Genomic DNA, 72,089 nt, shown 5'->3' with positions numbered 1-72,089 from the left:
TTTTCTTACCAGCCTTTCTAAAGGGAATGCCTTTTTCTAATTGGTTCCCCCAGTGGATGTAGTTTTTTTTAAGCCTGTGGTCAGGAAGAGCCTACAAATCTGCACGTGACATTTTCCAGCTCCCAGATATATTTGGTCTCTCTTCACAGCCATCCCCAAACTCCGGCAGTGAGCCTTCTCAAGGTATTCTGCCTCCCTATTGTTCGATCCTAGAAATATCCTAGGATTATCATTTGAAAACTCCATTTTTAGGACTGTGAATTAAATTTGTACATTGGTATTTCCTTTCCGAAGCTGGTAGACTTAGCTCCATATCATATTTCTACAATGTGACGGATCAATACTAGGTTCTGACAAAGTGAACTACTTATTGTCCCCTAGGGTAACAATCCCACATCTCCAAGGACAGCACAGCAAATTTCCTTATTAAAAATTCTATTTAATTCTTGATTTTCAGTACATAATTGGGGATATTGCCACAGAGGAAAAAAAAAATCCATGATTCAGTTTTCTTCTCTTAACCTTGCAGGGTCTTATAAGAATCCATGCATTCAAAAAATGAGCAACTATACACCAAGGGGTTAGGGTTCCTTGGTAATGGTACTAGCTGAAAATTACCACTTATTAGTGGGAAGGTTGAAGTCTAGAGCTTGTTAGCACATTTAGTTGGAACAAAGATGTTAATGAAAGTGGTATTTGCATTTATTTCTCATCAAGGCTAAATGAAACTGGATAGGAGAGTCAGGTCAAGTTCATCATCTGGGGGAAAAACAATTCAGAGCACCTACTCTCTTAATAGAGAGACAGTCACGTAAGAATAACAACCAATATTATTATTAGTCCTCATTAGCTGAACTCCAGCTTTTGGGATAGGGCACCCACACGAAGGAGTATCTGTAAGTCAGGGCGCCTGGGAGCCACAGCCAGCTATCCCATGTGATCATGGCACTTTGCGTAGGCTGCCATTTTCTGGGTAGCAGTACTGGTGTCAACTCCCTCTGGAGAGCTGACTCCTCTCTAACGGTCTATAATCCACGGGAAGTCTGGTAATTCTGATGTGCGTCTCAGGGTAACACTTGTTTCAACCCTTCCCCCTTTTAATCAGTTCAAAGTCAGACCCATTTCAGTGCTGATGGGCCAGCACCATCCTTAGGGAGTACTCATGATCTCTTTTCTGCTTATTTAAGGGATTTAGGAATGCCTGGTAGACACATCTTATTGGAACCAATGAGGCCACATACAGCTTAAGGGATGTGGACAAACCTGCTCTTGGCTTTCATAGAATTTCTCCCTCTGATGTCCTGGGCAGCCCCATAACTTGTCCACGGAAAGGGCTGCCTCAGAAAATTGCACTTTTTATGGTGGCAATTCAGTCTCACATCTGAGTCCTTGATAGTAAAAGGTATTTAAATTTAAAAGCATATTTTGATATAAAGTCTATGGAACCCACTCCCTCTCAGTTATGTGGATACTCACGCCAAGCGGAGACCTTGGGGCTGGCTGCTTCATGCCTATTTCGTTTTCCCATTCAATCCATTTTCACTGAAAAGGAGACATAAGCAGTGAAGCCAATATAGTTTTATTGGATCCAATGCACTGCCACTAAAACAAATATATGTACACTCAGGCCAATACACTTTTATTAAAACAAATAGAATTTAATTCAAACCAGCATTCAATATGTTTTCTCAAAGCAATGAAATTAAGCTCTACCAGTACTTCTGCTCAATATGTTTTCCCAATCAAATCCATTTGAACAAAGTGAAATATATTTATCATAGATAACACATTTTTATTAAAAACAAATTCATTGAAACCAAGTTTCCCTTTGAACTGATAGATAGAAATTCTAACCAATTGCACAATTAGATCATAGAAACGGATGTATTTTTACTTTAGCGAAAAGCATTTCTATTCAGGTCCACCTTAAAATACACTAATGAATAATCAAAGTTGCTCCAACAATGTCTTTAATGGAGTATTTTCTCAAAAGTACATCCTTGGGGGTTGAAGTACAATCTAGAAAATAAAAAACACTTAGGGAGAAAGAATAGCCCTGGGAATTTGATTACTATAAATTCAGATTTGTAATGATTAAATATTTATGTCTACCTATGTGCACTTAGAGTGAAGTTGTTGGTCGTGTGCAAATGCATAAAGATGTGCTTGGGGACATTGTATAGTTGTGTTTGCTTCCAAACCACATCATCCAGAAAAATCTTTCCCTATTGGTGTTCAAACATGTTATAAATTCTCATCTGTCTGACCTTGACTAGGAATTACCGTGCATGGGGAGAACTTGATGGAATGGGAGGGCATGTGTTTGGATGGCTCTTTAGAGGAGATTTCAATCTTTGGTGTCTAGATCGCAAACTGTCTTTGAGTCTTCCAAAGAACCACAGAGAGGGAGAGTTACTTTCAAATGCCACACACCTTTTGGGGACCAGGAACAAAGTGATGGCATATAAGCAAGAGCATCCACATGCATTCCATCTCTATGCAAGACCATCAAGTAGAGGCAGAACCTCACGTAGAGGGTCTAGAGAAACCAGGGTTCTCTCTCCTCAGGGAATATTAGGGCTCCACTCAGTGGCCGACAAGAACCCCATCCTGTCTGCCTCTTCAGTGATCCCCACATCCACCTTTTCTATTCTCTCCTACCTCGAGGCTGCAGGATATAAGGGCAGAAATGAAGAATTTTACTGCCTTCAATAAGCGGCCCGGAAAATCCTCTTTATATCAAGATTGTGTGTTTCAGGGCGCCTGGGTGGCTCAGTTGGCTGGGCGACTGCTTTCGGCTCAGGTCATGATCCTGGAGTCCCGGGAACGAGTCCCGCATCGGGCTCCCTCCTCGGCGGGGAGTCTGCCTCTCCCTCTGACCTTCTTCCCTCTTGTGCTCTCTATCTCTCATTCTCTCCCTCTCAAATAAATAAATAAAATCTTAAAAAAAAAAAAAAAAAGATTGTGTGTTTCAGTACTATTTCCTCCTTCCGGCCTGGAAAAGTGTAGAAAGTGCAGATTATGCCTGGAAGTCACTGGACAAATAATTTATTAGCCTGTGGGGCACTCGGGTCTTAAATGGACTAGATCTGCCCTCCCTGAAACACAGCAGGTCACAGAGGGTATCTTGAGAACAGTTAGCACAAGATGTTCGCTACAGAATTGTTTACAAAAGTATTAGAAACCCGAATATCTAGCATGCGGGCAATTGGGTAAATATATTGGAATAACATTTTCCTGATGTGCTCTATAGTATTGATATCAACATAGTATCGCAAGCCTTCAGAGTGATATTGTAGAGAGATTTATTGAATGGGAAATATTTGCGTTATTAAATTTAAAAAAACACTTAACAAAACAAAATAGACGTGCATGCCAAAGATACACACAGACAAGAAGATGAAGACAAGACTGAAATGTCAATAGTGGTTAAGTGAGTGGTGGGGTTGGAGATTTCTCTTTTTTAAAATCCGTATTTTCTAAATTTCCTACACTGCACATATGTTACTTTCGATACAAGGAAGATTTATTTACAAAGTGATTATTTTTTTAAGAGATGGTGTTAAATCCAATCTAAAGGTAGTGCCCACATATTGGGTCTGCCTCTGTAACCTGACTTCCCCCATCCTTTCAGACAAAGGAATACCCATGGCACAAAGACGAAGGTCTCTTTTAAGACTCTATTTGAAAGCTTTGTTCAGCCGGCCATCCAGCATGAACTTACACAAGGACCCAGGTAATAAATTCTTCCCCAAGTTTGTTCTAGGAAGCAGTGGTTCCGCGAAAAAAAAAAAGATGGGATTTTGTCAGATGATAGAAACTATATCACTCCAGGTTCTCCTTTTTGCCTTAGCCCAGAGCCGAGCTGTTCTAATGATCTCATCTTAGATGTCTAGTAACACCTGACACCTTTTCAGTGATTTCAAGTCTCCTTTCTTCCTCTAGCATTCTGTTTTTTTTTTTTTATTGTGTTTACTTATAGAAGAGATCCATATTTATTTTGGAAACAGATTTGAATCACACACAAAAAATATCCTATAGAAGCAAATCCCTAACAAATATAATTATTTGACCACGATGATGCACAGAGAGTTCCTGCCATCTTCTTGGGGACACAGTGTGTCCACAGAGCTCCAGCGACACTGGGTGAGTGATACCTGAGGGGGAAGCCTAGGGAGAATTTAAGTGTGGAAGTTATTAAATCTACTTGCTCAGGTGCAAGATCCTCTGTTCTCTGCTTGGCGCTGAAAGGAACGGGCCAGCTTCATGTCTGGAAGAATAGTTGGGTCACCCCCTCTGTAGCCTGGAGGCTTTGGGCAGTGAGCCCAAGAATGAAAAGTGCTCTCTGTCCTTCACTAGGACCCTCCATGTGCTCTTCCAGGGAGGGTTTACTCTTCTGGGCTTCTTCACTCATGGGGTTCCTAGTCATGGGTTCAACCCCTTCAGTTCAACTGGGTCCTTTTTCAGTGTTTTCTCTTTCTTTTTTTTTTTTTTTAAGATTTTATTTATTTATTTGAGAGAGAAAGAGAAAGAGCGAGCATGAGCAGGGGAGAGCGGTAGAGGGAGAGGGAGAAGCAGACTCCCCACTTGAGCAGGAAGCCTGACACAGGATTCAATCCCAGGACCCAGGGATCATGACCTGAGCCAAAGGCAGACGCTTAGCCGACTGAGCCACCCAGGCGCCATATTCAGTGTTTTCCTGTGTCCACACTGAGGATGAAAAATGGGGACAAGAAGAAAGTAAGAGAGAGGGATGGTTTGGTAGCTGGTGGTAGAGAGAGAAATACAGACAGACAGGCAGAGACAGAAGAGACAACCCAGAGGACACAGAACATGTTTAATTAATACTGACATTTATCCAGCTGCAGTTGAAACCCCGGGTGGAAATAATTGCTGTTCATTGTATTGTTTTAGATGAAAATGGTAGAAATAAATGGAACTGTCAAAGTCATAAACCTTACCATCTTCATTAAAAATAAAGAGTTAAGAAATGAAAAGCCATAGGCAAGGAGGCGGGAGTGCTCCAAGATTTCTTTTTCCCCCCTCGAAGGCAACGTTCCTGACAAAGTGTGGCATCCAGGTATCCCGTTTTCTGCCCTGCTACCAAGAGTGACTACATTTTCTCCTCCCTTGGGAAGGGTGGCTCAGAGCCCCCACAGTCCACCTCAAGGCCTAGGCCTCTCCCAGCCTGTACTTCATAGACCAGCTTCCTCCCCCACTCGCTTTCAAGACATCCCACTCACCAGACCTTCCTTCAAGTCTGGGGAAAATGCCTTCCCCAGAAGCTGACCGTGCACTAGCCAGTCTAAACCTCTTAACAACCCTCTGAGGTAGAGGTCTTATCCCCATTTCACGGAGGTGGAAACTAAGCCTCAGAGAGGTTGAGTAACTGACCCCTGGTCACACAGCTCCTGCATGAATGGAGTGACAGCTAAGATTCAGGTGAGTCAGCAGGTGATTTGTTCTAGTCCTCGCTGCTTTTCCTCGGAAGTCTCAGGGATCGTCTGGCTCACTGTGCATCTGGTGCAGAACAGGAAACTGAGGCCCAGAGATGTGAAATGGCTTGCCCAAGGTCACTACAATCATGCTGGTTAGCCTCAGGCTCTCTCTACCCCCACCGTATTGCATAGCTCATTATATTCAAATATTTTAGCTAATATATTTAGAGGCCAAAAACCCGCCACTAAAATCACTCATTGCCAGCATTTTCTAAGAGAGAGCAGCTTAGTTCCAACCTCTTTCTCCATTTTTTTTTTAAACCAGAGGCCTAATAAACAGCACAGCTGTGCTTTTGTTTCATCTCCTTTCATTCCCTCTCCCTGCCCTTGGTGGGGTGGGGAGGGTGCCAGTGTGTGACAACGTGGCTCTAAAATGGACCAACAGGAGGAGGCAAGGGCTGGAATGGACCGGAAGAGGATCAGCCCTCTCCCGCTCTCTCTCTCTTCCTTTCCACCCCAATGTCTTTCCTGGGTCCCTGGGACTCCAACCTCAGTCTGTTGGGTTTGGGAAGTGATTGAATCCAAAGGCTGGTCTGTGAGGCAAAGGGAAGGCAGACCCACCAGGGAACTGAGAAGTGCCATAAGACACATTCTGCCCACCATGGTGCAGAGAGCACATTGCTTAGGCCATCGTCATCTGCTGCTTCTCCTTGCATGGGACAAGGTCATTCACCTACTTCTATCAGATCTGTAGACCCTATCAAGAAAAGAGACCAGATAGTTAATATTTGCTGAAACATGGAAGTTTAACTGTTGATCGAGACACATAGGGTTGTAGAAAGAGTATGGACCTGGGAACTAGGTTTTGTTCAAAGTTGAGACTAAACTACTAACTAACCACTCGGCTAGGGGTCTTGGGGGAGTTATTTAAGTACTCTGAACCTCAACTTTCTCATCTGTAAAATTGGACACTAGCACATAATGGGCTCTCAATGTATATTTGATGAATTGAAATTAGAGTATTCCAACTCATTTGGGTTGCTGGTTTAAAATAAGCAGAGTATCACAATTCCTGTTTATCTGAAATCCAATTGTCCAGTTTGGAGTTTCAAAGGCAACAAAGGTCTTAATGGCTGAATGGCATTGGGGTAATCCTAAAATGTATTAGGAAAACTGCAAGCTCCACAGCGATGGTATCTGGGAGGCAATGAGCAATGCACATAGGGAGACCTCTCTGTTAGACTGGCTTCAATTTGTAGGACCACTCGGTTATGAGTTATGGTATGTGTGAATGTGCATGTACATGCACACACACACATGTGCACTCACGCACAGGACCATGGAACTCATGCTAAAAGAAGGGATGCAAATCATTGCATTCAACCAACATGAGCTCCTACCAAACTCGACCATAACTGTAAGTTCACTCCTTAATATCCCAATAGGCTAGAGTGGCCACAAGGTTTTAAATAATGTTATTTCTTTTCCAAACACTAGCAGATATTTTACAGAAACCTAGAAGTGTTCTGTCAAGAAGAAAAAGGAACTAAGTATGCTGAAGATTAGCGGTATTTCACAGCTATTCTATCACATCGCAACCTCCACAAAACCAAGCCTGTCTTTGCCTTGCCCCTGATGGCCGTGCCGGCAGAAGGAGTGAATTGGGGCAGATTTCGGTTTTAAATGCCTCCTAATGTCATTTGGGCAAATTAGCTTACATGGCTGGACATTGTGTTCCAGGCACAGAGAATGTTCTTTTCCTGTCAGAATCTCCGACAAACAACCCAACGGCACAGTGAAATATCAGTAACCTCTTAACATTTTTCTTGATTTCTTTAAGAGTGAACATTAGACATATTAAGAACAACAACCCAATAAGCCCTGTGTGGTTCTCCTAGGAGCCAGCTCTATCGCTGTAACCAGATTATGGACAACTTATTCTCATCCCGGCCGTTTATCTTCTTTGTTTATGCACGCACCAAGTGGCATTTGTCTTAGCATCAAAAAATAGTAATCAAAATTGAGAACAACAAAAGACCTTTCATTATTTACGGTGTTAACTAACCTCTATTTGCTTTCATTAGTTTCCAAACAACAAGTACACTGGTTCTGATTAAACCTGGCATGTGTTAATTATATCCATGGTCTGGGGTTGCTTGGTCTGTAATAAAGGATTACTTAAGGGTGAAGCCTGAGCAAAATTTGAGGTTCCCAGGCCTCAGAAGTCACCCACCTCCCTGTGCTTCCTCAGGGAAGGTTCCCAGCCTCAGAATGGCAGAAGTGGATGTGAGCTCGTCATGGAAAGTTACATTTTGGGGGGTTTTGTTTTGGTTTTGAGCCTTCAGCTTTATCACCCGTTTTATGGGCTGGAGTTAAATGGCAGTACAATGCAGTTTGCTCTCTTACTGCTCAGCACTAACAGCCATCATGAGCCATAATTAGAAGTAAAACCACCACATAAATAACGCGGCAGAAAAATTGCCCCTATGATGAGCCAGACTTCGGCTACGGGAAACTTCAGCGGTCCCTGGGATCCATCATACTTAAGGGGCACTGCGTGTTTTTGTCCATATTGGTCTTACTAAAGCCAAAATGGGAGCTGTTTAGACTTTCAAATAAGCTTTTAAAACTATACGATGCCGGTTTGAAACAGACTGTCTGCTACTAAGTGTGATGTAGAAACCCTTCGCCTGGCGGTTAGAGCAGCAGCGTGGGCTGGAAGGGAGAGAATGGGAGCCCAGAAACAGAGGAAGGGAAATGGAACTGCCCAGGAAGAGGATGCTTGGACCTCCCCCAACAGGGCGCTCTAGAAATATTTCCCTCAAGAACCTTAAAGTTCCTGCACACCATGAAGCACAGAAGGTCACACACACAACTGAAGTTGGGTTGCCATCAAATGTTACTTTCATGACTTCCACTCCATGATGAAGAGGGAGCTGGGAGACAAACATTTTTGAGCACCTTGGCATTTTACATCGATTTTCTCTAAATCTCCTGGCAGCCTTAGAAGTCAGAGAAAATAAAATACATTGAGTCCTGTGCCCGAAAGCAGCCCTGAGGAGATAGGACTGACAGTCTGCTTTCTGCATGTGGCCTGCCCATTTGCAAAGAGGCAGCAGATAGGAAGTAACATGAGGGTGCCCTACAATGATCAGAACGATTTCCTCTTCCTGATTAGTCTCCCTCATACAGGGGATTAGGAGACAAACCAAAGAGAGTACACCCCTTCAGAAGAAACATGCATTGCAGTGGACAATGTTTTTCCAAAGCCTGCCTCATTTAAAAAATTGATTTTAAGGGGTGCCGGGGGGGGCTCAGTCATTAAGCGTCTGCCTTGGGCTCAGGTCATGATCCCAGGGTCCTGGGATCGAGTCCCACATCAGGCTGCCTGCTCAGTGGGAAGCCTGCTTCTCCCTCTCCCACTCCCCCTGCTTGTGTTCCTTCTCTCGCTTTGTCTCTCTCTGTCAAATAAATAAATAAAATCTTTAAAAAAAATCGATTTTAGTACATTCACTTGCTTTTAAAAATAAGTCACATCTATTTTTCTATAGATCAACCAGAATAGTTAAGGTTTAATCTTCACATGGAATGAAAGAGAACGTTCCTTTGAATACTCTAAAAGCCCACATGTGCTCTCTAAAGAGGATGGTTTGCTTTCTCCATTTCTTCCTTCCTTTACAAAACAAACAAATAAACAAAAATAAAAACAAAACAAAATTGATCAAAAACTTGGTGTTGAGAGTTAAAACAAACTCTTATGTCTGGTATTAAGCAGTGCATATAACTGCTTTAAACTCCTGCAGGTAACAGAGCTCCGTTTCACATGTGGATTTTTGTTCTGCATTTATATCTCTGCAAGCCACATACGGCATGACACCACTGTTTTTTTAATTAAGATATGAAGTGCTCATTTTTTTGTGGACCTGCTATAGTCTAACAAATTTACTACCCGTCTCAGAAAACACATAGCTTTGCCAAAGTTGGTGAGTAGCCCAGCATGGTTTATCTCCAGCCCACAGCTCTTTCTCTGAATTCAATACTGCAGGCACAATTTAATGCAAACCCAATTTATGACTTAATGCTCTAGGGACCGTAGTGGGAGATTGTTACATTATTCTTTTCTAATCCTATTTGTGTTTTAATTTGCTAAGTCTGTAATGAGGTGCATGCCTTGAATAGATTCAAGATCTTTCACATTGCTTTTGACTTTGTTTAATATAATAGATTTTACAGTTCGCATTAAATACCCAGGTGCTACGGTCAGTATTATCTCTTTCTTTTCTCAACTAGAGTGAATAAAATTACACCGTGAAAGTAATTGTGTACATGTTTCCTTGTTTATTATAATGGTTTATTTCCTCTTATAATTCTTGATTCAAATTACATCTAGTTCTCCAAAAGTCAATTCCCCATGGGCTTCTACTTCCCCTTTCCATACGACCGTTACTCTCTGAAGAGCATGAAGGCTTGGCTGACATTTGATTCGTTGAGTAATAACAAGATACGTTTTCTCGTCTAAGTTATGATACTGCGATGAAACGGAAGGAAGAAAGCGAGGAAGGAAGCAGGGGAGGCAGGGAGAGAGGGAAGGAGGGAGGGAGAGAGGGAAAGAGAAGGGAGGCAAGGTGCTGTGTCACCATACACCCGCTATTTTATGCGCGGTGTTCAGCTGAACCTCACCATCGCTAATCAGAGCTGCTACATCACCCAACTCCACGGTGTGTCATTTGCCGTCCATAACTGGGTTATAGCCAATTATAGCTAAATTCTCTGTTCTGTATGCACAATCAAAGGGTGTCTGGAATGCATTTTGCTATTTTCTGAATCCTATTATTGCAGACATGTTTATTACATTCAGAAGATGGCTTTCTGAAATTACACTGGAATCGTACCACCCACCTGCCATTTACAAACAAAAGGACCTAAACATTTTTTAACAAGGAGAAAGTTCATTTAGCTCTTTCCTGGTAACTTTTCCTGTGTTATTTTCTCCCATAACCATTTTTGCAGAATTTGTTGCTCGAGCCTCTATGTATTTGTAAAAATATCTAAGCTTGCCGGTTGATGTTTATTTTTAAATTACTCATAACACGGCAGGTCAAAAAGGAGTTGCAAATTGGCTGGTGGTGCCTGTGCTAGATGCTTGCTACAGTTTTTGCCATGAAACTCCCTTCAGACTATGTAGGAAGGGATTGTAAAATGGACCCTAAATTATAAGTATTCGATAGCCCCAAAATAACCCCTTGAGGCTGCCTGTCAAAGAAAAAAAATTCAAGTTCTGTCTCTAAATTTCATTGGGGGCCATTTTAAGAGCAAAGTGAATGGTGTTAGAAAGACACCTGATATCTATTTGAAAACATAGCACCTCATCATTAATTATTAAGGGAAAAACGAAAGTGTTTCTAAACCACATGCTTTACTTTTCCCTTCTACTGAAGTTTATACTCTTAAATTCCGCCCCCTGCCCCCACCCTCCCACACACACATACACATACCCAAGCTTACTTTATTACTGGTATTTGCCTCGCAGAGCCAGGGGATATTACTACCTTTTTATTTGCTATTTTTACAGGACCCAACAAAAGTGCTTTTAAAATATATAACCACTTAATTCAAGTCAAGCTTCTTCAATACTCCTTTCATTCAAGCCCTTTCTAATTTGTTTTCCTCCAGCCAGGAGCCCGGAGAAGACACTGTGATTTATGTTTTCATTTATTTATTTTATTTGGGCTTTTCATTTAAGAAAATAAATTCTGCACAGCCCCCACCATCCTCAATTCCACATCATCTCATCCCACTCTGCCCCTTTGTATTTGGACCATTAAGAATTTCTCAAGGCCGGACTTTGGAGTCTTAAACAGATTTCTCCGGAGCTTTGACCGTGACCTGGAGAAAGTTTGGCTTGGGATGCTTCCGGGTGCACCAAGGGTCAGGGGTTCTTTTATACCACTCAGGGGGATAAGTTCAGGGAGGAATTCTGTCTTTCCCCAGGGATGAAAGATGCTTTGCTATGGAGCTCACATTTCCACAAAGACTTGTGTGCCTTGGCAGCAAGAAAGATATTATTGTTCAAATCAACCTGTTGTTTTTGTATGGGAGCTGGGCATGGGGTGGATGCAATTGCTACATGACATTTAAGAGCTTGGGCTCAACAGTCCAGCATCTGTGGGTTTGAGTCTTGGTCCACTTCCTACCCAATGGCCTTGAGTGAGTTACTCCTCCTCTCTACACTGACTCATTGATCCAGCCAGTCAGTCGGCAAATACTTCGTAGGTACCCACCACAGGCCAGGCACTGAGTTAGGCACAGTGGGTAACAGGTAACGACACAGCTGTGGTTCTTGCCCATACTGATCTATTGGGGCCAACAGATAGACCAACATTTACAGTAAAGTGTGACAAGCATGATAATCAGGGAAGCTAGGGAAGCCTTCTGGAAAAAATATTATGTAGGTGAAATGAGATCGGTTTCCTCCAGTGTAAAATAGGAGGTAATACATACCTGCCTCAAGGGGGCGCTATGAGAAAACGTGTGATAATGTCCAATAGAGCTTTGTGTTTCTCCCCACATAACGTAAAAGCTTGGTTCAAAAAAGAAATCAGAAAGTGATTATTGCCATTATTGCTAAGAATCATCCCAGGATTCCCCCAAAAATTAATATTAGAGAACCACATTTCACTTTTTTTTTTTTTTTAAGGAGGCTCCATTCCCAGTGTGGAGCCCAATGTGGGGCTTGAACTCATGACCCTGAGATCAAGACCTGAGCTGAGATCAAGACCTGAGCTGCAATCAAGAAGGGAATGCTTAACAGACTAAGCCACCCAGGTGCCCTCATATTTCACCAAAGACACAAGCTTTACTCTGTAGTTCCAGTTCTTCTTTAGCAGAAAAAACTGAACACTGTTATCTGTAGAACATTAAAGCAAATTTGAAGATAAATGAACTAAAATTAATAGACTCTCTCAAGTAAACATCACCAGCAATTGAGTCTTTATCAAACACCCACTTCTCTAGGGCAGAGAGGATCTGACAACTTCTGACAACTCAGTTCCACCCACTTCAAAAGGGCACTCATCTTCCTCATTGAGTCTCGGACATTCCCAGCAGAAGAATGCTCCTCCAAAGTGTTCTTACTAGTTTAAAAGGTGATAAAATTTACTTTCATTTAAAGATAGCCAGGAAGCATTTTTAGACAAATATTTATACACTGGGAATCATATTTGCTCATTATAATCTCAGGAAAGCACTTGGACAGAGACAAACTTTGGCTCCGCCCACCATAAGAGATCATGGTTCATTCCAGAAAGTGCTATGTCTTGGTGGATGGATGCAGTGTGGGTAATGGAGTTCTCCAACACAATTCCTGAAAATATATCAAGCATTAATGTACATGATCTTTGCTTGCTTATACAAATATTCCACATATTTGGGGAAAAGCATCTGTTATTTGAGCTGCAGTGGAATTCATCTTAGGGGAGAAAACCGTCATCATTTTAGCAAATACTTATATGGACTATTTGATCACTTTCCAATTGGGTCCAAGACAGTGGTGAATTGCTCTGCCTAGTAACACTGGAGGGGTTTTGAGGTTCTGGGAGCAGCCTGAGAATCAGAGAGAGGGAAAGAGTATTTTGAGGGAGAAGGTCAGAGCAGCTGCTGGGAGATGTTTAGGAAGAAAGCTGGCAAAAGCATCTCCCCTGATGTGGGTATGAAAAGGAACTATTACCAATAATGACGTCCAATATCACTTCTTAATTAGCAGTTAGTTATCTGCCAAGCTGGACTGCTAGGTAACATCGGCTATGCGCAAGCATGTGCACACGCACGCGCGAGCGCACACACACACATGCAAGTGGAATTGTCGGCACAGGTCCATACACAGAGCATTCTATGAGTAGTAATTGGAGGTCTCCAGGAAACTGGGTATGTCTAGGTGGTCACAGGCCAGAGAAGACAGAGAGAGAGCAGCCTTGAGATCCAAGACAGGTCCCGAGGTCAGCAGGAACAAGGTACTGGAGGAAAAGGCCCCCAAGAACACGAGGCCCTAAAAAGTCACAGAAATCATGGACAAGGCACATGCACCAGAGGATCTGAGCCTGTTCTACTCCACCTGGGCCATATGTCTACATGTAAACTATAACAAGCCTTTAATTCTTCTTTCATTGGATATTCTTAGTAAGTCCATGTGACCTGAAAATTTAAGCAGCTATAGTAGATGAGCCTTATTTTAGGTTTTGGAGTAACTGACAGTTGAAAAGACCACATGGACCTACTTTTTCAGAGTTTCAGAGATTCCAGCAATGGCCCTTTTGCATTCTAATAGCACTATCCCTTTAAGTAGGAGAGCCCTGTCATCAATGAATGGTTGCCGATCTAATGACTAATTGATGGCAAAGAGTCTCTAATGATCTAATAGCTCATTAGGGTTGACTGAGCCAGCAGGGGTCTTCGAAAATGTTTTTTATTCCACTCTGAGGTTTTGTGAGTTTTCCTGTACATACATCAGACAGCTGCCCAGGTTATTAAACCTACAAATGTGAAACCACAGCAAGAGCAGGATGGACCTAGACAAATATAACTTGGGAGTATAAGGACAAATATGGATCCCACATGACAGAGATATATAACACTGCCCAAACCATATGATGGGAAGCTAGAGAGAGACATGCTAGGAATGAAATGGGTTCCCAACAGGTAAAATCTGATGCCAAGAATTTAGTTGTCACCAGGATAGTGTGGAACAGCTTCATTGTGGGTACATTCACCATTCATTCATCATTTAATAAATTAATGTTTATTGAATGCCTATTACTCATCTGGTAGTCTATATAAATGCTCTACACACATTTTATCAATTTATACAGTTGCTATGGCCCTTTCACAAAAGAGAAAATTAAGCCTCTAGCAAGCTAGGAAACGAGATGGAGTTATACAATGTGCTATACACACACACACACACACACCAGGTAAGGAATAGAGCTCCTTCCAAAATTCCCACATTTTTGTTTCTTACCACATCATCCCTTCGCAGGGTTCAAGCAACTCAAGCATGTTATTTCTTGGAAAATATGTCTCTAAAGATATAAGGAATGGTGATTACTGTTGGTATCCATTTAATAAGAAATAGCCAATTCTGGGAGCACGAATAATTAAAATCTTCAAGTGAACCTCAAGCAATAGTGACGAAAAATTCTCATTCAGCTCTTCTTTCCAGCACGGAGCTCTCCACTCCTGGGCCGTCACCGGGATGCTCCACGGACGGATGAGTTCCTTTCCTGGCAACAGCCCCCATCCACTGATGAAGCTGGGACTGCCGAGAAACAGGAAGAGAGATGAGAAGCAAATGCCCTGAAAGACTGACCTTGTGGCTCAGAAGTGTCTCCAGTTAAATTTGAGAAGACACTGATTGTCATATTTTTGCCTAGCTTAACAAACCCAATTTGTATTTAACAGAACTAAAATTTTAACTGAAAACAATCATCAGGAAAGCGACCAGGGTCAAGAGCACAGGCAAAGGACAAAGCTTGAAACAGAGCTTGAAACAGAGCTATGTCCATACGTTTGGCCAAGATATTTATTCCCCAGCTCCATCGGCCAAGGCTAAGGGCCACCCCCAGGGACATTAATTCGCTGGCCCTTCTTCCGGCCCCCGTGGGCCAAATGGAGGCCCCCCTGGTGGAGATGCTTGCTGAAGAATGCTCAAGACAAAGGCCATGGGATATATAAGCAGGGCTTTGAAAGCATCTGCTACATCTGATTTTTTTCTAGAAGAATGACCAGAACAGCCCCCAAGCCCACATCTGTTCATGAATATAAAGAACAGGAACATATTTTTACCTTACTAGTGTGTAGTTGATACACCCTCCCCAGGACCATGAGAGTATATAATACTAGCATAAACATCCTGAAATATGTCAAGATATGGAGAGGCAGCTGTTCATCCCTCTTCTAAAGAATTCCGGCAATGTTGGTTGACCTCTATTATAGAACTGGCATATATTAGCTGAAATAATACTTTAACAGTTTTTTAGTACCCAACTATATGTTCTGTTATAAGGAATAGCAAATGTTTAATCATAAATATTTTAATGGCTTCAGGGATTCATGGTATTCAATGACCGTGTTAAATGATAATAATCACATCTGGTTTATTACTATAGTAATTCAGCAGCTTCTCTTGAGCAGCTATTTTTTATTATATGTGCTGTGCTACTGTCATGGTCATTTATAGCAGTAATATTTTAAAGTGGCTCATTTGTTTGTTTAAGGACAGTTTCACAATCTATTTCTGTATTAATATACATTTTGCACTATTATTGCCAAGCTGCCACTGGAAAATTGATCCTAGCCCGTTATGACTGGAGAGGCCAGAGAGAGACCCGAGAAGAGAAAGACGGGGGCAGGGTGGGTGGGGGGGACTGAGCCATCCCGGTGCCCTCTGGGGTGGTGTCCACGACTCCGGAGGCTTATTCATAAATGAAGGGGTGCACCCAGAAAGAGTTAAGAAATAATAAATATAAAAGGAGGCATTTCGAACCAAATATCATCCCGGAGGCAAAGGCATTTGGGAAGAACCGCAAGATGCATGGTCTGCAAGGCCCAAGGCAGTCACCAGGCCTTGGCAGGCATCTCCATTTTGATCACAAAATAATAGTGAGGAGGCGAGGAGTGAAACAATGTGAACTCACAAGAGAGATGCAAGGGCAGAGCAAGGTTACCCACTGGGTGGCTTCGATACTGACATCAATTTCAAATCTGCTTGAAGTGGGCCTTAGGAGTGAATTGCAGAGGCATGGTGAACGGTGCCCCCACCTTCCTTTGAGGGGGACCTTCCTTCAAGGGGTTCCGAGCAGCAGGTGCGATGCTGGCCCCGTGTGGGGCGCCTGCGCCTTTTACCCCGGACGACATCACCAGGTGTTGCTTGTGATGGGGTAAATATTAGCCTGAAATCATACATTGCTGTTCAGTAGGGAGGGGAAAGGGAAGGGGTTCTTAATAACCCAGGAGAGTTAATTTTCTGTGACATTCTGCTGAACCAGGTTGAGGAAATTCAGAGGAGCCTGGAGAAAACTGCCAGGCTACTGCTCTGCTTCCTCTTGGCTGGATCATGATTGGTTGGGTGACAGAGGGCAAATGGCTTTTATGGCTATGAATGATGTATGACCGTAAAATGGTCTGTAACCAGAAGTGCCAACTGACATGCCTGCTGATTTAACGGACACCCAGGGTTATGTTTGCACAGAGACGCTTAAATAAACACGTGCTAGGTTTGAGGCCGTTTACTAAGCAATCACTTCGCTCGCTCTTCTTTTCCATTTTATTTTACTTCATCATGAAAACGGGGACAGTAAAACCATATTTCCCTTTTTTATAATAATGAGGCTTTACTCATCACTGTGGCAGCTCCTCTTCCTCTCTTGCTGACTTCTGGCCCCCTTTCCCTCTTTCTACCTGCAGGGGGAGCTGCCACTGACTTGCAGAAGCCCGGGCAGGGTTGGCAAGTGCAGCCACTTCAATGGGCTGCCCTTTGGGAATGGAGGCGATGTCGTCTGGTTGCTTTTGCATTTGGTGAATTAGGATAAGAAAGCCCTGAGGTCGCTGTTTGATTGGGGGAATGGGGAGATTTCTGTTCGACCACCAATCGGCAAAGACACCAAACACAGGAAAGATGCTCTTCCCCTGATGGTCCTTAAACTGAAAAATACCCCATGAGCTTACATGTATAAATTCTCTCAAATAAATTGATCAGAAATCTGTAAGATATCGCAGAGTAATTCTTTGCTATATGTGTGGAAAATATCCCAGAAGAGCCATTTGACTTTATACTCCAAGCTGAGTCGGGAATGGCAAATCAGTCCCTGATTTGTCCTCCCAGGATCTCAACTGGGCTTTATAATCTCTTTCACAGCGTTCTTCAGGAGTGCATTTCATAATGTCTAAGTATATTTTTACCCATCTTTTGATTATCCATGTCTAACGTTATCAGCATTTAATTTAAAAATGTAGCTGATCTCTATTCTCCAGCTTGATAGTTCTTTCCAATCCTTCCATGTGAATGGTTCTTCCCATCTGGTCCTGTAGGCACTGGGGTTTACTGGCCATGGAGTATTTTTTTTTTATGTAGTATTCTTTAAACTTTCTAAACCCATGTTCCCCTGAACACTTTTTTTTTTTGTCATGAAAGATCATTTTCTTTTCTTATTGAGATATAATTGTTATATAACACTGTGTAAGATTAACGTATACAGCATGTTGATTTGATACATTTATATATTGCAATATGATTACCACTGTGGCTTTAGCTAACACCCCTGTCAGGTCACATAATTATTATTCCTTTTTGGTGGTAAGAACAATTGCGATCTAGTCTCTTAGCTACTTTAAAGTCTATAATACAGTATTGCTAACTATAATCACTTGGCTGTGGGTTCAATCTCCAGGACTTACTTACCTATCTACTAATTGCAAGTCTCTGAGCACTTTTGGTAAGATGTAATTCTCTTGCCCTTCTTTAATAATATTTTCCATTCAGTCAAAATTAAACCAAAGCAATGGGACAAAATATTGCCCTGTCCTTGAAGGGCACACTTCTGAGGTAGTGCTACTCCATCTCCAGGGTTGACAGTCACTGCTCCAAAGAAAATTGCTCTAGTCTGACACGGTGCATTTCTGGCCTGGTGGGACGCCAGGACTCCTTAGCCACTGTAGTGTTCTCATGGTAATTAAGATGACAGAGTCCTTGGTGGACAGTGAGCAACATGGACAAATATATTTGAAACTGGGTGTCAGTAAACCTGCTGTCTCAGTAAAACAAAGATACCCAAGAGTACATGCCATGATGGAGGAAGTAACACTAGAATTCTGATAGCATCACACAGTGGACCAGATAGAAGAATAGGCTTAGTTACCTGGTAAGAAACTTTTGGTCTCCATGAGCTATGTGGAATTGTAAGTTGATTGTACCTGGAGATACTGTCTCATGTTAGTAAGTCTTGGAGAGACTGGTATATTAAATCATGTGGCAACATATTTACTTACAATGAGAAATACACTATTGTGTGGGTATAACGCTATGTGGACGTGACTGGTCTCATCAAGTCATCAGCACATTGCACCACTTTTCTTCCTTCTGCATATTTCTATGGTTACACAAAAGTACCATTGAATTCATCAGCTCACGAATGGATAAATAAAATGTAGCATAGCCACACAATGGAATATTATTTGTCAATAAAAAGAATGAAGTAACAATTCATGCTATCACATGGATGAACCTTTAAAATATTACGCTCAGTGAAAGAAGCCAGTCACAAAAGAATACATAATGTATGCTACCCATTTATATGAAGTGTCCAGAACAGACAAATCCAAAGAGACGGAAGGTGTATTCGTGGCTGCCTCAGGATGGAGAAGGGGACTGGAATTTGGGGAGCAAGAGGTAACTGCTAAAGGGTATGGGGTTTCTTTGGGGACTGATGAAAGTATTGTGATAATGGCTACACAGATCTGTAAAAATACAAAGAACCATTGAATTGTATACTTTAAATGGGTGAATGGTATGGAATTGAATTATATGTGCATGAAGCTGCTACCAAAATAAAAGGATCACTGCCATCATTTTGGATCATGATGCTTCCAGGTTGGTATCTTCACATCTTTATACTGACTTAAAAGGAACATTCATGAATTTTTATACATGAGTATCTCATTCAAGGACACGTCCTTCCCACAGTACATGGCAGAGTGTAAGAAGCAAATAGAACCATCCGAGCATATTTAAAGCCTCTACCTATATTGCAACAATTAACATTTTATTGATCAAGCAAGTTGCATGAGCAAGCCCTGAAATTAATGGCAAGGGAATGTACATTCCACCTACTTTACAAGGAAGCATTGCCAATGTCACGTTGCAAAGGACGTGGATGTATAATCCTATTATTACAGGGAGGGGGTGGGGGACTAATAATAAAATCTGCTACAGGTGATCACTTTCCTTGGGATGGTACTGGGGAGTATGACCCTCACACAGTGGAATGCTGGCACACTTGTTTCTCCTGACCCTGACACACTGGGAAATCAGGTCCACCTCTTCCACTGATCATAGTTTTCCTTGTTTCCATCATCTACCTTGACAAAAATATTGAGATTTCTAAACTGTTGCCAAACAAATTGAACGGTGATTTTTGGTTTACAACGTGCAGAGTTGATTTAATTACATGGATCCTTCTATTTTATCGTATTTCCAACATTTATCACTTTCCCCTAGGAAGTTGGGGTATGTATTAGTAAGAGTTAGGTTCAGCTAAAAGTAATAAAGCCTCAGAATAACACTGTCTGAAGCAAAATAAAAATGTACCTGTCTCTCAGAGAAAATCAGGCTTGTGTAGGAGTTCTGCTTCACCAAGACTTCAGGTGTCCGTGCTCCTTCCAGGGAGTAGCTCCTGCTGCCATGATCCAAGATGGTAGCCACCACAACCACATTCCACAAAGCATGATGGAGAAAGGGATCAGGAAGGAGGCAAATGGCATGTGCCAATCATGAGGAAATTCTCCAGAAGCTGTCATACAACACTCCTCAATATTTCATTTCCCAGAACTTTGCCTCATGGCCACACCTAGCCGCAGGGATAGCTGGGGCTTATAAGCTATATACCAGGCAGTCAGGTGCTCAGATAAAAATGGGGAGTTCTAAGAGAGAGAATGGATATTGAGTGGACACGTAGCAGCTTCTGCTACAGAGGACAACCGTCCCCTGATCCTGCAGCCTCGGGGCTATACAGGTGGTTCAGTATTCACCATTTCTCCTGAGAACTCTTATTACAGTTTTTTAGACAGTAGAGCTCTAGTGAGATACCATTGTCTAGCATTCGTATCTGCAGACTCTGGAGTCATGGTGATAGGGTTCAAACCCAAGTGGCCACTTCTTAGTCACTGTGTGAACCTTGGGGTAGTTTCTTCTCTGTATTTCAGCTTCTTCATCAGTAAAATGGTAAAAGCAGTACCTACTTTCATAGGGTACTTTTTTTTTCTTTTTTCTTTTTTAAAATTTTTATTGTTATGGTAATCACCGTACATTACATCATTAGTTCTTCATGTAGTGTTCCATGATTCATTGTTTGTGCATAACACCCAGTGCTCCACGCAGAACGTGCCCTCTTTAATACCCATCACCAGGCTAACCCATCCCCCCACCCTCCTCCCCTCTAGAACCCTCAGTTTGTTTTTCAGAGTCCATCGTCTCTCATGGTTCATCTCCCTTTCATAGGGTACTTTTGAGGACTGAGTTAAAACACAAGCTGCCCTTATTATTAACTGGTCTCCCTGCCTCCAGTCTCAGCCTCTTTCCTTCTACAATGGAAATCTGATGCTCCCACCCCATTAAACCCCTGTAAAGTTTTCTGGGTGTGTCTATATAAAGGCCCAGATCCTTGGCATGGCCTGGAAATTCCTTCTTAATCTGGACCCTTGGCCTTACTTGGCTTGCCTTCTGCCTCCCTCACACGTAACCTGCGTTTGACCCTATCACACCCCTTAGTCTTGAGACAAAGAATGTCACATGCCTCCCATTCCTCTCCCTGGGCTTCCTCCATCTCAAAGTCTCCCTTGCTCTCCCCTTTTCCTCCAGACACAGATAGCTGCTTCCTCTCCTGGCTCCAACATATTTCCTATATGTGATATGAAGTGATATGAGTGATATGACTATTTATGGAAGTATATGTTTCCCTGCACTAGAACTTGGCCTCCTTGTGCATAGGAACCTAGGGGACACATTCTGAGGCCCTAGGAAGATGAAGTAGGCACTCAATATTCGCTGAATAAGTAAATGGACACATCCAATACTACACAAATATTTGGCAGCAGGCAAGAGAATGAAGATGCATTCATTGCAAAGAATAGGGAGCTTAAAGTACACATTTCCCAAGTTATATACTCTATAAAGCAAGCAAACACGTGAAAGCCATAAATTCCAATACCAGCAATCACTTTCCAAATAGGAAGAGTACCTTAGAGTCATGTTTTCTTAATAACATATTGTGACACAAACTCAGGAATTTCAAGTTTTGCAGACCACAACAAGCTGTTTCTGATTGGCCGCAGAAAATGTCCACTTCGGGGCTGGTCACTGTAACAGATCCCCCTTCTTGAGCCCTACTTGGCACCCATATGTATTACAGTGGTGCCTTACTTAACTCATAACAACTAAGAAGTAAATACTATTATTATCCCAGCTTTATCAATGAGGAACTTGTATTACGTGGAGAAGGTCAGTGGGTTGAACTGGGTTGGAAACTCAAGGGAACATCAAATTACAACACAAAATACAAGTGAGACCAAGTCACTACATGGGAAAAGAAACTATTCACCACATGGAGTAGTAACAGAAATGCTTGCAATCAACCTCCCAACCAACAGGGAGGGCCATGCTGTCAGCCCCCATTGCTCCAGCCCTACTTTTTTGGCCCAGATGGACCCACACTGGAAGGCCTGGGAAGCAGTGAACTTAGCGGAAGGCTATGGGGCCAGCTGACCTGAGGTCAAACCCCAGCTCCTCTATAAACTGTAAACTTGAGCATGACACATTCTTAGCTGGGTTTCCCATCTGTGAAATAGAAGTTATACTGCTTTCCTCCAGAGATGTCATGAGGACGAAATTAAATAATAGACATAAAAAGCCCAGAACATAAGGAGCATTCTACAAATGGCGACTTTTTCTTCCCTCTCAAAGGCAACAGGAAAAAACACAGAATGGCTATAAATTCTCTGAAACAAACAAGCCAGTTGCTCTAATTTAGCAACGATTAGTGCAAGAATCATAAGCCCAGGATGTACATCTAAGAAAGGCAAAACCCATTTGCTTTGCACACCACAGACTCTCGAATTCTGCTCTTTACCACAAATGGCAAATTAGTTCTATTCCAGGAGAACCAAATCCTACCCACTTTCTAAATAAATACACGTAATTGCCAAGCATAAGAGATTAATCAGTTAGAAAGGGAACTAACCTCAGTCAGTTTGTTTAAAAAAAAAAAAAAAAAAAAGCCCAAACCAGTGAGTTCCAGAAACCACCGTGCTGAAGCCAGCAGAAATTCCCACATTTAACCTACCCACACCCTGACCCTCTCCTAGTTAAGGCAAAGTCTCTGATTGGGCTTTTAAGAAGTTGGAGGGATCCATTGCTGGAAACAGATGGGAAGATTTTATCAACCAGACAAGAGGCCCGTGGGGGCACTAAATGCTGTCCCCATATTTCTAATGAGAAAGAAGCCAGTTAAGCTGCTATAACTGAAGGTGATCACAGTGTCTACGGGGCCAAGCCAGTCCTCGGGCCACTTGCCTATCCCCCTAGTGGCCTATGTGGGTGCCCGACTCCACACCGGGGTTCACACCACCATGGCAAGCACAGCGGGAACACACAGCTTCCTCCTAAGTGTGGAAAAGCAAAGACCTGGCACCACTGCCCTGTGTTCCCAGTTCAGGTGCATTTAAGATCCAACCTGGAGTGAGGATTCCTTGTTTTGCTAAACCCCCCACACTCAAGGCCCGGCCTTTTTAAGGCTGCAGACACCAAAATGCCCACAGGGAAGCTGGTTCAGGGTAAAAGCCCCATGCACTGTACCCCCAGCACCTGCCTCCACGCCAGTCCCTCTGAATCTGAAAGGCAGTGCCTCATTGGAGGGGACAGGCTGGGGGCTCCTACCAGCATCTAGTGCTCCACGGGCCTTTAAGTTTATAACATGCTTCGCAGGTTCACTGGCACACAGGACTTGGAACAACCCGGTGACGCAGTACGAAAATGATCCTGATTTCACGAATGTGGAAGGGTTACAGTATCTGGCTAGAGGCAGGGATTTCGAGTCAGGCTTGTCTTGGAATTCTTGGCTTGCCACTCACTAGCTGAGCCCTTGGTGAGTTTACTGGCCTTCCTTGGCCTCAGTTCCTCATCTGTAAAATGGGAACATTATCCACATCAAAGAGACTTTGCAAGAACTAACTGAGATATTAGATGGAAAGTACATAGCACAGTGGCTGGCATCCAGTAGGCTCTCGATAGATTTAAGTATTACAGATTCAAGAAGGAAAGTAACAACCCAAGATCATGTGGGAAATGAGATTCATGTCCCTGCCTGTCTGCCTCGGAAGCCAGACTAAAAAAATTATATGCAATGTTTGTGATATATTCGTACGAACACATGCAATGTAACGCATGCAATATCAGATAGGAAGCGAAACAATAAAATAAACGCTGATGAACCCGCCACCCAGCTCAAGGATTAGAATATTGCCAATATTGCTGCAGACACCTGTGCTCTGCGTTCCCTCCCTTCCTGTCCCAAATTGTGCTTATCGTTTGATTTTTAAAAAATAATTTTATCATATATATTATGTATATAATCCTAAATAATATATTGTTTGGTTTTGCTTTTGAAGCTTTTCAACATTATTGTCCCACTTTAAGTAGCCTCCCAATACTTGCTTTTTTCACTCAATATTATGTTACCCAAGACTGAGCCAGGGTGACGCGGATAGCCACGGTTGATGAGGATAGCCTCATTCCCACGGACTGTTCTACTACATGTAAAGTTATCTATCCAGCCTTCTGTGGATGGAGGTTTGGGCTGTTTCCAATTTTGTTTTGTTTTTTTGTTTTCACTCCTCATGTGTCCTCAAGTTCATATGTGAAGAGATTCTCCAGGTGTATAACGGGAGTGAAATTGCTGGGTTGTCAGGTATATATGGATGTTCAAATTTACTAGACAGTTCCAAATTGTTTTCCAAAGTGATAGTGTCAATTTATATTCCCACTGGCTGTGTGCAAGAGGTCCCCTTCGTCCTCAGCCTCCCCAACACTTATGTTTTCAGACTGCTTAATTTTTGACAGTCAGGAAGACGTGCGTTGTACATCCCACATGTGTCTTCTTTTGTCTTTAGAGTGGAAAGGCCCATTAGGATTTGTGAAGGATGGAATGAAATGACTTCTCTGAAAATCCCACCATCCAAAAAAGAACTTGGACTTCCAGGCTGTGAACAGCCTGAGACTGACTGGGTCTTGCCCATTTTTTACAATTCCCTCCTAGCTCCTTTAATGCCACACTGTGGCCAGCAAGTGCTCATCGAAATCACTGTCCCCATAGAAGAGTGTAAGGAGGCAGCATCATCTTGACCCTACTGTCAGCGAGCAGGTCCAAGGGCAGAAACTTGGGAGGGGAGTAACACCTCAGCAAACTCAGAAACAAGGACACGTGCCACATTGCTCATTGTAGCTGCCGGTCATCGGGCACGTCATCTCTGCTAGTCACTGTGACAGAGATTTGACAATCTTTAGCCCCCTTTCTTTGTGACAAACACCTGTGGGAGTCGGGATTATCCCTGCTTTACAAATGAGGAAACTGAGCACCAAGAAATAGATCACTTGCCCAAGATCAAAAAGCTAGTAACTGGCCAAGTTAGTATTCAAACAAATTCTGCCTGCCTCAAAGCCCACGTTCGTCATCACCATGAGATCCTGACTCCCTCTCATGCCCCTCTTCTTCTGTGGTCCCTCCAAACACACACGATCTCCTCCTCCCACTTAGGTCTGCCTTCTTCCCTGAAGGAAGGGTCAGTGATGGTCTCTCAGAGCTCAGTCTCCCCCGACACGGCTCAGATCCTCCATCAGTGTTTTGTGCGCTGATGAGGGGATGCTCTCAGTAATGGTGAGGAGGACAAGACCTCCCGACACAAATGACTGCTGTCCTCCCAGAGACACTGACACCGTGAACAAGGTCCCTGAAGAAGGTGATGCTTAACTCAAGGCACTGAGAGTGGAACTCTAATTCTGTGCTACAGAAAGAGAAACTGCCAACAGCCTGGGATAAGGGAGACACTGGGATTTGTGCCCAAAGCCCAGGAAGTTCTAAGTCTGCTTCTCTGAAGGAATGATCTGGGCCATCGTACCATCCATCAGACTGCCGCACACCTAGACGCAGGCCCTGGTGGGGATGGGATCCTGCAGCCTGGTCTTGGCATTTCCTACTGAGGATCAGACTTCCTTGTTGGGGCCCCCATGACTCCTAAGTTATGGCTGCTGATTGGGGAACATAATGGGGAATGTACCACGGTACCAGTTCTCTAAATCACCTGAAGTGCTCGTTAAAACACAGACTGCTGGGCCCCACCCCGGAGTTTCTGAATCAGGGGGTCTGGGGCAGGGCCTGAAAATTTGCATTTCTAACCTCTAAGTAACATCTAAAGTCACGCTGATGTTGCTCAGCCAGAGGTCACACTTTGAAGCCATGGAATGAGAGCATGAGAGAGGAGGGTGCTGGATTTATTCTGTGTTGCTCCTCCTCTGTGGTAGCTTTGAAGATGACTTCTCTCTGAGACATGGAGCCAGATTGCTATGTGAGTGGGGTTACATGTGACTAAGTCCCTCTCCTTGGATGTGGTCCCTTTACTTTACTGTTCCATTCCCTCAGCTCAGAATGCCCCCTCCCATACTCTGGTCTGCTCACACAGAGCTCCCTGGGCCCAGGTCCAGTGCCATCTCCTCCAAAGGTTCTTCCAGACCCCAACCACAGCAACTTCTGCACCTGTCACATCTTGCCCTGGGTTTTTGACAAATGTGCGTGCGCCTTATCCCCCTGAAAGTGAGCATATGTGTGTGGCCAGAGGGAGGTGTCTGATTTGTGTGGGGTCTTCCATAGCTTCCTCAGAGTGACATGCATGCAGCAGATAATCATTAAGTATTTATTAAATGAAAAAGAGGGGCGCCTGGGTGGCTCCGTTGGTTAAGCATCCGACTCTTGATTTTGGCTCCAGTCATGATCTCAGGGTCATGGGGTCAAGCTTTGCATTAGGCTCCGTGCTCAGTGGAGAGTCTGCTTGAGATTCTCTCTCTGCCTCTGCCCCTCACTGCCCCCTACATGTGCGTGTGCACTCTCTCTCAAATAATAAATAAATCTTTAAAAAAAATTAAATGAAAAATAGATGAATGTTCATGCTTGACTCTTCCTTTCTACTTTTTCATAACGAATGCCTGCATCTCCCAGGGCTTTCTCTTTCTTACCTGAGCAAGAAGCAGTGTATAACATCCGCAACCAGAATGTTGACTGCAGTGCTGTTATCCTCGCTGACCAACCCTGTCCTGCACTAATTATTGTTCACAGCTTAAGATTAAGTCCAGGATACTCTTTTGTTCTCAGAAGACTTCACTGTTTCTATCTTTTCAGATTTTGAGATTTTTATCTTACATCCCCAGCTCACACTGATTCCATTTTTCTTCAGTCATCCATTCATTCCACCAATTTTTACCGAGCACCAGTTATGTGCCCAGCATCGTTCTAGGCATGGGGATCCAGCAGTGAACATCAGCAGACAAAACTGAAGTTGGAGATAAATAGAAAATCAAAAGCAGCATCTATATTATGTCAGGGGATGATAAGCACTGTGGGAAAAGCAGAACAGGGAATTGGAACAGAAGTGCTGGGTAGCCATGAGAGCGATCTCACACAGGAGTGACGAGAAGTCTCCGCAGAAGAGGCAACGTTTGAGCAAAGACCAGAAGACGGCAAGGGAGTGACCTAAGGGGCCGGTTGAGCAAAGAAGCAAAGACATCTGGGGGAGGAGTGCCCAACAAAAGGAACAGAAGAAGCTCCCAGTGTGGCTGGATCAGAGTGAGCGAGGGGTAGGGAAGGAACTGAGGTCAGGAAGGAATAAAAGGAGGGCCCTGATGGCCAATATGAGGATCTTGACTTCGATTCTGTGTCAGGGGGAAGCCACTGGAAAGTTTCAAACAGACGTGACAGGGTCCGCCCTATTTTAAGAGGCAAATCCCGGCCCCTGTGTTGAGAATAGTCCATGGTGGGGCAAGAGCAGAAGCAAGGCGACAGGCTACGGTCATCCAGGAGAGTGGTGGCAGCAACTGGGAAAGGGTGGAGGTCGTGGGATGGTGAGAGGTCATGAGGTGCTGGGTATGGAGGTCTCTGGAAATGAAATCTTCCATGAAGGCAACTGGGCTTATTTGCACACTGTTCCCGGTAGTGGCTGCACACCGTTCACAGGGATTTACTTACGTGCAGAGCCCATGCATGGAATTTGGGGAAAGCCAGAGTTCAAGGAAGGACAAAAATGTGTCTGGCTTTTCATTGAATCCAACCCCCTCATAGGTCATCTTCTAAAAGGAAAAAATAAGCAGATACTGGTTTCAGTTTCCACTCTGATCTTCCCCGCGGCAGTGTTCACTGCTTCTCCATAGGCAAATCCTCTTTGCGTCTCTCCTTGTCCCTTGGGATCCCTCCGGAGCCCTTTGGAGATTTTCTGGGGATGCCCTGAAGCTATGAGGACCCATGAATTTGGAGTCCTCTGACTGCCACCCTCCAGTGCCTCTGGACCGCCAGAACCCCAGCTGGCTGGCCACACGGAGACTATCCTGCTAGGCCTGGGCTGCCAGCCAGGAGCAGGTTGTGGAGTTAGCAGCTAAGCGAGGGCAGATTGCTGGAGTTTGGTCAAGAGAACAGATGTGCATTATGGGCCAATTTGACCGCAGAGAAACATTTCCTCGTACCTTATAAAGGTACACGATTGCCTGGTTAAGCCAAGGCAATTTGACACACATTACCTTGTTCATAAACAGAGAGAGAGAGAGAGAGCCCTTCCTCCCCAAGGGTGTGCAAACGGTAGGAGAGGAAGCCAAGGACCTCAGAAATGCTGTAGCACAGCTTCGGGAAACAAATGCCCGTGGAAAAGGGCCCAACAGCATATTAATGGCCTGGATGTTACCACACCCAGGCCAGAAGCTAGAAGCTATCGATCGTCTGTTCACTCTTCATTTCAAGGCACGAGTGGAGCTATCTTTACACACGGGGACAAAACCTTCCATTTCATTTAAAGGAGCCCGCCTCTGCAGACCTTGCACTCATCCCTCCAACACCTACCCAGCATCTGCTCTTCTTAATAGTGCCTGCTACTTCTAGCAATTTCTCGCTATCCCAACGAAGTGGCAGCATCTTTGTTCTTAAGACACTTACAATAGAGCTGGGGAGACCAGATGTCCATTAAGAAAAACACCTAAGGTAATTTAGCAGGAGCACTGAGAGAGAGAGAGAGAGAGAGAGAGAGAGAGATGGGGCTTCATAAACAAGACCAGTTCTATATTCTCTCCACTCTGTCTGGAATGTTACCTCCCCTTCCACCACTACCCTTCTGCCTTCTGCCACCCTGTGCCATGCACCTGGCTCCATCTTCTTCACAACTGAACTCAGGCATCAATTCCTCCAGCACACACCTCCCTCCCCTGCTCCTTGTGCCCTGGGCACTAAACACACGGAGTCCTCTCTGCACATCCGTCTTCCCCACCAAACTATTGGCATTGCTTGGCACATAATGTGTGCTCAATTACTACTGATGTCCATGAAATGAAAGTCTGGGCTTTGATTTATCTGAGGGAGCTGAAGGGAATAGTTTCTGTGAGGGATAGGAGACAATATAAGTAAAAACAACCAAAACTTACTATGTGAGACATTAAGCCAAGTGCTTTTCATGATATATGGAATGGAAAAAACCCTAAGATTATTCAGAATGTGAGAGGAAAACAGTTGATTTTAGATATGCTAAAGCTTTCCTGGGAGAAAAAGAGACCTGGAAATGGACATGAGGTCTGTGTCACCAAGATGGCAGGGATTTGAATCTTAAGTCACAGCTAGTGGTTTCAGGAAGGAAAAAGTGATAATGAGTTACCACGATACTGCCTGAAGAGACCGTTCACTCATCCACTCATTTATTCAGTGATGAGCAAATTCTTTTAGTAGCAACCATGTGCAGGGTATTGTGCTGGGCGCTCTGAGGGAGAGAGGAAACATGCATCTATCTGCCTGTTTCCAGGCTCTCAGGGCATATAGCCAAATACAGTGTATCAGAGATACTTTATTGACTAATCTACAAGATAAAGAAATAAATGTCACAAGTCAAAGCTATGTAAGTCCAAAGGAAAGTAAGATTGTTTCCTTGAAGAGAGATCAGGAAAGGGTTTGTAGGGGAAGCACCATTTGGGCTGGGCTTTGAAGGATAGGTAGGAGTAAGAAAAAAAGCTTGGACAGTGTTTTGCACATAGTAAGAGCGCTATGTGAATTTGCTGTGAATATTTTAGTTCAAACCAATATACTTGTAATTCCCCCAAGGCAATTTGATGCCTTTGTGTTCATAATTATTCTTCTACCTGGAATGCCCTTCCCCTCTCTGACCCCTTCTCCCCGGCCAACTCCCTATTTCTCTCTACAAACACTCCCCTGACCCCCTGGATCACACCTTCTGTCACGCCATCCCTGCAGTCTATATCTGAGCACAGCTCTGTCATAGACCAGTTACCTAATAAGGGGGCCATGTTTGGCTTCCTGTATGATTGTGAGCATCCAGAGAGCCCCACGTGAGTTAGATTCACCTTCATAGATTCAATGTCAGGCACTGGATGGATGCAGATGAAAGAGGAAGCCGTGGGGTGAGTGGTATTGCTGAGGGTCAAGAGCAGAGACAAGGACCTAGGATAGATCTTTGGAAACTGTCTATATTTTGAAGATAGTACAAAGAAAAACAAAAGCAGATGTAATCCCAGGGACAAAATCTGCCTGCCCAGACGGTGCATAGGAGGTGACCTTGGACATCTTTTAGGTTTCTCTTACTCATTGTTTCATCAGAGACAAATAGTTCCCCCGTCTTCATGGGGATATCAGGTAAGGAGCAGATCTGCAAAGGCACTGGCCCCCACTGCACTCCCCCACACAGCATATTAATAAACAGTCACATAGGGCAGGGTTTTTATCCTATTGGCCTATCTGCTACCCCAAACAGGCAGGGGTGAAGGCAAATACCGATCATGGGGGCCCTCAATCAGAACCAGGCTCCAGAAAGGAGCCTAGGAGAAGGAGGTCTCCTTTGAGGAGCTTAACAAGGGAAGAATGGTTTCACGACCTAAGATACCAAGAAGACACACAGTTTGGTGTTTGCCCCTGTTCTCTAAAACATGAGTCATGCATGAGGCCATTCACTTGGAAAACAGAAACAGAAAATTCACTCCTGCCAACATACCAAATTCCATAAGGGTGATGTAGCTTACTTTCACGGTGAACTCCTTCTCTCTCTGAACCTTCAGGACTCTTCCTCCACGAAGCACTTGCGGCACACAGCGGGCATCCAGCCCACCACACGAAAGCATTTTAATCTAGCTTTTGGTGAGGGGGGATGTGCCCAAAAGCTCTTCCAAAACCTTGCTTATAACAGATGTCAGCAGCCTGTGTTATAAAACTTATACTATTTGTCAATGAAATATAATGCTCAAAGCAAAACATATAGTATGTTTACTTCGGAACTCCTTGCTGCTTTGCCAGACAATAAAAGAAAGTTGTATTTTTAGCAGATAGTTCTCTTAAGCCAGTGTGGCAATTCCCTTTCCCTTCTCCTGGCTCTAATGGAGGCCAATCTGTTCTACATTCTACACAACTGTGGAAATTATAGAGGGAGACGAGAGGAATCGAATTTAGTATTTGTGAATTTGTTGTGCTGTGTAGATAAATACCCAGTTTCCTACTTCTCCTGGGCATCTGGGCAGGGAAAAACTCAATTAAGTAGGAACCAAATGATCCCTGGAATGATTAGAAGGGAGGTCTTACTCTCCTATTCTTTCTTACTTATGTGATGAATGCATCACTGTTTTCCAGAGCCTGAGATTGCAGTGAGAACATGGTCAAGATGTGGAGTTTTTCTCCTATGTAATATTTCTCTCTTCCAATGTATGAGAAAATTTGGTTAAGAAATTGGTTGTAGATTTTGAACCCTTAATAAAAATAAATGCTCTTATTTATTCAAATGCTTGTGAGTAATTTTATTTGTTTGATTTTTCATTTTAAATCCATTTTATTGAGGTACAATTACATATAATAGAAAGTCCCCTCTTTATACAGTTCAATGAGTTTTAACAAATGTACACACCCCTAATGTAACAATCACCCCAAGTAAGAAATAGACTATCTCCAACACCCCAACAAATTTTCTTGTACACTTTGCAGTCTCCCCACCCTACCCCCAAGATTCGCTCGTCACTACAGATTGGTTTTACTTTCTCAAGGATTGAGTAGAAATGAAATCATACATTATGTAGTCTTTGGTATGTGGCTCCTTTCTCTCAGCACACTGTATGCAAGATTCATCCATGTTGTTTCAAGTAGTTCTTTTCTCCTTATTTCCGAGTAGTATCCCATTGCAAGGCTATACTGCAATTTGCTTATCTACTCAACAGTCGATGGCCATTTGGGTTGTTTCTGGTTTTAGAAATAAATCCACTATGGGGTGCCTGGGTTCCTCAGTGGGTTAAGTGTCTGACTTCAGCTCAGGTCATGATCCTGGGGTCCTGGGATCGAGCCCCGCATCGGGGTTTCAGCATGTTCTCTCTCTCTCTCAAATAAATAATATCTTAAGGAAAAAAAAAGAAATAAAGCTACTAGGAATATTCATGCACAAATTTTTGCTGAGATATATGTTTCAATTTCTCTCAATTAATTACCTAAGATTGAAATCACTGAGTAAATGATAATGGTATAATTAACTTTATAAGAAATTGCCAAGCTGTTTTCCAAAGCAGTTGGACCACTTCACATGCCCATAACAGTGTGCGAGAGTTCCAGTTGCTCCACACACTCGCCAACACTTGGTATTGTCAATGTTTTTAAAGTTTCGCTGTTTTTATGGGCATGTTGTGATATTTTGTTGTGGTCTTCATCTTTATTTCCCTGATGAGATGAAATGTTGAGCAGCTTTTCATGTGCTTTTTGGCCACTTACACATTGTCTTTTGTGAAATTTCTGCTCATATTTTTTGCCCATTTTTAAAAACTGAGTTGAGTTTTTTAATTACTGAATTGTAAGACTGTCTTGTTATATTCTGGATACAGGTTTTTGTTTTTGTGGTGAGATATATGTTTTGTGAACATTTATCTGGCTTGCTTATTCAACCTGTCACGGTGTCTTTCAAAGAATAAAAATTTTTAATTTTAATCAAATCAAATTTATCTTTTTTTACAATGTTACTTTAGTTTCATATGTACAACACAGCGATTTGACTGTTCTCTACATTATGCAGTTCTGACACAGTAAGTGTAGCTACCATCTGTCAGCACTCCAAATGTATCGCTTTTTTAATGATTATTGCTTTTTGTGTCCTAAGAAAACTTAACTAAGACAAAATCATGAAGATGTTGTCCTTTCTTTTCTTCTACGTTCTATAATTCCAGCTTTTTATTTAGGTCTATTAGCCCTTTCAATTATCTTTCGTGTATTATGTGGGATAAAGGTCAAGATTCACTTTTTTTCCCATATAAATATCCAGTTGTTTCAGCATCATTTGTTGAAAAAACTACCCTTTTCCAATTGAGCTGCTTCAATACCTTTGTCAAAACTCAATTGAGCAAATATATGTTGATCTAGCTCATTGGCTTTAAAAATTCAAATATTAAACTTTGAATCCAGTAAGTTGAAAAAATTAAGTTCAATGCTATTGAAGAAGGATCAAGAAGGAGAATATGCTCAGGGCATTTAAAAATAAAAACAGCCCTGAATTAAATTGCCCATTTGTGTGTGTGCCCTCACCAAGCAGCTACCCTCAGAGAGCAGACAAGGGCCCAACTCAAGCTTGTGGCTGGCACACAACAGGCTCCCAATATACATATTCACTGACAGACAGACAGACAGACAGACAGACAGACAGAAAGAGAAAGAAAGAAAGGAAGAAAGAAAGAAAGAAAGAAAGAAAGAAAGAAAGAAAGAAAGAAAGAAAGAAAGAAAGAAAGAAAGGGAAAGAAAGAAAGAAAGAAAGAAAGAAAGAAAAAGAAAGAAAGGAAGGAAGGAAGGAGAGAAGGGAGGAAGGAGGAGGGGAGGGAGGGAGGGAAGAAGGAAGTCAGTCAGTCAGTCAGTCAGCTAGCTTTTTATGGCAGCACCATAAAACAAAACAGAGCTTTGTGGATAATGCTGCTTTCTCCTGCTGGGCTATTTATTCCCCCAAATCTGTTCCCACTCACCAAAGGCTTGAAGTGGTCTTTGCCTTACATGAAACAGCAACTTGGACTAGAACCACTGTTCAGTGAGGGCAAAATGTCAGTAGAGGGGGCTCCTGCCCGAGCTCCTATCTGGCTCCAGCGCTTATCCCCTCCGGGCCTGTTTTGTGAGCTGTCCTGTGAGGAATAACTCAGCCAATGCCTCCACAATCTTAAGTATGCCAGAAAAAATTTCTCTAAAACTCAACTCACTTTCTAACTGAGGCCTCACCTCCCCAGGTCAGGGGAGACAGCCAGCAGCTGACTCACTATCCTCAGTCTTCCAAGGCCACTGCTGAGAGGTCGATGTTCTTGGCCAACTGGTCCATCTGGACCTGGCCACTCTCTGCTTCTGAGCCTCGCTGGTGGTGGCAGCCTCTGGGACTGTCCCCGGGAGACTCCCTCTCAGGGGCGGTGGGCGGTGGGAGACACGGGCACCAGCTCTACATAAGAAACGGGAGGCAGGGCCCCACGCATGCCCTCAGCTCCAGCTTCCTCTCTGCTCACCAGCGTCTCTCTGGGGAATTGGTTTCTAGTCAGAGCGTGGAAGCCCCGCTCTCTTCTTGCTTCTCCCAAACATTTTCTCTTTGCCATTCGTCCTCTGCGTTCGAATCACATTTGTCTCCTGAGGCGATCAACACAGCTGACTAGCCGCTTGGGAAGGAAGATGGAGAGTAAAGGGAGAAACTGAAGGGGCAAAAAGAACCAAAGGTCTCAGTAAGATAGAGTGTCTGGAGTCTGGAACAGTGTATGTGATCAATCAGTGTTAGTTGTTGTTGTTATTGTTATTATCACGGAGGGAGAAGCTGGAGGAGGAGGAGCCCCCGTTTCTGACAGAAATTAAAATGGGGCCTTCCCACCAGGCCAGCCACGCGGGGCCACCTTCCTCTCCCTGCTGTTCACCAAGCGCCAGCCAATTTTCAACCCATGTGACCACGCTTCCATCCAAGACAATCTGAATTAATTTTGCACGTGAAATTTGGTGGGATGTGGTGCCAAATGTTTAACTGAAATCAAGATGCAAACTTCCCTTCATCTACCCGTTTTGTAAATCCTGTCAAAAATAAAATAAAAGCCATTAAGCTTGTCTGGCAACATTTGTCCTTTATGCACCGAGTTGTTCATTGTTCCTGATTCCCTCATTCTGTTTGCTCACCGCCCCCCCGCCCCAATATTTGTTCTGTTATATTTACGGTCCCTGGGCAGGCCCAGCACACTGTCAGGTCTACTGACTTTGCCAAGTCTAAGATGCCTTTTAGGGACTTATTTTATTTAAAGAGCACCCCATTAATGGGTTTAATGGCCTTTCAATCATTTAGTATGCATTGTCAATGAGGGAGAATCGATTTTCTGAGAATTCCTGTTCTGGGAGGGAAAGCAACAGCCCTTCCCTCGCTCTGAGTTTGGCCAGTGAGCAGATGACGGTGCAGGACGCGCTCCGTCCTGGTGCACAGGTCTCCTTACAGCTGGCCGGCGCCCAGAGGAACGTGCGCGCCTCTCTTGCTGCTTTCGGGTCATAACCATTGGCCACGGGGACACGTTGTTTTATGAACTTTGGATGAGGCTGACTGTTGCTCTCGCAAAAGATCCACTCCAGGCTTCATGCCACCCTCTTTGGGGAAGACTCAAACCCCAACCCTTGGGGCTTTATGAGATCTTCTTGGTCCACAGGAACAGACGGGGAAGGACGGCGGGCCTGCCAGGGTTCCCCAGACACAGACTTCCAGAAGGGCACTGCACCTCCGAGGTCTCGAGTTCTGGAATCTTGCAGCAATGAGCAAACACATAAACTCTCACTGTGGTAACTTCTAATTCCGTAACTATCTGTTGATGACTTTCTAAGTACAGGGCTTGGCGCCATGGGAGACCCACGCGCGGGGCATCAAGAGAGTAGAAAGCCATCTCAGCGCACACTCAGGGTTTGTCTCTTGCAAGTTAGCATCTCCTTTAGGTGCTGTTAACCAGACTTCTCTCTCCTCCCTCTCTGATTCTCCCACCCCCACCACTCCCTGTCCTTCTCTTCCTCCCTCTTACCCTTCCCCGAGAATCCTGCAGGAAATCCCACACGCTCAATAACCACAGCTCTGTTCTCTGAAGACTGACAGTGACAAGGAGTCTCTCCTGGGCACCCTGCAGTTACCAGTCTGCAGAATCCTCAGCACGACTCTGCGTAAATGCTATCAAACTGTGACTATCTCCATTTTTTCAAAGAAGGAAACCAAGTTTAAAGGAGGTCAGGTCATTAGCTGTGAGCCAGACCCACCTGACTTGAAAACCTATTCTCTGAAGCCCTGCACCAACTTGGTTTTCTCTTGCTTTTTTTTTAGGGTGCTTTGCTCCCCAGGGGGTCCTAGCCAGCAAGTACCCACTGTCCTAAGGTAAGCGAAGCTGACTTGCTGACACCTGGCTAATGAGAATAACAATATTACTAATCTAGCTCTCACCGCCCCCCCACCCCCGAAGTGACCATTCTGTGCCAAACACTTCATGGATCTTTTTTTCACTTAATTCTCACAACGACCTCAAGAGATGGAGAAAGGGGCCCCATGAGGGTAAGAGACTTGCCCAAGGTCTCATAGTTATTAGGTAATAATAATGATGATGATGAAATTGCTAGCATTGATTAAAGGCTTATTCTATGACAAGTGCTGGGCTAAGGTTTTTATATCTGTATATGTTTTAATCCCAGTAAAGCAAATGTTATTATTTACCGCATACAGATGAGGAAACAGAGGCTCAGAGATTGAAAGCAACCTGCCCAAGGTTAGCCAGCCCGAAAGAGATGGAGCCAGCATTTGACCCAGGGGGCCTGTGCCTACTTATAACAGCGATGCCGCCGTCATGCCCCACAGCCCACGCTCTTCGTCTCTCTCCTCTCTAAAAGCCTTTTGGAACATGGCCCATAAGTTTTCCCACAACAGTAGTTGAAGACAAACCCAAGAGCCGTCAGGTTTTGCAGCGGGGTGGCTTCTTAACAAGCTCCTGCCCTCCCCGAGAATCTCATTTGCATTTGTCCTTCTGCAGTAGTTTCCAATTCCCAGGCAGAACACAATTTAACTGTAAAATTCGCCTTAACTAACCAGCTGTCTGCTGCAGTCAGGCACCAGGCTCAGGTGCGACTCCCAGGAGGCTCTCTAGAATCAGCGTGCCCGCCTCTGCAAAGCAATATAAAGTCACCTCCGAGAAATGAGATGCCACTTGGAAGAGGCATGTGCTTCCATGCCCGCTTGTTGTCAGCTCAGAACAGTGGAGGGGGTGCCGATCACGGCTCGATTGCTCCCAGCACTTCTCTCCTGAAGGTTTGCCTGTCATCTATAGGAACCTGTTCAGGCAAGACTACCAAACGTCCAGGGCCTGGGGTGTTACTTGGGATGGGATCCTGGAAGGGAGGGGTGATGGGCTTAATTGGCCTCGTCTGGCCACAGTGTCATTGGCCATCCAGCTGGGGGCTCCCGACATCAATAGGCAAGAGAACGCCATTCAGCAAATGTCATCTGAGCCTCTACTGTATTCAGGACATTATGTGAGAGAGTACAAAGGTGAATCGAAAGCCCAATCTCAGGGTGCCCGTCTGGCTCAGATGGAAGAGCACATGACTCTTGATCTCAGAGTTGTGAGTTCAAGCCCCACATTGGGTGTAGACCTTACTTAAATAAATAAACTTAAAAAAAAAAAAAGGCCCAATCTCAGCCTGATGGGACCCTACAATTTGACAAGTATGTAGAGTGCCAAGTAGAGTAGGAAAACGTGCCCTTACGAAGATATAATCATTGAAGTTCAAAGACATCTGTTTCGAGGCTGTAGTTGCAATGAGGAAGCAGATGAGGTTGTTGGGAGAAAATAGATAGGGACAGCGGAGAGTCATGCCCAGAAGGGGACTTCTGCATGGACTTCGACGGAGGCAATAGCAAAGACATCCTAGACACGGAGCAAAGGAAGAGAATAACAGCTCAGCACCCCACGAAGCACTGGGTGACCCATGGGAGGGACGCATCCATAGTGTCCAATGAGACCAGCGTGATGAGACCGAGAAAAGGCCGTGGGCCCCAGTGACAAGGACGATGCTGACCCCCCCCCCCGAGAAAACAGTGTGTGTAAGGGAGGCCAGCAGTTTCCCCAAGGTCAAGGAGACACATGGGTGGTGGGGAAAGTAACGGAAGAGCGTGGAATGCTATTTAGGAATGTTTATTAATGAAAGTCAGAAGAGGTGGAGGTCAGTAAGGGAAGAGGGTAGCAGGCCTGAGGAATGTGTTTGAAGGATCGGGGAGGTTCAAACATGATTGCAGGTTCCTGGTGGAGCAAGAATGGAGGGCAGGCAGGAGTGACCAAGGGCACAGGGGGACAAATTCACATGGGGAAGAGAGACCCTTCAGAGACTGAGGCAAGGAAAGAGGAAGAGGGATGGTGCAGCCATTCGACATGGAAAAGGGGATGCTGACCTTGGAGACCTTGACTTTGCCATGACATCACAAATGATCTCCAAAAGTGATTGTCCTATCACAGTAGTGTGGGGACTGTGCTAAGATGGCCACCTTCTGAAGGAAGACGCTAGAGGAAATGGGGAAAGTTTCACTACATTTGTTTTTCATCAAGCAAAAATGTTCATCTTTTTCTTTCTCATTATTTTGCTTAATTACATACACAATTATAGTAAGTTTAGTTCTTCAACCTTCTCTGTCTTTACTTCTCTCCTTAGGAGTATCTTGTGACCTTTATCTCAAGGATTTGCCTCCTCTTATTACCATCAACTCTAGAGTCTGTAGGGGCTAATTATCCAGGCTGAATGATTACCTGGGTCTTTCTCTTCCTCTTCTCACAGACTCCCTGCCTCTTCGCCATTTCACTGCTCATCAGTCCTTCCACCAGATGTGGGCAGGGGAAGCATGACAAGCTAAAACTCAAATCAGTTCACTTTATTACTTATTTTGGGATCTAGCCAAATATTTTAAGCTATTATCTCAAATGAGGTTGGGGGCTACCACAAGTTCATAGTTATTTCATTATCCATGAATGGAACCACCCACAATTAGTCCCAAAGTCAGAAAGATTAAAAATGTCAATGTGAGGGAAAAAAGACACTTAGTGAAGGTCTTACTGGCAGAGCTCTAATTAATATCTCTCATGTCATAGTTTTGTCTATCTCCTTGCCGTTCACTCTGAGTCTTGCTTTCTCGTTGTGGCTAATTTGAAATTCCACATATTGTATTTTCCGATTGGAAGCACTAAGAGTGAGCACTGCCAGTAATAACAGATTGGTGCTTCTTCTAGTCCCTGAAATGTGATGCTCAGAGTATTCATTAGCATTATGGTTCGGGCAGCTTCCAATGCTCCATAGTCTGCCTGTCTCATTGACAGCTGAGCATAGGGTGCGATCAGATGGTTCCCGGGGTATCTGTTTACTTATTAAACTTTGAGAGGTATGTATTTTTAAAAGGATCCAATAGGTTGTGATACTGTACCACAGTTTCTCTGTGCCACAGAAAATGGGTAAAAGATCCATAGGACCTCTCATACTGCTGTGAATCTATGGTCGTATGGTGAATCTACAATTACCTCAAAATAAAAAGTTTCATGAAAAATTCTCCAAGACCTTATCATCAGAAGAACAAAACCAAAATAAAATCTAACAAGGACTTTCATGTATTCAATACATACACTAAAATGGCTAAAATTTAAAAGACTGACAATATCAAGTGTTGACAAGGATGAGAAGGAACTAGAACTCGGATACTGCTGGTGGAATATACAAACACTTTGGGAAGCAGCCTGACACTTTCTTATAAAGTTAAACATACACCTATCATAGGGCCTAGCAATCCTACACCCAGGTATTTCCTCAAGAGAAATGAAAATATATGTCCACAAAAAAGATTGGTATATAAATGTTGATGGCACTTTATTCATAATAGCCCCAAAGTGGAAACAACACAAATGGCCATCAACTAGCAAATGGATGCATTTTGACATACTCATGCAATGGAATACTACTCAGCAATAAAAAGATTAGAACCACTAACATATATAATATATAAATGAATTTCAAAGTCGTTATGTTGAGTGATAGAATTTAAACACAAGAGTACATACTATGTGATTGTATTTACTTGAAGTTCTAAAATAGGCAATGCAATTTGTACTGACGGAAAGCAGATCCATGGTTACCCAGAGACATGGGGGATCAGGGATGGTTATTAGCTACAAAAAGTCATGATGGAACTTTTGGGAGGGATAGAAATGTTCAATATCTTGATTGTGGTGATGGTGGTGTTACACAGGGGTGTGTGTGTGTGTGTGTGTGTATGTGTGTGTGTGTGTGTGTGTGTGTGTATTTTATTTAATGTGAAGTAGACCTCAAGAAAGTTGACTGAGGGAAAAAGGAAGACTCCAAGAACCTCTAACCAAATCAGAAAAATAAACTAAAACCTAGCAATGATTTTCTTATACTCAGTACATTAACTTTCTAATCTTAAATACATCTTCAACAATGAACAGATACCCTGAGTCAACAGACCCTGGCTTAGATCAGCCAGTAGAGGGAACTCTTTCTCAAACTGAGGCTCCATCAACTCAGTGACCTAATTAATCTCTAAATGTAACTTATGTCTCCACATTTCTCTTCACTCCATAGCTGCAGCCACATAACCTCAAGTAGAAGGAACCCAAACTATCCCAGTTAAGAAACTAACCCTGTTCCCATTGAGAGGTGGAGGAAAGGAAGAATTCCAGACCAGCAGGTTGGTGTTTCAGGATCCATGCTGACTTCCTACTGTGCTGCCACTCTGATCTTTACATGAGGCTGGTAATTAAGGATGCTTGGAAGCAAGCCCTCCTCTTACTCCCCAGGCATAGCAATCAGAGCCCTGTCATGGTGCTGTGCCTGCCTTCTGTCTCAGTTGCCTGAAAGTGGGGTCCTGACTTGCTTTTGCCAGTTGTTCTGTAATCTAGAGTCTCGGTACTACCTAATACCAGACCTAAGAGCCAAGCTTATCTGCCATTTGCCTGTAGCCAGGTTCCCCTGATGCCTGTCTCTGCCCTCTCACCCCCTGGAAGTCAGGCCCCTGACCACCTGTGCTCTGAGTTGGGTCTGCCCCAGTCCTGAAGGCCACCTGCCCATCCTGAGTGCCTTGTCACTATCTCCTGAGGCCCTCCTAGATTTATGAATCCCAGATTCATCTCCAGGGATGCCCATTCACCATCAACTATACACTGGTTCTAGACACATTTCAAGTCATTGTTCACCAGAAAACATCTTCGTGAGGCAATCATAAGGTCTTAGAGGACAAATTCTGCATCACTGTGAAATAATTCTCTTTGTTGCCCATCTAGAATCATGGAACTTTAGAGTCATTTTCAGAGTCCATGTACTCCAAACACCGCCTCGGCAGGAATTGTTGAGAAGTGGACATGGCGGTCCTACTTTTGAACATTTCCAGTGGGGGCAGTCAGTACTTTTCAAGATAATCCATGCCGTTATTAGGTAGATTCAATTGCTAAAATCTCCTTTATATGGACTTCAAATTTATCTCCTTGAAAACCCACCTATTATCTTGGTTTCTACATTTTTGTGAGGAACACAGAGTTGCCTTTTCTCTATAATAGCACTTGAACTGTTCAAAGTCAGCAATCATATGTTCTCCCTCCTGTTTGTCATATTCTTTCTTTGCCAGACTAAGAGGAAAAAAGTCAGGTAAATTTAATTCAGTTCCTACTCAGTTTTTTTCTTTTTTAATTAACATATAACGTATTGTTTGTTTCAGGGGTACAAGTATGTGTTTCATCAGTCTTACACAACACCCAGCACTCACCACAACGCATACCCTCCCCATTGTCCATCACCCAGCTACCCCATTGCCCCGCCGCCCTCCCCTCCAGCAACCTTCAGTTTGCTTCCTAAGATTAAGAGTCTTTTATGGTTTGTCTCCCTCTCTGGTTTCATCTTGTTTCATTTTTTTCCTCTCTTCCCCTATGATACCTACTCAGTTTTAAGCAGCATCCTGAGTCCTCAGGGTGCAAAGATGAGTAATTTATGGTTTCTGCCTTCAAAGAGCTTATAGAATGGAGGGGAAGAGTTGGAGAGTCTGGGGTGGACCCTCAGAGGACACAGCAGCATTGGATAGGAAGGGAGAGGGTGGGAGGGTATTCCAGGCATTGGAATGTAGGTGCAAAAGTCCAGTGGCAATGCTAGAAAGTTTCTGGAAGGCAGGGCACAGAGTGGGAGTGTAATGAAAGATAACACCGGAGGGGCAAGCCAGCACCAGATCACAAAGGACATTGCAGGTCACGCTAGAGTTTTACACAGGGAATCACACAATTATATTTCAGTTTTAGATAGATGACTTTGGGGCGCCTGCGTGGCGGAGTTGGTTGAGTGTCCTACTCTTGGTTTCAGTTCAGGTCATGGTCTCAGAGTCATAAGATGGAGCCCTGTCTGGGGCTCCACATTCAGCGTGGAGTCTGCCTGAGATTCTCTGTCTCCCTCTGCCCCTCCTGCTCCTGCTCTCTCTCTCAAATAAATAAATAAATCTTAAAAAAAAAAAAAGATGTCTTTGACTGCTACATGCAGAAGTGGTTTGAGAGGGACAGAACTGGAGACAGGGGTATCTGTGAGAGAGCTAACATGAGCCCCAGGGGAGAGATGGCCATGGCCTTACCTCAGAGGGTAGCAGTGGGAATGGCAAGAAGTGGGCTCATGGGAGAGGTGCCCAAAAGGATTGACTCGGTAAGACTCAGATGTGAGAATATGGGAGAGGGAGACTCAAGTCCATTTTCCTGGCTTGACTGGATAGTGATACTATGCCAAAGAAGATAGGCAACCCACAAGAAAAACCAGGTTGGAGCACGGAGCCGGTGAATGCAGCTTTGTACATGCTGAGTCTATGCTGTTGGTGGCAGGCCAAATGAAGTTGTTGGGCAAGTGGTATCAGAGCTTAAAAGGGAGATCTGGGCTAGAGATATGGATTCATGAGTCACAGGCCCATAAGTGGTCATTGAGGACTCCAGTGTGGATGAAGCCAGGCAGCAAATGGATATAGCATGACAAGAGAATGGGAAACAGGGGCACCTGTGTGACTCAGTCAGTTAAACGTCTGACTCTTGATTTCGGCTCGGGTCATGACCTCAGGGTCATGAGATCAAGCCCTGGGTCAGTCCCTGTGCTGGGGGTAGAGTCTGCTTAAGATTCTCTCTCTCCTTCTTCTTCTTCTTCTGCCCCCACGAGTGCTTTCTCACTCAAAAAAAAAAAAAAAAAAAAAAGAGAGAGAGCGAGAATGGGAAGCAGCATGTGGGGGGTGGGCATAGAAGAGGGAAAATAGGGAGTGGCCAGGAGGCCTGAGGCAAACAGGATGTAACTGTTTCTAGCATAATAAGCTTTCCAAACACTTGGCCATCCTGGACACTTCAGCTCTTTGTTGCCACTGTTTGGTTTGGCTTTCGGTAACCTTTATTAGGTAGGGATTTTTGAATGGACACCATACTCCAGGTGTTGTAGAGAAGAATCACCTCCCATGTTCTGGACCCTATACTTCTAAAAATGCAGGTTCCATGCCCTCACGGCTATGGCTCCTATGGAACTCGCCCAATAGAAAAATCTTCAGTGTTACAACAATTAGGCAATCAATCGATGACTAGTTATTAAGCCTGATTGTGCTGAGGTTTCACACGTAGGGTTGTAAAACCACCATCACGGGCTCCCAGAAATATGCCCTATGATCAGAAAGTTCAGAGACACATGTGGAGATAGATGTAGGGGACACTGCTCTGATTACCAAAATGAAACACTGCTGCTCCCAGAACATGGCAAGCTCTCTAAGGCCTTCCTGCCCTTGAATGTGGCATTCCCTCCATTGGGATTCCCTCCACTCGGGATTCCCTCCACTCTTGTGCTGGTTATCAGTTTATTGCCTCTTGGCTCCAAATTCATCCTTTTTGTCTTCCCCATGAAAATGGATCTGAGCCCTTTAATTATCGTTTCTTTGCCAGTTGGCACCGTGTTAAGCTTTGTCAGTGGAGGGTGCTGGAGAGACACCACTGGAGGAGGAGGGGGTCCCATCCTGGTCCCAAGTGCTGGCTCAGCAGGCTTCCCCAGTACCCAGATCCGGCGGTGCATAGTGGCTAGTCGCTCCCCCTGGCATCCCTCCATTTCCAACCGTTTCGTAGCAGGGCGACTCCCATGAGACACTTTACTGTGAACAACTTTCCCCTGACACTGAGGGTGGGAGTGAGGTTGCTGGCAAGTTCCAGATGGCAAATTGCCAGCAAGACCCATTGATAGCACAGCATCTTCTCTGCCAGGCAGTAAGCTGAGGCCATGCGCCTCTCACAAGATCTGGATTTCAGCCCTGGAGACAGTAGCTGTTCCTTATATCTGCTATTCTTGTGTTCTTTGGCATTCTCTTTACTTCTTACTAGTCAGTACCTTGTTATTCCAATCCCTGCCATAATCAATAATTCTTCATTTTAAGCTTCCCCTATTCAAGTCACAGGGTAGTTTTATTCTCCTAGTTGGACCCAGATTGATACACCTCCCTTATCGCCCTGATAAACTTCTACTTATTGCGTGAGACTGGCCTTGGACATCATCGCTGTATTTTGCCTGGCAAAAAGTCGGATAGGTGCATGTCAGATGTGGTTATGCATGCATGCATGCATGAATGATTTCCATTACTGCTGGGAAGTTATTCAGGAGCTAGTTTGGCAAGTAAGACATTTTTTTCTGAGTAATGACCAGTAATCCCAGAGAGGCCAGGATCAGACAACCCTGGATTTGATGTCTTAGGGGCAAACCTTGGCCCTCTCGGAGTCCGTTGTTCAAGCTGGTGTCCTACCATCAACCCAAGCAAAGTTTCCCCATGCAGATGATGCTAACTTCTCACCCCATCTGCTTCAGATGTACTGTGGAACTCGGGCCCCCACGCCCCAGACTGGCTTTTCACAGCCCAATCTTATGGCACAAGGGTGGAAACCAAAGGAAAATTTCCCTGGAGATATTTATCTTTGAGCTGTTTTGAAGACCTTAGTAAGCAAATATTTTTAACTGGTAAATTTTAATATCAACCAGCCAAGTTTTAGTAAACTAAATTTGCAAAACCCTGGTTTCCTGATACCCTTGGATGTTTCTAGTTACCTCAAAAGTTATTGCAAAACTCTCAAAAAAGATCCCAATGGACCAAACAGTCTTTATTTACTTTATCTTAAAAATTAAATACATGGTTTGTGGCACTTTGAGAAGGCATGGAGTAGGAGGAGTGGGAATGTTACAAAAAGAAGATAATAATAGGGTAGGAAATTTCAAAGTGTGGCTATTACTTATCTACATTATAGGAAAATACATAAGTCAATTCATATTACCCTGGTATGTGCCACACCTTTAACCATCCCAAAACACATGGGCATAAAAATCATTGACACACACGCACACACACACACACACACACACACTCACATACACATACACACAAATCTGTTTACTTATCTTACCACATAGATTACCCACATACATAAATATTTGTATATATTGACATATATTTCTCCTATAATATTATTCATTTACTATTTTATTTGCTTTTTATCATCCCTTTTTTTTGGTACCCCTGTCTCAGTTTCCCTCCTCTGCAGAATACTGAGTTATAAGGATTGAAAAAGGTAACATTTGTAATGTTTTTGGTATAGGGCCAGGCACAAATACAGCACTATTTTAGTGTTAAAAATAAACTAGCATACAGTAGAAATAAACTTAACAAAGGAGACAAAAGATCTGGACACTGAAAACTACAAAACACTGCTGAAAGAAATTGAAGAAGACACAAGTAAATACAAAGACGTTTCATGTTCATGGATTGGAAGACTTCATATTACTAAGCTGTCAATTCTACCCAAAGCGACCTGCAGATTACAGGCAATCCCTGGCAAAATTCCAACATTTTTTTTGGAGAAATAAAAAAACCCATCCTAAAATTCACATAAAATCTCAAAGGACCCTGAGTATCCAAAACAGCTTCGAAAAAGAAGAAGAGAGTTAGAAGACTCACACTTCCTGATTTCAATACTTATTACAAAACTGCAGCAATCAAAACAGTGTGGTACTGGCATAAAAACAAATGCATGGACCAATGAAATGGAATAAAGAGCCTAGAAATAAACCCTCTCCTATGTGGTCAAATGCTTTCAACAAGGGTGCCAGACCGTTCAATGGGAAAAGGATAGTTTTTCCAACAAACAGTGCTGGATATCCACAAGCAAAATAAAGAAGTTGGATGCTTATACTACACCATATACAAAAACTAACTCAAAATAGATCAAAGACATAAAGAGGTAAAACTGTAAAACTCTTCTTAAAAGAAAACATAAGGGGAAAGTTTCATGACATTAGATTTGACAATAATTTCTTGGATATGACACCAAAAGCATAAGCAACAAAAGAAAAAATACATACATTGGGCTAATTAAAATGCATAATTTTCGTTCATCAAAGGACATTGCCAAGCAAGTGAAAAGGCAACCCACAGAACAGGAGAAAACATTTGCGATCATATATTTGATAAGGGATTAGTATTCAGACTATTTAAGGAACTTCTGCAACTCAGCAGGAATAACAAAAACCCAATTTAAAAATGAGCAAAGGTGGGGGGGCGGTGCCTGGCTGGCTCAGTTGGAAGAGTGTGCCATTCTTGATCTTGGTGCTCTGATTTCAAGCCCCACGCTGGGTGTAGAGATTACTTAAAAATAAAATCTTTTAAAAAATAAGCAAAGGACTTGAATAGACATTTCTCCAAAAAAGATATACAGATGACCAATAAGCACATGAAAAGATGCTCAACATCACTAATCATTAGAGAAATGCAGCCCAAACCACAAAGAGATACCACTCACATCATTAGGATGGCTATCAAAAAGAAGGAAGGAAGGAAGGAAGGAAGGAATGAAGACAGGAAGGCAGGAAGGCAGGAAGGGAGGGAGGAAGGAAGGAAGAATTACAAGTGTTGGTGCAGATGTAGAGAAATTGAAACTTGTGTACTGTTGGTGAGGATGTAAAATGGGGTCACTGCCATGGAAAATAGTATAGTGGTTTCTCAAGAAATTAAACATGAAATTTCCGTATGATCCAGCAATTTTACTTCTGGGTATATACCCTAAAAAACTGAAAGTAGGGACTCAAACAGATTTGTACACCAATATTCATATCAGCATTATTCACAATAGCCAAAAGGTGAACACAACCCAAATATCCATTGACAGACAAACGGTTGAACAAAATGTGGTGGGCACATACAATGCAGTATTATTCAGCTTTAAAAAGGAATGAGATGCGGGCACACGCTACAACATGGATGAACTTCAAGGACATTATGCTAAATGAAATAAGCCGGACACAAAAGGACAAATATTGCATCACTCTGCTGATATGTAGTACCTAGAATAGTCTAAATATTAGAGACAGGAAATAGAAGAGAGGTTAGCAAAGGGAGAGGAGAGAAGATGATGGGGATACAGAGATTTCGTTTGGGGGGATGAAACCGTTTGGGAAATGGTTGGGGTAGTGTCTGCACAACAACGTGAATGTGCCTGATGCTACTGAACTGTGTATTTTTAAGTGGTTAAAATGGTAGATTGTATGTTACATGTATCTTACCACAATAAAAATCTAATGAATAGGGGCACCTGGTGGTTCAGTCGGTTAAGCATCTGCCTTTGGCTCAAGTCATGATCTCGGGGTCCTGGAAATGAGCCCTGAGTTGGGCTCCCTGCTCAGCGGGGAGTCTGTTTCTCCCTCTCCATCTCCCCACCCCTCACTTATTCTCTCTCTCTCTCTCTCTCATAAAATCTTTTTTAAAAAATCTAAGGAATCAAATCAAAACAAAACAAAGCATAAAATCTTGTGCTCATTATGTACCATCTGCTATCCTAAATGATTTTCGTTTATCACTTGAGTTGACCTCTCCACAATCCTACGAAGCGGGTACAACTGTCATTCCCATTTCACAGATGAGAAATGGAGGATCAACGAAGTTAAATGTTTTACCCATGGAAAGGGAGAGAATAGGTGGTAGAGTGAGGAAAGGGGCCCCAGAGAGTCAGAGCCAGCCCCTATAACCTGCATGCTGCATCCTCCCAGCTACTGAACACATTGTGAGTGTTATCTGTGCGCGGGTAGGGAGAAAGGTACGTGAGGAGGGGCCCAGCCCAGGCCTCCTCCCAGCTCCTGGACTTTCTGCAGGCCCTCCATGCAGCGCCTTTCTGATGCTGGGCCAACTGCATGCACAGGCCAGAGTCTCCTCCTCTGACCCTTACTGCTGGTGGCAGAGGCTTGTGAGGGCAGATGCAGCCCCAGGTACAGTCCCCGTCAACATCAAGGGGCACCTACCCCGTCAACATCAAGGGGCACCTACCCCAACTGGAGCAAGGAGAGGCTTCCTTAAACATTCTCCAGAAAAAGGTCTGAGGGAGCATACGCCAGTCTAAAGCTGCCTGGAGATTAGTGGGCCTCTCGTCCAGCTAGAAATCCTCTCAAGTTTTTTTTTTTTTTTTTTTAAAGATTTTATTTATTTATTTGAGAGAGAGAGAATGAGAGATAGAGAGCACGAGAGGGAAGAGGGTCAGAGGGAGAAGCAGACTCCCCGCTGAGCAGGGAGCCCGATGCGGGACTCGATCCCGGGACTCCAGGATCATGACCTGAGCCGAAGGCAGTCGCTTAACCAACTGAGCCACCCAGGCGCCCTAGAAATCCTCTCAAGTTTAAAAAGAAAAAAGCATGGAATAATGGAATAACTAGCCCCGTTGGTGAATCATTCACTAGAACATCTGCACAATCTGATTTGGGGGAAATGTCTTAGCTTGGAAATTTCAAAATGTTAATGTCTTGCTAATGTCTATGCTGGTTTTCAATATATTAATATATTGAATTAATATTATTCATTAGTAGTATGCTAGTTTTCAGCATATTAATATAGCTTTCTTTTCTGAACGCTCTCTCTCTCTTTCTCTCTCTGGCCATAAGAGTAACCAGTATTATCACAAAGGCTCTGTGCTATTAATATTTATTGAGATCTTACCACTTGTAAGCTCTTTACATGTATTATTTAATCCCTGCAACATCCTCGTTTTATAGCTGAGAAAACACATAGAGGTGAAGTAACCTGTCCAATGTCAAATAGCAAGGAATTGGCGAGCTGACAGTCACACCAGGCGGTCTGATCCAGATGCTTATTAGAAATCAGTCCCGTAATAAAAAAAAATAATTTTTAAAATAAAAATAAATAGAAGTAAAAAAAAATTTTTAATTAATCAATCAGCCCCGTGGCATTGGAAAATTCCCTTCCACACTCTTAGGTCCTCTTTTTCCTCATCTGGGAAATGAGGGGATTGCACCAGATGTTGTGTAAGATTTTCTTCCGGCTTGAACGTGCCCATTTTCTTGTCCTTGCGTGCAAATGATATTTAACCATGCGCTTCGCAGATGGGTATCCACCAACGCTCCCCGCTTGAATTATGGGCGCCATTAATGCTGTAGGACTGGAAAGGAAAGTTGATCTCAGCTGAAACTGACAGTGCCCCTGAGCTATTTATCATTCTTTTGTCCTGCCCCAAACAGACTTTACGCTTCAACTGCACTCACCCCCTAACTACCTAAATATCTCAACTCTCTACAAAGTCTCTCCAGACTCTGAAATAACTCAATAAAAGAGCAACAGACGTAATGATTCAAGACTGAGGAGGAGAAAGGCGTTCACATTGATATTCTTAATACAATTCCCTCTTTCTTCCCCTGGATTCGCAGAATTTCTTCTCACTTATGAATTTTCTAATAAGCCTGGATAGTGGTGTGCTGCTAATGTTTAAACAACCAGCTCTCCAAGAAAACAAAAAAGTCCTGATTGGTAGCATCTGCTGACTTCCGTGGTTTCAATATTCCCACCATGGCTGGTTTCCCACTAGTGCCAAGTCACTGAACACAACTTTGGAAAGAAATATGAACCAGTAGGAGCTGGTATCGGCACACCACCAAGTCTGGGTCATAGTACCACTCATCTGTAAGCCCTGCAGCCTAAAGTATTCTTCACACATTTGTTCATTCATCCAGTCAACAAACTTTTTTTTTTATTATTATACTAGGAACACGAGCAAGGTATCTATTAAATTAGTTCCTTATTGCAAATCCATTGCCTTATTGGGTTTATTACAAAATAATATTATTTTTCCAACACTTCCCCCTAAGAAGTTTCTTGAGACAAGGCAGGTGGAATGACAGCTTTTCTACCTTCAAAAATTCACTTACCCAAACCACATGAGATGATTTGCTTCTCTTGAGTTAGTAATTCTCATTAACATTCTAAGCATTGGGGAAAATTACATCACAATAGCCTTGACAATAAAACCCCAAACTGCTTTATTATAGAAAGTTTACAAAATGCAAAAGCAAACAACTCACCTCTCAAAAATGCTTACCCAGACATAATCCTTCTATAATACTTTTTCTCTACATTGGTATATTCAAGATATGTGTGGCTTGTGAAGAATACAGACTCAGGAGCTTCATTGCCTGGATTCAAATCACAGGCAATGTGATTCAATTCAATTCAAATCACAGTTCCATCACTTATTAGCTCTGTGATCTTGAGCAAATCAATTAACCTCTCTGTAAAATGGGATTCGTGATCATAATAGTAGCTACTGTGAGAACTGAGTAAATGTACGTACAACACCCAGAACAACATATAGGAAGTTCCCCATAACTGTTAGCAGTTATTACTAGCAAACACAATCGAGGATTTTCTCAATGTTGCCTAAAGCATGTCTTTCTAACAAGATGGTGCACTCCTCAAAGTCTTTTTTGCGGTCCCCTAGAGTGCCTAGCACATAGTGTAACTTGAATCAATTCTTGTCAAACAAGCAATTAAAGAAATTAATTGATTAAATGTAATTGGATCGATGAGACTCCAAAACATTCTTGCCACAAATCAGCCATTGGGTCTCTCATCTAGATCTCAGGCACATTTTCTGTCTCCATGAGCCTCTCTGAAGGTAGGGAAAGTAACCAAGAATAAGTACCTGGAGTAATTTGTCAGAGCTGTTAACATGTATTTATGTTCAAGAATGTTTATTATTTATAAGCAAGGAAAAATGAAAGCAACCTAAATGTTCGACAAGGGAAAGGTTGAATAAACTATGATGTAGCCATTAGATATTTGTTTTCAGTAAGTATTTATTAACATGAAAAAAATGCCCTAATTGTAGTAAGTGGGAAAAGTATCATATAAACTTGTATAAACAATATTATCCCAATGTTTATTTTTTTCAATGTGTTTGCATTAAGGAAAAAATAAAAAGACACTTACTGGAAATATACCAAAATCATCACAGTAGCTATCTCTGATTGATAGGATTAGGGTGATTTTTATTTCCTCTTGGTATATTTCTGAATTTTTTCTAAATAACAAAAAGAAAACATAAAATAGATTTGGACTCTCAACCTTGGAATTGGTGTCTCAGGGACAAAATGATGCGTCCCTACATGCATATAGATTCAGTGACCTAAGCACCTCTGTGAGAGAGTTCTGCTACCACCTACATTCCCACCCAGTCTGGCATTTGCCACTACCCATCCCCATCCCACTCCCAACCTCCCAAAGTGTCCCAAATCTGACATGGAAGCATAACCTAGGTTTTGCAAATGTGACTCCAACATCCAGCCATTTGGAAGCACCAATGATTACCTTAATTTTTCACACGCCTTTCACATATCTGGCATTGGGTAAATACAATCAACCTCACGTAGACATATTTCCAGCTATTAAAAACCAAACACATTTGTGTTATCTCCTGCCCTTGAGGTGCCTGATATAAGGGAAGCACGATTGAGTACCTTACTGATAAGGCTGAACAAATACGTCTTTGAAATAGGCTATAGGAAAAACCCAGGTTGGAGATGTGCCATACACGTTAAAATCTAGCTAAATTTGGGGAGAAGGTGGATCTCAATTTAGTGAACTGTGAGTTCTAGAATGTTTGTTTAATAAAAACCATTTTATTACTTTCAAATCCAAATGGGCTTGAAGCACAATTTTATGAGTCTAAATCGAGGTAGCAAGTATATAATTGGCTCCTGCTTTTAGAAATAGGTAAGAATTATTTATAATGAGCATATCAGTCAAGTATGATTTAGTCCCTCTGATGTGTTTAAAACAACTTATTCAAAATCATAGAAAAAGCAACTTATTCCCTTAAGTAGTGTGATGTTTAGCAATTTTATTTTTATTCTTAATTTGCTTACAACCACCTCTCCTCAAGGCAATCTCAAGCCAAAGCCTATCTAAAGCATCATAAATTTCAAACTGCTGAGCTAAATCAATAAGGTTTTATGGTACATCTTTAAAAGAAAAAAAAAAGAAGACGAAGAAGAAGATGAAGAGGCATAACTTAACTAAATGTAGCTAGGGAAATGCACACAAGTTATTTTTGCCGTAGCTCCTTTGCTAGGGATGGAGGAACCAAGCAGTTCTATTTTCATTCATGAGGAAAATCTCACAACAGCGGGCACATCGTGGGACACAGTCAGCCCAACAAGAATGAGCAAGAGAGAGCAGCTTTAGCTGCTCCTGAAATACTTTAGGGGCAGAAGTTGCTAATCCCAAGGAACATTCTATGGTGAATGTTATCTCTGCTTGAGTCTCGTTAATTTCATGGAAAAAATATTATTGACCTAAGATTTGTTAAGCACCCCTCCACCTTCTCTGCCTTGTTTTTCTCGAGTGTGTGTGTCACTAACATGTTCCATAGCTTAGTTTTTTAATTATTTTTATTGTTTTTCTCCCTCAGAATGCAAGCTTCGTAAAGGCACGAATTTTTCTTTGGGGTTTTCTTTTTCCTTTTTTTGGTTGCATTTAGAATGTACCAGCACAGGGACGCCTGGCGGGCTCAGTAGAAGAGCGGACGACTCTCGATCTTGGGGTTGTGGGTTTGAGCCCCACGTTGGGTGTAGAGATTACTAAAAAAATAAACTTTTTTTCTTTTGTTTTTGTTTTTTTTTTTCTTTTAAAGATAGTAGGAAGGGTAAAATGAAAGCAGGGAAATTGGAGGGGGAGACGGACCATGAGAGACTACGGATGCTAGAAACAAACTGAGGGTTCTAGAGGGGAGGGGGTGGGGGGATGGGTGAGCCCTGGTGATGGGTATTAAAGAGGGCATGTATTGAATGGAGCACTGTGTGTTACACGCGAACAATGAATCATTGAACACTACATCAAAAACTAATGATGTAATGTATGGTGATTAAGATAACAAAAAAAATTTTTTTAAAAACTAATGATGTAATGTATGGTGATTAATATAACATAATAAAATTTAAAAAAAAAGAAAAGAAACTTAAAAAAAAAAGAATGGGCCGGCACATTGGAGGTGCCTCAAAAGTATTTGTTGAATGAACCCAGCTCCTCTTAATCAAGGAGGATATTCCTGAGATAATCTCTGATAAGGTAGAAAGAGCTCTGGATTTGGAGTCCAAAGCAAGTAGCACTTTGCTTGGCTCAAAACAGACACTCAGGGGACATTTTTTGGGTGGAGATGGGTGTATGGATGTTATATTGGTAACTCTCCTTATCTGTGAAATGGGAATAATACTTCATTGTGAGAACTGTTGTGACATCTTAGTTACTTGATAACTCTTTTCTCCCAGTTGATGTAGACGGAACAGGAATAAGGCAGTAAGAATCCTTACAGTAGAAGACAAAGCAAGAAATCATTTAATCTTCTGTGTAAATGAGAGGAGACAGGAATTTGGGTAGAAGTGTATGTTTTTATTCTGTCTTGTAGTGCTGCCAAGTCAAGACGGTGTTTGAGCAGAGAGGCAAGCAAGACGCAGCCAAGTGGAGCAGGTGAGCGGGCCGCCAGCTTCCAATGAGACATAAGTGAAAAACAGCCTTCAGTTTCACTTCAGTGGCCTCCTTGAACTGAGAGGCATCCGACTGTCAGGCAAGGTGATGAAAACCCTCGGTAGACACTCCAGATCTTAGTTCTGGTCATTAAGTCTCAAGGGTAATCCAGCCCCAGCTTTCTTATTCCTAAATTTGTTCTTTTTGCTCGAAGAGATAAAGCCTTCCGCTCTCTCATTCCTCGTGAAACATTCATTTTTGCCCCATGGGTGGCTTGCTCGGTGAAAGCAGAGGTCTTCCGAGCGCAGCCCCCTCTGCTTTGGTGGACAGATGCGGAGAAGGACACTGTGTCCTGGGAAAACCGCTCCGGTGGAGGTAGAGAAGAAAACCACAGGCCAACAGGGGGATGAGATCGGCGCCCTCCCCCCAGTCGTCGCAGGCAGCTTTGGGAAGACCTTCCGGAGCCCGGGGGACACCTTTCCTCCTGAAGAAATCTCAAATGCCCACTGGTAGCAAACTGGAGTAACCCTGGCACAGAAAATTTTCTCCCTGCTGTTGCTGCCTTGGGTTCGGGAGTCTCACCATGTCCCAGAGCGATTCCTCACGTGGTGCTGTGCTCAAGGAAATCACCTTGTCTTAGGACCTCAGCCCTTCATGTGTTTAGCGGGTCAAGAGGCAAATTCTCTTCCTACCAGTAAGAGGCCCCAGGCTCCCGTGGGCCCCAGCCATTGTTATTTTGAGAGTGAATTGCATAAATCTCTGTTGCTGCGAGGGCTATAGGAGTCTAGATGGAAGGAAACTGTTGAAACCAAACCCCAGAACCAGGAGTCAGGAAAAACCCCAAACATGCCTTTCTCCCAGAGCTCGGCTAACCCCAGCTCTCCTTTGTTAGGAAGTGATGTTCCTCCCTCTGTCTACAGGAATGGTTAAGGCTGCACAGATGTCCCAAGACCTGGTCTGGAGGCCTTCATGGGATGGATAGTCCAAAAAATAGTACAGACAGACGTGGCCTGGGAATGGAGCATTCCAGAAGCTGTGCTATTTATCAGTGTTTTTCAACCAGCCCGGCCTTGTTACTTGCCCTATGAGAGGTCTGGGAGAAAGTCATATGGAAAGTGTAAAGAAATAGAAGATCCTTCCCTCAAGGTCCTTTCCGTCCAGGCAGGGAGACAGCCCGTGTACACATCCACTGAGGCACACAGGCCGGGACAGGTGTCGATAAATCTCTCAGGCCACGAGGATGAGAAGTGTTCAGGGCTGGATGAGTTTCTTTCTTTCTTTTTTTTTTTTTAAAGATTTTATTTATTCATTTGAGACACAGATACAGAGAGAGAGAGAGCATGAGCTGGGAGAGAGGCAGAGAGAGAAGGAGAAGCAGGCTCCCTGCTGAGCCAGGAGCCCGATGCGGGACTCGATTCCAGGACCCGATCCCAGGACCCTGGGACCATGACCTGAGCCGAAAGCAGATGCTTAACCATCTGAGCCACCCAGGCGCCCATGGATGAGCTTTCTAAGGGCTTGGTTGTCCGAGAAAGCTTGGGGAAGAGGTGGCGGCCACCTACCATGCCTGGTGGGATGGCTCGGAGGGGTGAAGGGAGGAGCGGCAGGGTGGAGGGAGGAGAGTTTGTACACGTATGACATGAGGATGCTCCTTTATGTGTCCTGTCCCGGCTCTGGCTGGGGAGCTCAGCAGGGCAACTGCCTGTCGCCAAGGTGCCCCGTTTCCATCTGGATGACGGCGTGCACCCCACACGGCTGGAGGCCGCTAAGTCATGTCTTCCAAGGCAGCTCTCCCCTTACCCCATGAGCTAAATTTTTGACCCGATTCTCAAAAAATTATTATGACCTTTCCAACCCTTCACACAGAGGCTTTGCAACGGAGACAAAAATCATTTGTAGTCCAAGTCTTTCGGGTCCCCAAACCGCCCCCATCACCACTCCTGTTTCTTCCCTGAGTGTCGTGGACTCACATTTTTTTTCCTATTTCATCACCACTCCCTTCCCCCCACAAGCACCACGGCCTTCAGGGCTCCCTCCATCTAGATTACTGCGCCCCAGTCCCTAGCCCCCACTGCTCTGTCTGATAACTCCTTTGTTCAAAGTCCTAAAAATGTGCACACTTTTGACCCGTTAACTCCGTTCCTCAAAATGTATCCTTGCCTGACTTTTCTCTCGGCGGAGTTCTTGCGTCTGTACCGCCCGTGGGCCTCAGGAGTCCTGCATGATGCCGGGGCCCTGCAGCAGCCAACAAGCCGGCAGCTGGGCCCTGCATGGAGCTTACGGTCTAGGAGGTTGTTTGTTTCTCCTATCAATCCAGATGTTTTATTTACTTATGTATTTTGTCTCTTGGACAAAACAAGCCTGTCGTACTCTCAGAGAGAATATAGGGTCACTGCATCATAGGGTAAAATAAATTCCCCTTGACCATGCCGGGGACACAGAGTGACAGGTGCAGACAGAACGAGAAGAATACTGTTCTAGGTCAGAGGTTTTCAAACAGAGCGCCACACCCTGTGAGCCTCAGGGGTGGGGATGCCCAGCCGACAGGGGAGGCGACAGTTTGCCAGGGCTGCACAGAAGGACTCGTGTATGTCCCCAGCACCCCCACCCACCAAGCAGTTCTGCGTAGTTTTCTCCTTGTTACTCTGGGCTTCCTGGGAAGATTTATTCGAACAGAATGTTCTGTGGCTGCAAAGTTTGAAAACTACCAGTTGTCTCAAGTTGCTATATTTAGTCTGGAAATCTTCCAGACTGGGGAATTTTTTTTTTTCCAAATTCTCTGAAATCCTCTAGCTTTTATGTTTAATTAATGAGCTTTACTCATGCCTGATACATGTTGGGTGTGTAATTAATGAGCAGTAATACCACGGGCATGGTAAGGAATAAAATTTCATAGACAGTGCAAATGTGCTAGAGATGAAAACCCTAAAATAATTTTGCACACTATGCAATGGTGGGGGAGGGCGCATATCAAAAACACCAACAAAAATGTAAGCAGTTTTAACAATTTGACATGAATTCTGTATGGTGTCATTCGGGATTCTATTTAATATTTGCTAGGTTCCCACAATGTGCTGGGTAATGATCTCTTTTCTCTAATTTTCTTTAGCACCTTGCACCTACAGATTTTACAACTAAACTGTCATTATTCACATACCACCACTGTGGGTTTTTTTTTACAATATCTGCAGGCCACTTGTACTAGTAGATATTTTATTTAAATAGATTCATTTTGTTTTTAAATTTATTTTTAAAGAAAACTTCCTATCAGTACCCATAAATAGAAGACCAGAAACACCTACCAAAAATAGAAGGTAACTGTAATAATAAATTCATGATGATGAAAATAATCAACTGTTTCTTTAAAATATAAAGTGTATATAAGCTATAAACCATAAAGTATACCTTGTCTTTGCTTCCCTCACCTCACCTTATACCTTCTTGTACCTGCACATCCACATCCCCCACTCCCTCTAAGTACTAGCCTTGCTTTAAGCTAGTTGACAACTAAGAGTTGATGAGGTATGAATCTCCTATTTTTTATATTGATAAGAGACTATTAATTTTTCAAAACTCAAATATCAGAACTTCATTGGAATTGTAGACATAATGCAAGAGGATTGTACCATTTAATTTAAATCGCATACATTAGGTGATCTACTGATCACCTACTCATAAACCAGGCCTCAGGCCTCCCCACAGATTTATATTGAGATTGCCCCAAAACATGGAAATTTGCCTACGAATATATCAAAGCCTTTAGCATTTGACAGATATGGTCTTTTCAGATGGTGATGACCCTCTAGCAAAAGAAATATGGATCAATCACCTCATTACCACATACTTTATTCTAATTGTACCTATAACAATATTCCCCCCACCCACTTACCCACCTAGGAAAGAGGGAGGGGAAGTTAGCCACAGGGTCTGAATATTGAATTTACATCGCTGATGACTTGTCACTGCATTTTCTCCCTCTCGCATTGCAGAACTCCTCCCAGGAGACCTTGGGAGAGTTGTCACAGATCAGGTTCTGTGGGAAGCAGGCTCTGAGATGAGATTGTACGCAGGAGGAGATTTGGAGAGTGGACTCAGGAACCACACCTGTGGGTGCACAGGGGAATCAGCACTGGGCAGAAGAAGAGGTTAAGCTGTGCTATGGTCACAACAGAGACCTCAGCCAGGCTCACAGGTAGCCCTTCAGAGGCAAGAGTGTTGGCTCTTTAAACTCCCCGCACTGGCAAGTCACTGGATGCAAGATGCCTCTGAGGAGGGGTCATAACTTTGGGCAGGGCAGCCCTCTTTGGCCAAAGACAATTCTCGGGCAGGGATTCAGCTGCAAGGCACCAGGAGGCAGAGCTCCTGGCAGTGGGGGAATGATACCTGGGTCCTGGAGGAGGATCTGGACAGTGGACAAGAGCATCTACCTCCAGAGTAAACCCACTAGCACCTTGCCCCAAAGTCCCACCCACGGAAAAGCCATGAGGCCTAATTTCCAGGCAGTCCCTCACAGTGATGAACCAGTGCGCCTGAAGGCCGAAAAAGAAGGTAAAAGGCAGGTAACATAATATGTATGTGTGTACGGGGTGGGGGGTGGGGAGCAGAACACCCCACACAGACCTTGATATTCCTTTCCACCCTTCCGCATTCAACCCTCCTCCACTGAAAAGTGCTGGGCAAGAAACAAATGTGTTCTTGACGCCCCCTGGGTTATCAATCTTGAGATATAGTGTTCAATTTCAGAGTTCTTTGACCAAAGCCAAGTTACACATTCTGAGGAAAGCTGACTTTCCAGAAGGCAAAGACATTTGGAGGCATGAACTAGGGTGAACCTTATAAGTGAAGATTCAGGAGTCTTTGATTGCCCACAGTTAGCCAAGCATTGGCTGAGTTGCTTTCTTTCCTTAGAGCCAGGAAAAATGTTAAGTGGTGCTGGAGCTTCCGGGGCCAAGCCTGCAAAGCAAACCTGAAGGAGAGGAGCAGCTCATGCCGCAGATTTCCTCCTTGGTCTGCTTTCTGCCCACCCCCGGCCCCCCCACCCAGAGTCAGACCACACAGGTGAGTAATAAAGCCACAGGCTGCAACTGGTAAGCTTGTCTTCGACGCCCTTGTTTTGGGGAAACGTTTCTAGAGCATTTCTCCTTCATTTCAGGTAGGGAGAAGCCCACCATTATTTTGCGTTGGTAATGGCAGCCTCATGCATGCAGTCTTTCCAACCTGGGCCACATAAGAATAGGTCATGGGCCTGGAACACCTCCTTACCTGGAGATAAGGAGCCCACACAGTCTGCACTGGGCTTATCACCGTGTGTGGGAATATCTTTCCCTGTTTCAGGCTCAATGAGTGTTTCTTTATTTCAGTATTTCTGACTACACGGGAATAGAATCAGGGTCCTTCGGCTGTAGCATGAGATGGACATGTAGGACAATTGCCTTGCGTCAGCTGTGAGTGGCCCGCTAGCCACTGTAGCCGTGAGGGACTGAGGCACATGACTGGAGCTGATTTTGCTCTGTCTCTTCTCTCTAGGTATGAGCAAGAGGGTTGTTCCATCTGCACTGCTGCACTGTGGTGTGTTTTCCTTGGCGACTCTGATACCAAGATGCAGCGGGCAGAAGTGTTTGGACTTCTATCCTGGTGGTTGGCATCGTGATGGTCTTTGCTATCCATGGAGTGGGAGCCCTCCCCTGGCACCGGGAACCAGTGCACCATGTTCTGCTTGACATTTTGTAGTACTCAGTCTCGGGGGGATAATGAGGTGATAGTTCACCTTGGACTCCAGTACAAATAGCACATAGAACCCTTGTCTTCAATAGGGTTGACTGAAGTGAATTGTCGTGAAGTCTATTTAAACTGGGATTTCTCCAAATGGAACCTGAAGTCTTAGCAGGGTCCAGACGGTCCAGTAGAGTCACCTAATAACCTTTAGTGATGGCGGCAGATCAGGCCACGTGACTGGAGTGAGCCACCTCCTCTGGAAATGTTCTGTCCCAAATGTTAGAATGTGCTCTCACTTCTGAAAGGGAGATAATCTTTTTTGTGTGGAGGGAAGAAGGAGGTGTTTGATTTGGGGTACAAATGGGTGGGCCCTCCATAGCCCTCCAAGAAGGAAACTGAGCAATACTGATCTAAGGGCACAAGGAATGACATCCATCCCTCATTCTAACTGGATATTTAACTGGCTACTTCAGTGGGTCACAAAAGCTCTCCATAACTCCAGGGTCAGAGTGACAGGTGCTAGTTTAGCTTGCCACGTGGTTGCCGAGCTGAGCGCTGACGATATGCCAGGCATCCTGCCAGGTCCCCACATGTGTCCTCTCATTCGATTCTTATACACACCCCATGAGGCCGGTCAGATTATTCTCTTCTTCTTAGAGAAATCAAAGATCAGAGAAAGCATGGACTTTACCACGGACCCACAGACACACACCTACTAAAACACAACGCCAGTTCTCGAACCCAGGTCTGTCTGGCTCCCACCCACTCCTGTTGATGGTTAAGGCGCCCCAGTTCTCCATGATGCAGGTGTCCTTGCACATAAAGGAGACACGTGGTGGCAACTTTTGGTGTGCCCAGGATCCCATTCATCGGGGTGCCTAGTTCAGGTCCCCTGGGCTCTAATGGTTGGCCTCTGGCATAGAGGCTTCCCTGCATCTTTTCAACCTTCCCAGCAACCCACCACAATGCCCTGAGCACAACAAGGACCCAGCAAATGTTGCCAACTGACTGGCTGATGTACAAGTGAGCCCACAAGATAAATCCGCCAAGGAGAGAGCCGGCGCATATTTTCACAAACTGGCATTGTGTCATTCCACATAAAATGCTCATAGAGACCCTGTTTGGTTCTCTGGGCCCAAACCTCCTTTATTTGCTCTGAAAATCTGGATCACCCTTTGCTTGGATTGTGCTGATCATTTATTTTTTTTTTTTTTAAACTTTTAACCCAGGGAGAAAACAGCACCAGTAATTAAGCCCATGTCTGTAATTAATTCCCATAATGGGTATAACTCCTCTCCCTTCTGGTAGAGTCACGCCAGCCCACATCAACCTGGGTACAAGTGGTCATACCTGTTTATGTACGACTTGTCCTTCTCCATATTTCACAGATGATAGGATACAGCTCTGCATCTCTTCATGTTAATTCTATTTGAAATACTCCCCACCAACATCTTAGGGCTCTGCCATCTAATAAGTGCAGCCAATTTATTGATAGTAAATCTAGGACAAGACAGACTCACATTGATGTGGGCCACAGGGCATTTAAATTAAACAGGAACTCTCCAGCCATCTGTGTTTTAACTTTTTTATGCCTTGATAATAAGCCCTGTTTAGAATAATTTGCTGTGGAAACTGGGACTTCGTGACTGACAGAGAAAGGCCGGGTATAAACAACCCGAGCAGTCCCCTGAATTTGCGAGAATGTCAGGCGAATTTAGACTCATCATAAAAGAATTCTCGGCGACTGTATTTCAATATGACACTTTTATGGTTTTTTATTTTCTAGTCCATTGCGGCCCCAGAGCCCTGGCATGATTTATATAGCCTGGCAGTGCATAATCTTTTGTGTAAGATATACAGGCCTCCGGAGGTTTAATTTCTTTCCTCACCACCACTGACAGCATTTGTGCTCCCCTTCTCTTCTATTTTCATTTCTAATGAGATATTGGACTTTGCTCAGTGAGAGGTGATATTTCCACATTTGCAGCCTGACAGGCTAAATCACCCGATCTCAGTGGTGAGGATACAAACCCATTTAAACTGTGTCAAAATATTCATGGAGCCCCATTGATTTGGGCAACGGTTATTAGGGAGCTATTTGGAAAGTTCAGGTTTAATTTTTGGAGCTTTCTGCTGCAAAATCACTCAGTTACATCACAGGGAAAATGGTATCAAAAGGATAAAGGAGAGTGAGGGGTGTGGTGCGTGGCATTTACTCTGTTGGGCTTAGTTTTCGTGTGGAGATGACCTTTGACAAAAACAATAACGACGACAACAGAAAAGTCCCACAATGGTGCATGGGTTAAATGTGTGGCATGAAGCAAAGGAAATTCTTCCGATTGCATATAAATGAATAATATGTCAAGCTACTGAAATGTTTTTTAAAAGAGCAGCAGTGAACACAATTGACATAGGAGATTAATGTTTTGCATTGCTACACCGACTTTTACCTCTGCCTTTGATCTTCAATCTAGCCGAAACTATAGCGACAGGAATTTAGCTTCTAAGTGGGGTGGGTTCAAATAGCCCTGTTCACTTAGTATTCACAAGTGTCACAGAGGAAAAATTCTGTGAACAGGAGAGGTGAACGTGACTGCCCCTGTGAGGGGCTGTCGGGACAGAAATGCAACAAATGGCCAACTGAGGGAACTTGGGAGCTCCTGGTAGATCTCAGGAAATGCACACACTGAAGGGACCCTTGAAATGAGGCCACTGGAACAAAGAGTTGCCACGTCTTTGGACACTACAGAAGATCAAAGTCCTTTGATGGGACCAAGCACATCTGACCTTTAGACAGTAAGGTCATCTGCAATCGTTGCTTGATTTATGACCTGGGACTTTATATGAACTTTATATTTACTAGGGTTCCTGAGTTCACAAGGACCTCATTAAATGGCACGCACAACATTCGTACTCACACAGGGGGAAATCGCTTTGGCAATTTGTGGGCGATAAAGTGGTTCCTAGACACTTTACAATAAGTGGGCATTAATGCCGGCTAGCTAGATGCCAGCAGAATTCCTCTGGAATGTGGCATGTTACCTTCACATTACTGCCAAGCGTGCTGTTTATGAGACTGCAGCCCACATCACGGGCCTTTGTGCGGAATTAGCAAATGCACCGCAACTAGACCCAGGTGGTGAGGAGTGGCCACCCATTCAGATGGTGGGCTACTCACACACCGACACTTTCTGGCCTGGCTCGCATGAAAACTGGTGCCTGGAAGCTTGCAGCTTCCTCTGAGAACACAACTTGAGAACGTCTCAGAACCCGAGACCCATCACGTCCCCAAAGACTACTGCTATGTGAATTCCCTGTTAACAGGACACCCTTGGTATGGGAAATGTACTAAAATCTGGTGAGAAACTCAGGACAGATGTAAATTAGAAATTCCTGGAAGTAAAAATTATGAAACAGTAGAACAAGCTGCTTGAGGCGTGTTCTGGAGTGTCCCTCCCTAGAGTGCTTTAAGCATGAACTTGGCACGCAACGAGCTTCCTCACGAGCCCCTCCTCCTCCAAGGCCTGAGGACTTGACCTGTGTGAAAGAAGCCAGGCAAATTCCCAGCCCAGAGCAGCAGAGCCCTGTAGCTACCTCTCTCGCTCCAGCAAAGTTCCCAATGTGCCAGTGACTCGAGAAGCCGCGCCCCAAAAGCCCAAATGTTCTCTTGGGGCAGACTCACAAACACCAAAATACAATCCCAAACATTATACCCATGGCCGGGACACCAGGAGGCGTGAGAAGAGATGGTCCTGTGCTATTGCTACACTCATTCTGTCTGAAAGGCTGCCCGACCAGTAGAGTCTCCAGCATCCCAGCTCTGCTACCAACTGGTTAGGTTATTTAACCTCGCCGAGCCTCAACTGTCAAAAGCGTAAGGTGGATTGGTACTGTGACTTCACAAAGCCAATCGTGAGGTTTAAATAAAATACTGTTGGAAGAAGATGCAGCACAGTCCCTGCCACCTAGCAAAGATATCATGCGCGCCAGTATAATTGTAGAGCTGGTCTAATCTCACCTTCTCCTCATCCCTTTTCCCCTCTCCTTCCTCATTCCAGCTGCATTCTTCGCCACGCCCTACCACCTCAATACCTCGCACCTTAAATAAGGTGGCTTCCAAAGACTGCACCATAAGCAGAGAAGATGGTTGAGGGATAGAGAGCCAAGCTCAGCCGCCAACGCTTGTGAACGATCAGAGAGCTTCTTGCAAGTAAAACAGCGATTTCATCCTAACTGCTAGTCCTGAACTATGGTGGACAGTGGAGTCGACATGTCTGTGCCCCACTCTCGGCTCTTACCGTGTTTTCTTCTGACTATGGGTATCTTATGCAACTACCCATTAACTGGCATGCTTGTATTGCGATATGCTCTTCATTCCACATTTCTGAGCGCTTACTGAATACAGGCTCTATGTTAGGCAACACAGCAGATGAAGGATTGAATTGGAGATGGGCTCTTCACTCAAGAAGCACAGAATCCAGTAGATGAGATAAGACTGCCTCTGAATGAGCCTCCCTACTTGGGGTTCCCAAGGAAGAATTCACTAGTTTATATTTGTAAAGGCACTTAAGGCAATAATGTGCTGGTGAATGTTTAATAACCAGCTCTCAGCATAGGAGTGGAGGGGTAGGGGTGGGAGGCTGCTTGTATATATGGGTACACGGGTTTAGTGTAAACTTTACTCATCTGAAGGGTGCATAGTACAAAATTTACAAATAAAATAAGCAAAACTTTATTATAATTTCACATACTCAGAAGGTTTTTGCCAATTTTTTATGAACTCTGGTATCCCTAACCATCCTGGGTTGCATGTGATGAGCGAGTGCAGATCTACCATAAAGAGTGGTTGATATTTTCATTTACATTAATGAGTAGGACAAAAGTGAAAAACGAAGACATATGTCAGAACTACATGCGTTCGTCAGTGACATGAGTGACTTCTTTGCTGAATCAGATAATGGTTTTCGAACACTAGAAGGATATTTCCTCACATTTTTTGTGCTAGTCACAATGTAGCAGCCATACACAGGACACACTTTTATGTTTAATCTGCAGCATTAGCATTTTCTCCATCACTTCCTTAAGTCTACATAGTCAACAACAAAAAAAATCAAGCGCTGATTTGCACTATTTGCTGATTTCTGTGGCATAAATATGCCTACCATGGTCAACTTCAAGCTGATGTCACTGAACGCAGAATCAGGATAAGACACGGAGTGGCCCACCATTGCCCAGGATTTCCACCATCCTGATACAATAGAAGTAAACAACCTCGAGAGCACACAGGATGGTCAAATATGGTAAAACAATTAGGAATTGATCAGGCTGAGTATTTATTATCCTTGTTTTTAACATAATTCATTTCATTGCAGGTGCTCCATGAATTTTCTTCCCAAGTCCCAGGGGGTCCTCACAGAGCTGCCCAATCCTCTTCAGGAGCCACATTTTAGCACGTGTTCCCAAAAACAGGTGTGTGGTGCTGCAAACCCAGAGAAAGCCCCTCCCCTGGCAGCCTCCCTGGATGCCCCAAAGGATTCTCCCAGTGACTCAACCTCAAGGAGATGGTCTGTTGCTCCCCTGAAGGCAGCATTTTCTTTGGGCCTCGGGAGGGCTCTGTTACTAAGCAGTACTTTGCATATATTTTTATTCTAGAAGAGTTTTCTTCGCCCTCTCCTCTCCTTCCTGTCTCTTCATCACAAAACTGTAGTACGTGCTTAATTCTTTTGTAAAGGAGAGAGTAGTATTAATGCCATTTCGGATTTGGGCCTTTCTCTTTAGTGATTTTTCTTCTCTAGAATATTCCTTGAGAGCAGAGCCAAAAAAGGTGGGTCCTGGAGGAAGGCTGGAGAGAGGAAATGCAGCCTGGTCAGCTGAACCACAGGGAAATGCCTAGGGCAGAGCCCATGGCCTCCTGCCAACCTCTGACTACTCCCCAGCTGACCGTATGCCACCTCAAGCCTTTCCCGCACATTACCTGAGAGATTATTTAAAATGCAGATTCCTGAGCCTCACCTCACTTCTGCATGTCTGGGGTAGTGGCCCAAGGAGTTTGCTTGTCCAAAATTCTCACACATGCTCAAAACAGAGCACTAGTTTAAACCTTATGCATGGAGACGATCTGATTTCTGGTTACTTTGTAATTTGGGAGTTTTCACATGGCAGGTGTGAGATGGCTTTGATTAGTTCTCTAAGAATCAGGCACCTTCAAGAGTAGTGAGAAATTAATAGCACAGAATGATGGAGCAATTCTATTTATAGGCCAAAATAGCAGATAAAAGTAAGAAAAGCTGGCCCAAATGACGGGAGAAGGCAATAATCAATATCCTAACAGAAAACAATAATACAGCTGGTACCATAAAGCAATCCCATCGGGAACTGTATATTGCATCCTTAGTGTCCCGTTGTAATGAAGTCCACAGAATGCAGCACGCATTAGCCAGGGCAAAGCCTCTTCAACGCGAAATATTCTGCCACACTGCAGACACATTTATTTTATTTGAAAGAAGAATGGTCCTGTTGCCAAGCCATCAGATGGTAAAAAGAGATATATTTGATGGATAATAAAAAAGGGTCTTCCACAGCCTCACAAAATACGTTTCTAATGTAAATGGGCCTAGTATGTGGCATTCGTACCTCTGATGTGCCGATAGCTGCACAGAAAGGCAAGCAGGGATGGGGAGAGCCGTGGAGGGCAAGTCAGGAGTACGGCCAGAGATGGGGGGGGGGGCTGTTATTCCTAACAATAACAAACAACAACCCCAAACTCACTTGTAAACATCACTCACTTTCTCCCCACCTGTTCTCGTGCTACAGACTGACAGCCCTTTTAATACGAAATAAATCAGGCAGGAGAAGGAGTGTCTGGAAGAACATACAGATTGAAAGCTGACTGACAGAACGCCTCCAAAATGCGCTCTGTTTGCATTTGCCTTTGCAGCAGCTAACTTGAAAGCATGTCAGACGCTTTGAAGGCTGCGAGGTTGCCTTCTGAACCTGGAGGACGAGTGTGCTGTGTGCTTCCTGGAGGCTCCTGGCCAGGCAGGGCCCCTGCTGTTTGTGTCCGCGGGGACGGCTGAGCAAGCTGGGCCTGCAGACACTGGCGGCCCCTTCCATCTCCCCCCCGCGTGGGGGGCTAAAACAGCATTGTGCCTAGTACCAGGTTTCCTTCTGAGGTAGAAACAACCAGTCGTCCCAAGCCAGTGGGCTCACACTGAGGCATTAGGGCCTCGTCACTTCTCACCAAGAAAACCTGCTGGTAATGAGCCATGTCACCTTTCAAGGTGTGTGGTCAGTGGACATCTGAGTCAAGTGCACCCCCCCCAGTCCAGCCTCCAAGATGCTGAAGTCCCCTCGGTGAGCTGTCTCCTTGGATTTCCTGGACTGTCCAGTGTTCGCAGTTATCCTGCAAAGCAAATACTAGTACCCATCAGTCATGAGACAAGGGAAGTCAGCTTCAACATCACCCACAGCTCAGGGGAAGTATTTCTGCTCTAAGGCAAGAAAATGCTCACGAAGTATGGGGCGGGCCGGGAGTAAGCCTGGAGGAAAAAGGAAAGAACAAGGCAGGAGGCGAGCGCGAGAAAAGCGCGCAGTGCTGGAAGGATGTCTGCCTTGTGGAGTCCCCCTCCTGTCCTCTTCTGCTGGGAGGAGAGGCCTGCCCGGCCTTCACACGCACCAGGCCTCTGATCCGCTGCTTTGCCCCTGCTAACCTGGCTCTTTGAGCATCCCACGAATAGCAGTTGAGCATCTGTGAAGGGCTGGTCCCTGTCCTGGATGTTAGAACTACAGTGATAAATAATTCGGACAAGGTTGCTGTCCTCGTGGAAATGACATGGCAGAGGGAGACAGTAAAGGAACACAATGCTATCCCGAACAAGGTTAAGTATAGATTGTGCCAAATGCTGTAAAGGAAAGAGTTGATACACTCACTGATGCTTACCCAGTGAGCCAGGAGGCTTGCTTTGGGCACGGATCGAGGGTGGCCTGCCCAAGGAGGCAACATGTGAGTGGACACCTAAGATGGGAAAAGAACCCAGTCATGTGACAAACAGGAGCAGAAGGTACTCAGGGTGCAAGCACACTGACTGAGCCACGAGCAGTCTCTGACGGGCTCCCAATGGGACAGTCACCCATCCTTCTAGCTCCTCCCTCATGGGGCTATTAAGATTAGAGGAGACGTGCAGAAATGGTTACACTGTGCCTGGCACAAAGTCAACACCCAAGAAATGTTAACCGCTACTATTATTTTCAAAGACTTGGGTTCATTTTGAGGTGGGAAGCGAGTGTGAAATCAGCTGCTTAGGGCCATTCTGAGCCAGTGTGCCTGAGTCCCTGTGACGTCAGGCCACCGAAAGCATTTGAGTGCAAATATAAAGAAATTACTTTCCCAGCAATTAATCACGAGTATAAGATTGCCAATACATATCATTGCTGCATTATGACACTTTGCATCACACAATCGGAATGTAGAGTAGAAAGGAGCCATTTGTAGCTGACCTTATTCAAGTCAAATCAGCTCAGTCCATTGAAAGTCAGTGTGAGTTTTGCCTGCATGAGGGTCAAGACCAATTACTGAAAGGCATAATAGAACAAGGGGATGTTTTTGAAGACATTACATCTTACAGTAATTGTTCACAGTTCGGAGATATGTTGAAGTAGCACCTGTATAATATAGGCAATACATTGTTGATAAAGGTTTTCTGTCCAATCCTTTATTTCAAGAGAGTCTATCTGCATCTGATATTTTTCTTTTTGGACAAATGCAAGAATCTGGTAAAAAGTACAAAATGGCTGAGATATGTATCTTAAAACCAAAGTAGGGTCATGGGAAGACAAAGACTTCTCAGCAACTATGCTATTAGCTTGGATTCTCGGCTAGAGAATTCCAGGCTAGAAAGCTCCATGGCCTAACTGTAGCCTCAGACTTCTCCTCCATCTTGCAAGTCTCCCTTGGCTTTGGAGAATGCAACTGGATCTCAACACTGGCTTAAATAAGATTTAATTCAGATTATTAATCTACCACTAAAAAAATAGTTATTCTCTATATTTCAAAGCCAGCACTGTCTATGGATTACTTGCTGGTTTTTGTAATATCTGTGGGTCTACCCTCTTCCATTCCCCTCAAAATGTCAGTGAGCAACTAGAAGAAAAGGCTACTTAAACCCACTAGTGGGTCTTTCACCAGTGCCCACTCTGTCTCTTGTCCTCGCCAGCCTCCAAGCCTGCTTTACACCGGCCGGCTCATCGCCACCAACATTTTTCTAGGGCTCTAACAAAAGCATTTGAATCTTGAAACATCTTTATAAAAGACTATTATAAGAAGATTTCATGTGTCTAACTTGGTAAATATATTCTTACTATGACGGGGGAACAAAAAGCAAAACGGCTCGGTAGACTGCAAGCAATTTGAGAACAGAAATCGTATCTTTTATTCTTCATACCCTTCACTATGCCCTACATTTATGAATTCTCCAATAAATAAGTGCTCCGTAATTGGTAAACTACCAAGAAGTTAAATTGCTTTGTCTAGACAGAGAGGATTGATTTGGGCGGATGAAGTTATAGTTCAGATTCTGTGTGCAAGGGGTAATAATGTTTCCAGACATGGAAGCTTGGTATATAAGCTACCACAGGTCTTTAACTAGCCAAAGGGAATCAACTGAAACTTTGCAGCTGGAGGTTCTTGAAATTTGCACAAGATACAAAGTTGGGGGGAGGGTGCGTTTTGTACAATGGGCTTCTGGCTTTAACCAGGTATAAGAAGGGGTTTGCGGGGCGCCTGGGTGGCTTAGTTGGTTAAGCGACTGCCTTCGGCTCAGGTCATGATCCTGGGGTCCCGGGATCGAGTCCCACATCGGGCTCCCTGCTCGGCAGGGAGTCTGCTTCTCCCTCTGACCCTCTTCCCTCTTGTGCTCTCTATCTCTCATTCTCTCTCTCTCAAATAAATAAAAATAAAAATCTAAAAAAAAAAAAAGAAGGGGTTTGCTAGTTGATAAGATATATAGTAGCCCAGGTTCCTAGATAATGAAGCCTGAGGCAAAAGCTTGGGTGCTGAGCTGTCACTGGGTGGTGTAATCCCACAGAAGCAAAAGTAAGGGGAAGGGGAGTAAGTCAAGGAAGGAAGGAGCACAAGAAGGTGAGACATCGAGCTGGGCTCCGCTGCAGAACCGGCACAGCTAACCGCTCAATGGTACAAGATGGTCTTGGGCAAGGCCACGTGAATTACCGCCTTCCAGACAATCTGCTGGGGGTGACAGGGCAGGGAAGGGCAGGGAGACTCCCTTATCCATGGGCTCCCGTACCTCAATGGGCAAAGCTTGGTATTAATCCCCTGTGATGAGTGATTTTATGTGTCAGCTTGGAGGGTGTTTGGATGAGATTAACATTTAACTCAGTGGCAGCTGCTGGCCTTCTGACTGGAGTTGCACCGTGGGGTCTCCTGGGTCTTGAGTCTGTCTCAGATCAGCCCACACTGCACCTGCTGGACTTGCCTCCATAATCAGCTAAGCCAACTTATTATATATACATATGAATATATATATTCATTTTATATATACTTACAATTCATTATGTATATATACATGCAGTTCATACACACACACACACACACACACACACACACACACACACATCCCATGGGTTGTTTCTCTGGAAAACCCTGACTAATGCATCCCTGTATTTCCAAGCTGCTTATGCAGAGGTACAGACTGGGGCTCCAAGCAGTCTCATCTATCAGTGTTACACCTATAAAAGGCAGTCGCCATGGTGACTTGGGAGAAGCAAGTGGCCAAGGGCTGGGAGGCAGTTCAGGCAAGATAGTCTGAGGTGAGGCCTGAGAGTGAACAGCATGGAGGGGAGTGCCAAACCAGGCTCCGATTCTCAAAAGGTGCTTACAAAGCCTCCTACAGTAGGCTTATGGGTAAGGTGAGAAAATGTGTGCTCACCTTACAGCGGGGTAAATTTCCAAATAACAAGACAACATATACTCCAGAGTACCCATGCTTGAATGCCACTATCTAGATGTGTGACCTTGGGCCAGTTACTTAGCCTCTCTAGTTCCTGTTTTACTAGTTTTTAAAATGAGAACATTCTGGATTGATGATGTCCAGGCCTTCTCTCAGCTCTAAAAGTTATATTTACCTCTCTGACTTGGACAAACACTTAAGACACGTAAAGATTCCATAAGTCTGACACATTCAATGTCAGAAGCAGAACTGTTAAATATTTCATTAATAGAAATAAGGGGCCAAAGTCAATATGAGGAAATTTTGCAAAGCTAAATGTCAAAGCCCTGCATTTGGGACCAAGCAACCAATTCCACAAGCACGGATCAGGGGAGACTTGGCTTGAGAACCCTCCGGATTAAACAGCAACAGCCAAGCCCGGGATTTCTGTTGACCCCAAAGTCCGATGAGTCAACGGCTCAATAAGCAGGTAGCCGTTGCTGGGGTTTCTTCACTGAGACAGGGGCTGGATAAGGTGGGTCAGAGGGCCGGGGCCTCTGATGACCCCTCTGAAGAATTCCCAGCTTCATTCACACTTATTCTGTCCCTTTAGGCTTTGCCTCAGTCCAATTAGGTTGTGGCCCAGGGCACAAGAGCCACAAGGTCAAGTGCCCCTATGGGATTTTAATGGGATCACTGAATGGCACAAGGTCACCCAGAGACCTCCCAGCTTTTCCTTCTCTCTACCCTCCAGGAGTGATTGTTCCGGATTGTGGCTCCCCTGCCTGGTGTATAAAGTCACCTAAACACAAAACTCATAACCAGAAGGCAGCTTCAGGAAGCCTCGCTCAGCTCTTCAAGAGTTATAGGCATTAAAAGGTGGTCCCCTGGAGTGCTCTGCCACTCTGCTGACTGGAACCAAATCTATCTTAAAGTTGGAAATATGATCCAGGTGGGGATGGACTGTGATTTCATGCCATTCAAGTACTATAGGGCACACTTCTTAAAGAAACCGTTGTAAATTATTTGTGGCTAATGCCGCCAGTGGATGGAGGGCATGGTATATTCTCGAGTACAAGAGCCCAGCTTGTATCTAATAATTGTTATATCTTCTCTGAAATTTACTGCCGATGTCTCAATTTTAACAATTTAAATAACAAGATTAACCAAGTGGAACAAAGCTCAGGCAGGCTGGCACTCTTGATGAAAGGAGGACAACTCTTATGTCTGAGCGCATTTTTACTTTGACATGAGCAGTGACACACAGAGATGAAATCTGGTTAAAGCGGCAGCCTTCTCAACCTCATGACAGCTTCTTAGGCTAAGCACAACAATTTCAAGAGAGTGCACGCATACACTTGTTAACTTTACTCAGGAAGACTGATTAGGGACAATGCTTATGAATATGATAATAAGAGGTGGGAGCTGGAAAGGTAAGCTAAAGAAGCTGGGTAATTGGCATTCTGTTTTCTTCACTTCTAATGGAGCGCTCTGCAGTCTTAATTCTTTAGGTGCATCAGTTTGCTTAGAAACGAGGTGAATCTCCTCCGAGCACTAAGTCTTAATGATGACAGCACATTTTTATTTGACCTGCTGCTGAGTTGCTGTGGATACTGTGAGTGGCCACATGTGATTTCCTATAGATGATAGGCTCATTACCCTTTTGATGCTCTTTACTACCCGTCCTGAAAAAGTCCCAGAATTTTAAAAGATGTTTCATGCCCAAAGTTATGTAACACATGCAAAGCAAGGCCTATTCTGAAGGATAGCCGTGTCCTTGGCAGCTACACACAAGGCCATGGTGGGAAGCGGCAACATGACTAGTAGAATTTCCCCCAAATTGCAAGATCTTACAGAAGAGTAAAGAGACTAGCCTATGAGCAGCAAGAGCTCAGAAAAGCCGTTTAACCTTTCTGGATCACTATTTCCTCTACAGTAAATCCCGAGAACTGGATTGTGATATCAAGTTCCTTTGAGCTCCACTGTCCTATGAGCTTATGCTCCTAATCTAAGGGCAAGTAAAACCAATTCAAATTCACTTGCAGTATTTTAAGCTAAATACCAAAAGTCTTAATAG

General features: G+C 43.9%; 1 long non-coding RNA gene across 1 annotated transcript; it reads left to right on the top strand.

Annotated features, from left to right (window-relative positions):
- Positions 1–35,329: 35,329 nt before the first annotated feature.
- On the top strand, positions 35,330–53,572 carry LOC118356160. The gene is made up of 3 exons (XR_004819493.1): positions 35,330–35,411; positions 35,820–35,870; positions 53,296–53,572. It is a non-coding gene; the product is annotated as an uncharacterized LOC118356160 (long non-coding RNA).
- Positions 53,573–72,089: the final 18,517 nt, after the last annotated feature.

This window comes from Zalophus californianus, chromosome 12, assembly GCF_009762305.2.
Source record: "Zalophus californianus isolate mZalCal1 chromosome 12, mZalCal1.pri.v2, whole genome shotgun sequence".
NCBI lineage: Eukaryota > Metazoa > Chordata > Mammalia > Carnivora > Otariidae > Zalophus > Zalophus californianus.
Note: the sequence above shows the minus strand (reverse complement) of the source record. Positions and strands in the feature narration are given on the sequence as shown.